Below are 72,089 nucleotides of genomic sequence, written 5' to 3'. Positions count from 1 at the left end.
CCAGACACCAGCAGCAAATGTGAACTTTGTGAAATGTGTTTTGTGTATTGGTGCTGTGATGTGCTTTCCCTCCCCTCCAATCTTCTTTCCACAAAGAACAGGTCCTGGGTTATAGAACTGTAAATATGTAGGTTTTGTGCTTGTAAATAATAGATGCTGCCCACCGGCTTTATGTGTAGTTTGAAGATAATTCCGCAATTCGGTTAGCTGTGGGCGTGGGTCTGTTAGAGTTAGTTACACAACGCAGTAGGTGGGACATATTTAGTGTTGTAAAACTGTCGCATACACGGGTTAGAGTAAATGTTAGGGGGAACCACATCTAAGTGTCACATGTAATTGTAAGTTTAGTCCCAACTCTTGCTCAAAACCGGTCGTTCCCACTTGTGTAGGTTCGACTCGGGGATGAGTCTGATGAGGGAGGGGGGCAGTGCTACGGTTTTGAGATGTGTACAGTGAGCTCAATAAAGGTTAAAGGTTGTCCCCCATAGATAGTCACGCAAGCAACATGTAGCCTCATTTGTAGTATAGTTATTTCTTAGTATGTGTGAGAGTAGGTCCTTTCCAGTGTTAATTCTGCATTGTGTAAAGCCAGGAAAATAGGCCCGACTGCCACCGATCACCCTACGTCCGTAACCTCAATACAGTTTGTTAACGTTAGTTCATTTTGGGCGAGTTAACACGAGGGCGGCGGAGGAGGGTCGAGGCGGGGCGGCAGAGGCGATGACGGTAAGCATGAGCCGCCAATCAGGGCTCAGAGGTGGTGGCGTCAGAGGGCGTGGTGAGAAGAGTTTGGTGAGTTCCAGAAGGTTCGCGGGGCTTGCCGATATAACCCACTGCACAAAGCCCTCGACAGGACTGCAGCAGAGAGATAAAGGACTGAAGCGGAGGACTTACTGCGAGAGAGAAAGGAACAAAGGGCTCGCAGGGGAGAGGAATAGCGAAAGGACTCGTGTTGAACTTACAACCGGAATGCGCGGTGTTTGATGAGCTTGATGCGCCTTGCCGCACTTGCCTAAGAACGGCTGAGTAACTGCTCTTTGCCGTAAAAGCCTCCTTTTGCCATAAAAGTCCGCCCCTTGCCATTCCGCCTGATATCGCCTTTGTTCGAGAGACGCGCTACGAGTCCCAGTTTTCGCCGATCACCATCTTCGCGGGACGCACGTGGACCACGGAGAGCTGGACGAGGCCGAGCCTGGACGACCACATCGGCGCCTTGGTGAACATCGGCATCTGCAATCCCCTGTGCGAGTGTGAGTGAGACGGGCCCGTTGTCCAGGGATAAGTAAGACTGTCTAAGCTTGCTCTGTGTCTCTTCATCCTGAACTGTAAATACGTGTGGGAATCATTAAATCCATCTGTTCTTCCTTTCTTCTTCATTCGATTGCTCCCGTGATTTCTCCATTTGACTAAGCGTGGCACGAATGGAACCGCTTAAATTGGGGTCCATTAATTGAGATTGCGCGGATCACGTGTATGGAAACCACTCGGCGTACTCCAACCTCACGTGGTTCATGCGAGGCTTGCTACCTCGTTTCCGTGGCGGCGCGAGTACTTAGGTACGAGCGAGAATTTGGTCCTGAACCCCTATTTTGCGCTCGCCTGGAAAGGACGTAATAAGTCTCGGTTCCGCCAGGCCAGTAAAGACAAGGGGATTAATCCCCCCTTGATAAGGGGAAGAAGGCCGGTGAGAGAACCGCAACAATATATTGCAACAACCTTTAATGACCAATATGTGCCAATCTCAAAACCGTAGCAATATATATATTAGGGTGGCCCTTATTTTTGAAAGTTTGGAATGTTACGCTCTCACCTTCTACAACTGGTCCATTTGCCCTAAACACAAATCAGGCCAAACGTCGGCTACATTCATAAATATGTAGAGGTAGTCCAGCACCCTTGAACATTTCCCCCTATAGGCCATGTGATTGAGGTCACGTAACACTAAAAACACATATCACAGATAATACAGTATGTATCACAGAAATAAATAAACACCGTTTGATAAAACATGCTTATGAATAATTATCACATCTATGGACTAGAAATATAAAATATAAAAAAAATAAAATATATTGTTGTGGTTTTAGAACCCACACTTGCTTGTAAATATCCCATTATTAAAAGGTTAAAGGTTGCACCCCTAGTTAGTCCACAAGCAACACGTAGGCCACCATAGAACTTCAGTTATTTCATTAGTATGTGTTTTAGATAAGGCCGTGTTTCCAATAGTTTAATCTGCGTTGCATCAATTAAATAAGAGTAGGTCCCAATTCCGTCCATTTTGCGACCTCCCTCTCCAAGCGACGCCATTACGCGCCCCTACAGTCGGTGCCTCATAGCGTTCGCTCAAACGACGCCATAAGCCATGCGGTTAGGCCCGAGGAAAAAGGGGGCAGAACGCCAAGAAGAAGGTGTGGCCTGTCAACCAGCCGTCAAAGGCGTGGCTGGTAAGCCCTCACCAGCCAACCAGGGCTGAGGTGAAATCGCCGACGGGCGTGGTTTTGAGGCGCGCAGAGCGATCTTTGCTCGCGTTATATAAGCACGAACGCAAAGCCCTTTCACAGACTTGGTCGGGAGAGTGCATTGAAAACGGACTACTTGTCGGGAGCGCTGGTTGCTTCAAAAGACTGATGCGGAGCGCACATTTGGGAGAGGACTCACTCGCTGGCGCTGATAAGAGAACTTGGAGAGGGTGCGTTTAGCACGACCGTACAAATATTACGTACGCAGGACACCAGCATCCCCCCCCCCCCCCTGCTATATATAAGGTCCGGTCGCATTCCAAGATACGTGGAGCTGCTTCGCCGCTGGAATGGAGCCTCACCTGGAGCCTGGACCCCATCCCCGGACCCTCTACCTGGACCTTCCATCTAACAACTACAATCCCCGTGTGAGTGTGTATGTTTGTCTTGGGGTATTAGAATAAGACTGCCCTGTGTGCTGCTTCTGCCTCTTCCTCTCTTGTACATCCCTTTCATTTCCTCTTCTTTCTGTACATTTGTAATAAACCCATCTTTGTTCTTCCTACCTTCTGGTTTCCTCTCCATCCGATCGCATCCATCCCTTCCATCATTGGGTACACGTGGCACGATTAGAAACTGCTAGAATCAGGTTTAGTCACATTGTTAACGGCTCGGATCGCGGATTGCTATCCGCTCGGCATATTCCATCGTATCCGTGGTTCGAGCGGGAGTTATCTCTTTGCTTTACGGCCGGTGGTAGTACTTAGGTAATTGGACTAAGACTCGACCAACAACCCTATTTACCACCGACCGGAAGGAACATTATAACTTCTAAGGACTCGGGTCGGCCAGACAAAAAGACAAGGGGATTAACCCCCCCCCCCTTGATAAGGGGAGCGCCGACGTCCGAGATCCGTCACAATTGGTGTCAGGAGTGGGATTTGGACCCAAACCAAATTTTTTATATTCTGTGAAAAAATTTGGTCAAAATTACGAGCGGACGAAATTTTTATTAACATCGAAATTTTTAATCGTGCCATGGATAACAAAGGCTATCGGATGCCGTTGGGGGAAAATGAGGGGGTAGAGGAAGGGTTAGAGTCAACCCAGGGCCCCAGGGAAGAATTGGGAGAGATGGAAGAGGAAAGGAATGAGGGAGTTATCTCCCTCATTAAAAGGTAGTGGGGGTTGCAGGCGCACAAAATGGCGGCGCCTCGCACATGGCGGTGAGGGTCGAGCCCCGTTGCCAACTGCCTGGGATCCATTTTTTGCACAATTGATGACATTTTTGACCCAGTGGGATGAAGAAAACAAAATGTGTGCCCAGGGGATCATATCCACCAGGGAAATTAACAAAATGGGTGTTCAAATGACTAATGAACTAAAAGAAATGATGGCGGAGCCAAAGAGAGATATGAAAAAAACGGGGAAAGACATTGATTGCATGTTGAGCGAGGAGGTCGCATTTGTACATGACGGGGTAGCACGGCTTGAGGGGCGCGGGAAAAGCGAGTTAGAGCAAAGCACAGCCGGGTGGACCGGGGTAGAAATCGTGACATGGGGTATGGGGAAGCCGGCGACCGCCGAAGTAGAGAATTTTATTTTATTAGCGCCAGCGATCGTCGAGCTTAACAAGGAAAAAGAAATTAAAATCAAAGAAATAGTAGAAATTGGGGCGGAAGAGACGGCGGACTTAGAAAAGCACTCGTTGAAGGAAGAAATGGAATGTGTACAAAGTCTGTGGTTACATCATGATGCCGTACTTGTTAACCCGAATGAAAATTTGCAGCTGGTGCATGTGGAGAAAAGGATCCCAAAGGTAAGCCGGGCTGTATATGGCGCGAAAAGGTTTGGCGCGAAAACATTTTTCGCGCCCTTGGGATCCAGACGTCACCCGGGCGCTTGTGGAAGGTCCGTGGAGATGTGTATGAAAGGGAATGGCGCATGTGTGCGGACGGCGCCGGAGCGTGAATGTGTTACCGAGTGCGAGAGTGAATGCACATCGGAGGGTATGTGTGATGAATGCGAAACAGAGAGTGAAAGCGAATGCACGACGGAGTGTATGTGTGAAACCGAGTGTGAGAAGTGCGACACAGAGAGTGAGATGGATGAGGAGCGTGTGCGGGAGAGCACACCAGAGCGCGTTATTGGGTGTGCAAAAGAGTGCACACCCGTGGGTAAGGGTGCGCTGATTGGGTGTGCAACAGAGTGCACACCCACGAGTGTTACGGAGTACGTAACGGAAGGAAGGTGTGTTATGGAGTGTGCGAGCAGCGAGTGGTGTGCACCTGAGTGTGGAGCGGACGAGTGTGCACGAGAGAGTGCAGTAGTAGAGTGCACGGAGTGTATGGGAGTTGTGAGTGAAGAAAGGAACGCGTGTGAATGTGAGAATGCGACTCAAGCATCGACCCAGACCTAGGGGGCAGCGGTTAGGACGACGTATAGCCGACGCGAAGCCTCGGTACATGACGGGCTTGGTGTGCAGCGGGAACCGGCAGGGATCATTGCCGCGGCGATCTCGCAAGGAGCGCCGTGCACGATCCGGGCCGGGCCCCGCCCTGCACGGTCAGTGCCGTGTTTTGCCAGGCAAGGCGACCGGCCCGGTTCGAGGGGAGGTAGGAGGGTTCGGAGCGGTGCCCCCTTGCGGTGGCGGTGCTCAGGCCGGGGAAGGCTGGGCCATCGCGCTTGGAAGCGCAAAGCGTTGCACCGAGATGGTGCCTGGAGCCTTGGCCCGACAAAACCTCCTCCCCTGAATCCGAATGCCAGACGGACCCAACCTACAGGAGACAGACCACCGTATACATGGCTCGGCTTTTCAAAGCCGAGCTGTGATGAGAATGTATTTCCCGCGCCTAGAGGCTCAAGTTTAATGGACATTTGGTAGCAGTCGTGATGGATGGTAGCTCTACCATCCCTCACAATTTGGGCAAAGGAGCTATACGTTTATGGGATGGCAGTACAAACTAGCCCAGGAGGGCTTGGATAATGTTAGGACCTAGAGATGACTATAGGTGACCAAGATTTAAGTAGTGACATTGTACCTGTAGTGGGGACGTAGAGTAGAGTAGGTAGTTTATAATAACGGGAGATGTGCGTAGTATAAGGGATGACAGGGAGAGCACTAATATTAGGGGAGATAGATAGCCAGATGATGCTGTGTGCATGAGAATCTTTGTGGTGAGGGTGATGAAATGAGGCATTGCGAATGTACGTTCTTGGTAGTGCTGGTGAAATGAGGCAATGCTCGAGAGGGATGTGGGTGTGTGTTGAGTGATTGACCTGCATGATGTGCAAGTGAAGTACAGGTGTGTGGAATGAATGGTGTGGAGTGAGTAGTGTGGAATATGTGGAGTGGAGTGTATGGTGCGAAGGAGTGGATGGGGTACGGATGGACCCCTTCACGAATACCCGGGGAGGGTAGTTTAAAAGTAGGTAGAGGGAGTAGGTAAATTTGGTTGGATATTGACATCTGTGGTGCTGAAAGTAGCAAGGTATTGCTTGGTTTGGTGCATGAGTAAAGTGAAATGGCTGGGCGTGTGGCCTGTTTGTGAGAATGGTTAAATGGTCACTCCGCCACTGGTAGTCTGTCGGCCAGGTGAGGCAACAGGTAGGCTCTGGGAGCCAGGTAGTAGAGTTCAGTGGGGCCCGTGGATCCCGAGAGAGGACCCGGGTAGCCCAATGCCAGAGGGGGCATTAGTGGGGTAAGGGAGCCAGGGGGCCTTCCCCCCGGTTAGGGTGAGGAGCTAGGTAAGCTCGGGTGGCAACTACAGTGGCGGAGGTGTGTAGGTGAGCGGACCTGCTGGTGAGCCACACGACCCAGCCCTGAAATTGTGCGAGGGCACAGGGAGAAAAATCGGGGGAGTGAGACCCCAAATTGGGAGAGTCCCACACTATGTGCAATGGGAATTGGTTTTTAGAACCGCATAGTTTAAAGATGGCCAATCGATTGGCAGGGCAAGACCCCGAGTAGAGTAAAGAGAGTTAATGTCATTCAGAAGTTAGTTAGGAGGAAAATCTCTTCACACCATCCGCATCTACTCACCTAGGTGACAGAACTCCACACCAGTTTTTGCAAATGTTTGGAATGAAAGATGCATCTTGACATGGGTGAGACATTGTTTGTTATTCCATCTCTTCCTCCTTAGGAGGGATTGATGACGAATTTGGATTAGGGGAGATATGGGGGACCAGACGTTAGTGACGAATTTGTAAAGTTGTAGATTGTGTAAATACGGGGTAGGGTCAAGGGTAGAGTAGGTGACATGGGGGGGTGACGAACGGTTAGGGACGAGCTTTCTCAGCTCGCTCTCCCACGCCCCTCATCTTGCATTACCTTGTATGATGTGTACCCTTGCGCCCGTGGCCCCCTGCTAACCTCTGCTTTGTCTTCCTTCCCCACTCATGGACCATGTTCTTTTGTGCCCGAGGGGAGTGTGCAGGTGCCGCTGATTGTGCGCCGCACCCTTGCTGCCTCCTGCCTGCACTGATGCACCATATGGACCACACGTTCTGTGGCCTGGCACCACTTATGGACCACACGTTCTGTGGCCTGGCACCTCTGCTGGGACCGACCATTGTTGCCAGCAGTATCTGGCTTGCGGACCACTATTTTAAGTGGCATCCATGCCCAGCATTGGACCACCTGAGTTGGCCCTGCTGGCCATATAAATAATAAAAAGCGGACGTGGTGTGTGCCCTTTTTATTAATGGGAATATCATCAAGCAAGAAGACAGCCAGAAACATAGGCCCAGCAGAGAAGCGGAGAAGAAGAAGACACCATTTATTATTTTAAAGTGTTTTTGTGCCTTTTCATTTTTGGTGCTTTTCATGCATTTTCATTGTGGTGCATTTCTTTATTATGGTGCATTTATTGTACATATGGTATGGTGTATCGGTGCAGTGCATGGCAATGGCATTTCCCCTTATCAAAAACATCTTCTCTTTTTCCCACAAAAGACAGGTCCTGGGTTGTAGTGTAAATAATTAGTAGTGTACTGTAAATAACATGCTCCCCACCGGCTTAAGCCGGTATCACACCACCGGCTTAAATGATTAGTTTGAAGACCATTCCGTAATTCGGTTAATTGTGGGCGTGAGTCAGTTAGGTAGGATGCAACGCAGCAGGTGGGACATATCTAGTGTTAAAACTGTCGCACTCAGGGTGAGGTTAAAAGTAGAGGGTAACCACACCTAAGTGTCGCACTAATTTAAAAGATAGCCCTTTTGTTTCGGCTTGGGACGGGCCTGGAAAAAGGGAGGGTGCAGTGTTGTGGTTTTAGAACCCACACTTGCTTGTAAATATCCCATTATTAAAAGGTTAAAGGTTGAACCCCTTGTTAGTCCCCAAGCAACACGTAGGCCACCATAGAACTTCAGTTATTTCATTAGTATGTGTTTTAGATAAGGCCGTGTTTCCAATAGTTGAATCTACGTTGCATCAATTAAATAAGAGTAGGTCCCAATTCCATCCATTTTGCGACCTCCCTCTCCAAGCGACGCCATTACGCGCCCCTACAGTCGGTGCCTCATAGCGTTCGCTCAAACGACGCCATAAGCCATGCAGTTAGGCCCGAGGAAAAAGGGGGCGGAATGCCAAGAAGAAGGTGTGGCCTGTCAACCAGCCGTCAAAAGCGTGGCTGGTAAGCCCTCACCAGCCAACCAGGGCTGAGGTGAGAACGCCGACGGGTGTGGTTTTGAGGCGCGGGAGCGATCTTTGCTCGCGTTATATAAGAGCGAACGCAAAGCCCTTTCACGGACTTGGTCGGGAGAGTGCATTGAAAACGGACTACTTGTCGGGAGCGCTGGTTGCTTCAAAAGACTGATACGGAGCGCACATTTGGGAGAGGACTCACTCGCTGGTGCTGATAAGAGAACTTGGAGAGGGTGCGTTTAGCACGACCGTACAAATATTACGTACGCAGGACACCAGCCTCCCCCCCCGCTATATATAAGGTCCAGTCACATTCCAAGATACGCGGAGCTGCCTGCCGGGTTTCGCCACTGGACTGGAGCCTCACCTGGAGCCTGGACCCCATCACCGGACCGTCTACCTGGACCTTCCATCTACCAACTACAATCCCCGTGTGAGTGTGTATGTTTGTCTTGGGGTATTAGAATAAGACTGCCCTGTGTGCTGCTTCTTCCTCTTCCTCTCTTGTACATCCCTTTCGTTTCCTCTTCTTTCTGTACATTTGTAATAAACCCATCTTTGTTCTTCCTACCTTCTGGTTTCCTCTCCATCCGATCGCATCCGTCCCTTCTATCATTGGGTACACGTGGCACGATTAGAAACCACTAGAATCGGGTTTAGTCACATTGTTAAAGGCTCGGATCGCGGATTGCTATCCGCTCAGCATATTCCATCGTATCCCTGGTTCGAGCGGGAGTTATCTCCTTGCTTTACGGCCGGTGGTAGTACTTAGGTAATTGGACTAACACTCGACCAACAACCCTATTTAACACCGACCGGAAGGAACGTTATAACTCCTAAGGACTCGGGTCGGCCAGACAAAAAGACATGGGGATTAACCCCCCCCCCCCCCTTGATAAGGGGAGCGCCGACATCCGAGATCCGTAACAAGATATAAAATCTTGATTCCCGAAGGTGACTGGACTACCTCTAACTATAAACAGACTTATATGAAATTTTGACTACAGTTTTGCTATACCAAATGGATCACAAATAGGCCATGAGAACATTCAAATTAACATGTGAAAAATTTCACCCCGTTTAAGGGCCACCCTTATATATATATATATATATATATATATAAGATAGGCATTAGCTTGCTTTCCATCAAGTTTAATTTCTGGGGAGCACATGATCAGATTATAATTAAAGTTGCCTTTTATTCTTCTGCATTCACAAGTAAAACAATATTCGTGGTTATTCGATCATGAAGCGTTTGCAGAGTAATAATTTGGATTAAATTTGCACCATCTCTATGGCTCCGACCTCACCCTCTCTGACCACTTAGCCATCACTCTGACCATCAACATCCCCGCCCCAACACCAAGGCATTATCGCACAATCAACTTCCGTAAGCTAAACGCTCTTTCACCTACCTCATTCTCATCCACCCTCTCTGAAAAAATGTCCACTTCTCCCTTCATTGACCTCCACACCCCTTCCGACCTCACTGACTACTACAACCACACTCTCTCCTCCTGCCTTGACCAGCTTGCGCCTGTAAAAACCAAAACAGTTTCTTTCACCCATTCTGCTCCCTGGTTTACCCCTGAACTCCACCTGATGAAAACTCGTGCTCGCCAACTTGAAAGACTCCGCAATAAAACGGGTCTCACAGTTCACTCCCAAGCCTACAAGGACCACCTACAACACTACAAAGATGCCCTCTCCCGCGCCCGCTCTGCCTACTACTCTCAAATTATCCACTCTGGCTCCGGAAACCCAAAAGCACTCTTCTCGACAATAAACAAACTCCTCCGCCCCCTGAACACCACCACCCAGTCATTCACAGTAGACAACTGCATCTCCTTCCTCTCTTTCTTCCAACGCAAAATTGACAACATCTACAACAGCTTGACCACCGCCGCACCTGCTCCCCCTCCAACCACCTGCCCCCCCTTGTCCTGCCATCCCCTGTCTCGGTTCTCCCCAATCTCCCCTACTGACCTCTCTGAACTCCTCATAGGAATGAAAACTGCCACCTGCACTCTTGACCCCATCCCCTCCAGCTTTGTCAAAGCCTCCCTCCCTGCTCTCTCTCCACTTATCATTGCAACAATAAACTCCTCCCTGTCTACAGGCATCGTCCCACCTTCCCTCAAAATTGCTGCTGTTACCCCCATTCTAAAAAAACCTGGTCTAAACCCTAACACCCTAAACAACTTCAGACCCATCTCCAACCTACCCTTTCTGTCAAAAGTTTTGGAACGTGCTGTAGCCACTCAACTCAAACATCATCTCTCTGCCAATAACCTGTATGAAACATTCCAATCCGGATTCCGGTCCAACCACAGTACTGAAACTGCTCTCCTCAAAATCACCAACGACCTTCTCCTCTCCTCTGACGCTGGCAACCTCAACATTCTCGTCCTCCTCGACCTCAGCGCTGCCTTTGACACCATCGATCACACTATCCTCCTCACCCGACTTGAATCCACCTTTAACGTTACCGGCACTGCCCTCTCTTGGATTAAATCATACCTCTCTGACAGATGCCAGTTCATCTCCATCAATAACTGCAAATCCCCCACTGCTCCCCTCCCCCAAGGTGTCCCCCAAGGTTCAGTTCTTGGCCCCCTCCTCTTCATCCTTTACCTGTCCCCGCTCGGTCACTTAATCCGCCGTCATGGTCTCCAATTCCACTGCTTCGCCGATGACATCCAGCTTTTCATCTCCACCAAGTCCGTCTCCACCGACACCCACTCTATCCTGACAAACTGCATCACTGAAATAAAATCCTGGCTTCAAATCAACTTCCTCAAGCTTAACTGTGATAAATCTGAAATAATCATCATTGGCCCAAAAACGCTCACAAAATCCACCCATAACTTTGCCCTCAACATCGACGGTATCCCAGTATCCACCTCCCCTCACATCCGGAATCTTGGCATCATCTTTTACCAAACCCTCTCCTTCGACAAATACACTAAACAGATCACAAAGTCAGCCTTCTTTCACCTGAAAAACATTGCCCGTCTCCGCTCATCCCTCTCCTCCACGGCTGCAGAAACCCTCATCCACGCCTTCATCACCTCCCGTCTGGACTACTGCAATAGCCTCCTCTATGGTTCACCCTCAAAAATCACCAATAAACTCCAATACATTCAGAACTCCGCTGCCCGTCTACTCACCCATTCCCGGACCCGTGACCACATCACCCCCGTCCTTTACAAGCTTCACTGGCTCCCCATCCCCCAGAGAATCCAGTACAAAATCCTCCTCTTGACATACAAAGCCCTCCATAACCTGGCCCCATCCTACCTGGCTGACCTCCTCTCCAGACACACTCCCACCCGCAACCTCCGCTCTGCTGGTACCAACCTCCTGACCCCCTCCATCCGGACCAAATTCAGATCCTGGGGGGACAGGGCCTTCTCCATCGCTGCTCCCACCCTCTGGAACTCACTACCTCACACCATCAGAGACTCCTCCTCACTCACCACATTCAAAACATCACTAAAGACCCACCTGTTCAACACTGCATTCAACATTCAACCCACAGCATTTAACCCCTGACTATCTCTTCTCCTTCTCCCTCCTTTTGCTTTAAATATTTCCCTATTGATTCTTGTCTTTTTGCAATTGTTGTTTTCATGTATTGTTATGCATTATGTTTGCCACTCTGTCAAAGCGCCTTTGGGCTTCTGGAAAAGCGCTATACAAAATAAATGAATTATTATTATTATTATTATTAATACAGTCCATATACGTTTATATGTCCTGGACTAAGATTTTCCAATCTTTTCCACTGTAACCGAGGACAGATATAGGGAATAACAAGTCCCAAAGTTGTGACTTCTAACTTTATTTTTATGATAATCATGAGAGATATTAGTAAAGTAGGTTTACAGGACGTAGTTCAAAGTTGACTTCCATGAATCTCCAATTCAACATCACAACCATCTGGAGCAACGTGCCGCTTGTTAATTTTATCACATTTGGTTGTGGGTGTCTCCATGACGTTGTACACATGAAAGGCAAAGGAGAATCAAAAAGAGTTCCACCTTTTGTGACATCATTCAAAAGTACCAATTGAATAAACAAAATGTCTGTCATGGCTGACAATCACAACATATGCCTTATGATGACGTAGGTGAATGGTTTCCGATCATCCTGTCGTTGTACGTGGAGCTTCAATGTTAATGTAAGGTGAGATTGTCTCGTACAACTTGGACTCGGTGGTATCGTGACGTCTCTTCATCAGAACCACATAAGAGGTCTCGGCACTCCAAGCCTTTGGAGCACACCAGAACATGTGACTATCACTTTTTGTTTGTACTCGGTTTATCAAACCTTTCTATTTGTTTACTTCATCTCTGACTTTTTTATTGTGCCAAAGTTTACAGACATCTTATATCTATGTACAACACTCTTATATTTAAACTTATATTATTGGAGCCTCATCAAAGCATTGGATAGTCCCCAAGCATAATTATGTCACATGGTGTCCTGTGGGGAATTCTGGGATCAAACGGCTCTTATGGATTCTGTGGAATCTAGAACTCTCAGAATTATTGGAATATCCCGTGATGAGGCCGAATCACAGGATCTTGGTCTCACATCTCAGACAGGTCGGTTGTCTTGAGGCTTTCTACTGTCTATTCCCAAATATTGCTCCCTCTTCTCTCACAGTCCTCTCACCCTCCCCAGGATAATCCATTTTTCACATGTTCTTCCAGTCACCCCATCCTATTAAACTTCCAAAATCCGGTGCGGACTGCACAGCCCTACTCTATTTTTTTTGTAAAATTGCTTATCCCATCTGTGGAACCACATTCCAGATGCTGTTTTGCTTCACTCTTCCTCCAAGGCTTCAAGCAAACAGTTCACCACCATCTCTTTTCATTCCCCATCCTCCCCCATGATCTTTGTTACTCCCATTAACCCCTCCTAACCCAACCTTTTACCTGCTAGTTTCAGTGCTTCTTCGCCTCACTTTCCTCTGTTGCCTCAGAAGTCCAGCTAACGCAGACCCTCTGAGTCTGAGGGTTTTTGAACCCATCCTCAACCTCTCCTCCCTCCCCACAGCGAATGGCCAAAACGATATTTACACACAAAGCTGCAAGCGGACAGCAGCCGTTCATGCATCTATCCATACACTGCTACAAATCAATGTTCCCCAAAGGACCAGCCAAACATGTTCAGAAACTGGCTGTTGCTTGCGAGTGAAGGCAGAAGGTGAAAAGACATTCCTATCACATGGATTGTTTTATTGAAAGGAGAATTTGGGAGAGGAAAAAAAAGAAAAAGAAAAAAAGAAGGAAAGGCAAGACACTATAAATAAATATAATAGATCTAGAGGTCGACAAACACAACTATGGTAAAAGGGAGCATGCAGACTCATATACAAGAGAACTAAACCACACTAATGGTGCCAAAATACCGGACTCAAACAAGAAACAAAGGAGCAGGCACGATCTTGTGTTGCCATGTGGAATAATATCTCCCATTTCACCAAACACAATCCGCATTCGTGACAGGATGTGGTCGGGCATAAATCATACTCATTAAGTTTCTCTCTGACCTTTTTTTTTTTTTTTTTTTTGTATACAAGATCGAGGCTCGTGAAAGAGCTAACATTAATCACACAAAAAGTCAAGCCGACACACAAAACACAAAAAACAAGGGGAGCGGCAGACAAGATGGGGAGAGAGGGGGAAGGACACAAACACAGCATTTGAGAGCAGGGACATCGGGAGGACTTGGGGGGAGGTGGGAGAGGAATAGGACTTGGGGGGAGGTGGGGAGAGAGGGGGAAGGACAAAAACACAACATTTGAGAGCAGGGACATCGGGAGGACTTGGGGGGAGGTGGGAGAGGAATAGGACTTGGGGGGAGGTGGGGAGAGAGGGGGAAGGACACAAACACAACATTTGAGAGCAGGGACATCGGGAGAAATGTGGGACGGGGAGGGCTTGGGGGGAGGTGGGAGAGGTATAAAACATATGAACACTGCAAGGATTCTGGGGTGAATTAGCGGGGTAGAAAAGATCAAGGTTTTGGATGGGGGAAGATAAGAGATGGTGGTGAACAGCTGTTTTAATGGATGACCTGAGATGGATGTCGTGATGTGACCTTGGCATGTACTGTCTGCGGCTCCCAAGAGAGCTATCTTGCAGCGCTGTAATTGTCACAATGTTAAATCAGATACTGTATGTTGCCCTGATGACACAATACAACCTTACAATATTCTGCTCCATAAGTGCACATATTACATCCACCTTTTCTCTGACAGATCCCTAATACAAGTGCAATGCTAACCTACTCAAGCACACAGACCATTATATTCTTACAACATATTATGGAACCCTCCCCCCTTCCACGTAACACCTTTTTCCTGTTAATTCACTCCCTTGATGTTGGTCCCACTCTAAGTGCTACCTTGCTCTTCCATGAGCCTCACTTTTGCATTCATTTTGTATTGCTTATCCAGCCTCTTCCTCTATCCTCTACACACTTCAGTCTTCCTCTCATCTCCACTCTACTTTTTCTCCTCTCCACTCTTCCATCCTCCTCTCATCTTCACTCTTTTCTTCTCTCCTCTTCTCTCCACTCTTCCCTCCTACTCCCCACTCCTCTTCTCCCTACTCTTCTTCTTTCCTCTCCTCTCTAGTACGCGGTTCTATGGAAAGAAAGCAAAGATGGCGTATGCAACCCAGGTTTGATTCCAGAATTCCCTACGTAAACAATACATGTGCAACTTAAAGATTACATTCTCTGTTTGTTGTCATGTACAAGAAGGTAATTTACATGTATGATATATTGATTATAAACTTATTGTGATGATAAATTTATAAACGTTTGATATATACCTATTGGTGAATATAATAGAGACTAAAAATATTGTTTTGATATAAATGACTCAAAAATAAGTTTGTATTAAAATAATTGACTAAAACAACGACTCAATATCGAATCACATGACTCACTGGATCTTCAACACATGTCTCAGGGCTGGTACTGTTACCTAAGGGAGAAAACGTGACATTTGTTTCAGTTTGTGACAATTTATAATACCCTGTACAGTATATGATATCTACTTTCATGTTGCGGAATTAAATATTATATAGTAAAGACAAAAGTTGAGAAAAAAAAAAACGTTGAAAAACATGCATGAAGTAATTGCAGTTGGGTAATATAATAGGAAAAAAAATAATTAGTTTTTCACCTTCTCCAGGTGTTTGTTGTTTCTTGTAAATGATAGACCCAAGCACAATGAAAAGTATAACCACAATCAGGGTGATAGAACATCCAACTGTGATCGACCTCTTTGTGGTCGTTTCCAACTACTCATGGAAAACAAAGTCCTTGGCCACACCGTACTGGTTCTGCACCAGGCAGCTGTACTTCCCTTCTGGATCTCCTTTTCTCAGGTTCAAACTGCTGACGATCTGCGATTGATTTCGGTCACTTGGACTCACTGCGAACTCACTCCCATGAATGAAGAGAGCTTGTGGACTCCACCAGGTGATGTTTGGTCTTGGCTTGGCCTCAGCCTCACAAAACAGCCTCCAGGAGGTGCTGGAATTCACCACCTCCCTCCAAATGTGCAGGATCCTTGGATGCACTGTATTAGATCTGCACATCCATGTTGAAAATAATATCATGTTTTCTGGTACATTCAATTCTAATATTTAAGGTGATTCATCAATTTGCGTACCCCCCTCCGATGGCCATTGAACTGGGATTAGTTGGCATTAGTTGGTGGATGTTAAACATCTCATGGTGTCCTTCGCGAATATTATTCGAGCCATCACCGGAACCATGAGCAAATTTCAAATTCCTGCCCCAACCTTAGTTTAATGTCAGGCATGGCCATCTGTTTTGTGGAAAACTTGGGACAAGCTACCTCCTGCCAACCCTACAGAAATGTGGGAATAACCTTATTATATCTGGTGTTCGCCTAATGTTTAGGGCAGCGGGCTTGGGATCTTAAGGTTCTGAGTTCAAATCCCGTTCAGCAGTTGAATTAATAACAGGTGGGATTGACTCAGCCTGTCATCCTTCCGAGGTCGTGGAAATAAGTACCAGGGTACTGGGCCCCCTCTCAAGGAGGTTGGTGGCAGGATTTGCACTCGGCCTCCGTAAAAACACTTCATTCCCCATAGCACACACAGTGGTGTGTGTCGGGATGGTGCTGAGGAGTCGACCAAGGATGCTGACGTGCTGATCCAGCATATGCTCCCATAGATATATATATATACAAACAAAATATGTATTACTCTCATTAAAACTACAAAATATGCTTCCACTAGAGTCGGCAGTGACTTCAAGCTGGACCTCCATTGATCAATGGAAAACGAGTCTTCGCAAAAACTAGTGTCGGTTGACATCGGCGGACAGGTATAATTATGCATTGAAACAACAGAATGTTGATCGAAGAATGTCCAACCATTGGGATTCTTCAAGGAGCTGAATGGGAAGCAAGGAGCTGACGTTTTGGCCATTAACCCTTCATCAGAAGAAAATATCCAGTCGAGATAGGGGGAACGGTTTTCCCTCACACTCATCCTATATCAGCCTTCCATCCTCTCCAGTTTCTCTCTCAACTCACGAAACGTCAACTTCTCTTTTCTCCCAACACTGTGAGCGTACTTTGATCAGCGTTCTGTTTATTCAATCAATGGATTATTGATCAATTTTTCAATATTATCTATTCTCTAAGACCATATCTTTTTCTGATCTGAAGATCCCAAGTAGCAGATTTCACCATGGAATTTATCAATACTTGTCAAAAAATATTGGAATCTGAAAGGTATACACTTACAGTATTTAACTAGAGTTCATAGAACACCTTACCCCCATGCAGTCTTGAGAAACAAGGACACGGGTGCGGTCTGCGAGCAGAAATTTGATTTGTCATGACTGGTGAGGTACCCGTGCGTAGCACGGGTGGGTAACCAGAAGCAAACAAACAACGCAGATACGGCGAATGCTAAAGCATGAAACAAATAAATTCCACATTCCTGTAGCACCTTGAGTCGCACGTCAGACATGGACAGCAAGTTCGTGAAGGACTTCCATGAAAAACGTACCCGTACGCAAACAAACGGGTACGTTCACGTATAGAAACATCGATCGTGGGACCGTGGCGAATCTGCATATGGCAATCCGCGAATTTCACGTTTGGAAAACAGAAACCATTACGGCATTTCATCATTCACATGAACTCGATATATCTTTTTTTCATTCCAAACAGCATAACTCCAGTCACAAATTAAATAGCATTAATATAAAAAATAAACTTTTAACAACATTGTTAATGTTTCCTTCATTGTAAAAACTATCAAGTCAACAGTTAAAAGGATTTTGAGCCGATAGGTAATCGGGCCTTGGCAAGATCGATGGAGACAGCGATCTGTTACCTTATACACCGCCCAAATAGCTATGTGGAATTCTCTCATGTATAGATTAAACCCACATCGTTTGAACTTTGGCCGAGGTCATTATTTACTTTTAATGATGTTTATATACGAATCAAAAAGAAGATAATTGGTTTTGGGTCGTACTTTCCGCATAACTCGTGGGATTGTGAGTTGGAGAGACGACCGTGGTGGCGGAGAGGGGGTTGGCATTCTCTCAAGCAGGGATTCAACCCATGTCCTTATAAAAGGTCTTTGTCCGAGGTCATTATTTTTAACTGTGTTTTCATTCGTCAGGTTGTGGTCGGTGCAGCCGTTTGTGCGGTACCCGGGAAAATAACGTTATGCGGGAGCCCAAACCTGAAAATGCTGGAGAACAAAGCTGAAATTGGAAAAACAATATTGCCTATTTTACTCCAGGGGATCCCAGGATTACCCACCCAAAATATCGTTGCGAATGGTTCAGCCATTTTTGCTGTGCCTTTGAACGGACAGACGGACATTTGGTGAATTATAGTAAGATAACGTAAAATGCCATAATATTTTGTCCAATTAATGTGAAACGGAAGGATTTTGAAATTGTTCAACTATATGATTCAACAACGTGTTCAAGAATAGAATTAAATTGAAATAAAACAAAGATTTAAAAAGTTGTATAAAAATTTTTTGGGGAGGTTTACCGCCATTGTTGCAGCGTCTCTTACACCACCTTATTTAACACGTCATTTTAATTATTCGTACCTGTTGTTTGTGTCCTTCACAACGTCCTAAAAAAACAAGAAATTGCTGTTTGGATTAATTTTGAATTTTGTTTAATTGCCAGACAGAGCAAAAAAAAACATATCACTCCTAATCTGCGCATCCATGATCGGGACAAATTCAGAGCCGAATTCCTGATAAACTACAGGTTTGTTTTCTGATTCATTTTCCGATTCGCTTTTCAAAATATAACTTTCATTTGAAATTACGTAGTTCACTTGATCATAAACTGACGATTGCAGACAGAAAGACAGACAGACAAAGTGAAGGAATTGCTTAACCACGTTGTTAGCTTTGCGTGTATGGTGGAAGAAAGACAGAATTGTATGTTTGACGTCCACCAACTAATGCGAGCAGATGGGACAGCCAGCTTAACATCAATCCGAGGGACGACGTACTTTGTGATACATCGCCCTGTCTGCGAAACACCAATTTCACACTTTATTGTCGGGTCGGAAAGATTGAGCCCAAACTCGAGAGCTCGAGGATATACGAGTACCTTCACATCATCGTGTCAGACTTTAAAGCAATATTAGCACCTTATCGGTGGGTTTTATGGTATTCACTTATACCTGTGTCATGAGTGAGGCAGGTTTGATGTATATCAATGCATTATAAACGAACCATTGTGATTGTTTGAGCAATTCCCAAACAAACCAGCCCATTGGATGCAAGCTGTAATTAACAATTAATCATTGGATGCAAGCTGTAATTAACAATTACCCTTGGATGTAAGCTGTAATTAACAATTACCTTTGGATGTAAGTTGTAATTAACAATTAATCATTGGATGCAAGCTGTAATTAACAATTAATCATTGGATGCAAGCTGTAATTAACAATTAATCATTGGATGCAAGCTGTAATTAACAATTACCTTTGGATGTAAGCTGTAATTAACAATTACCTTTGGATGCAAGCTGTAATTAACAATTAATCATTGGATGCAAGCTGTAATTAACAATTACCCTTGGATGTAAGCTGTAATTAACAATTACCTTTGGATGTAAGCTGTAATTAACATTTCTCATTGGATGAAAGCTGTAATTAACATTTCTCATTGGATGAAAGCTGTAATTAACATTTTTCATTGGATGAAAGCTGTAATTAACATTTCTCATTGGATGAAAGCTGTAATTAACAACTCTCATTGAATGCAAGCTGTAATTAACAATTACCTTTGGATGCAAGCTGTAATTAACAATTATCATTGGATGCAAGCTGTAATTAACAATTACCTTTGGATGCAAGCTGTAATTAACAATTACCTTTGGATGCAAGCTGTAATTAACAATTACCTTTGGATGTAAGCTGTAATTAACAATTACCTTTGGATGCAAGCTGTAATTAACAATTACCTTTGGATGTAAGCTGTAATTAACATTTCTCATTGGATGAAAGCTGTAATTAACATTTCTCATTGGATGAAAGCTGTGATTAACATTTCTCATTGGATGAAAGCTGTAATTAACATTTCTCATTGGATGAAAGCTGTAATGAACATTTATCATTGGATGCAAGTTGTAATTATTATTTCTCATTGGATGAAATCTGTAAATAACAATCATCGAGTATTTTAAACGAGATTACCCACGGTCAATTCGAAGCTCTGTTCGCTTTCCTTCCCTTGCTTGAAATCCACCAGGACGCCATTTATCCAATGAAAACCACATCTTTTTCAAAAAGTTGAACTCAAACCGACACACATAAGTGCCCTCGTCCTCCATCTTGAGATCTCTGATCCTCACTGATCCGTCTCCCTCACTTGGGTTTCCCAAAATTTGGATCCTCCCTTTGAAACTGTCATGTATGGCATTCGTAGAGCTGTTAAGGATTACAACTTTGGATTTGTCACCATAATCTCTGTACAAAATCAAACTTAATCTTTTTATGTTGTTTCCTTGATTGTGACTAAACCAGAAAGGAAGAGTCACATCCTCACTCCGAACACCGATCACCTCCCGTGGAACACAAAGTTCCATTAAAATATCTTCATATATTTTGTCCTCAATTGTGCAGTAACTCCAGGCCTTCAGGCTTTGTGATTCTGTGAAGGGCATAACGGAAACAATTGTCAAATTTTTTATTTGAATAACAGTGTCGTATACAAAATAATGCAAATGAAACGGAAATACCGTACCTTCATTTTCTGTGAATGTTTTGATCAGAGAATATTTTTTAAAATACCAAAATTGGTGTGATATTAATTCATTTCTAATATACAATAAGTTTGTTTCTTACCCTAACATTCATTTATCATTATAAACTAGCGTGACTCGGTGCGCTCCGCGCACCCCACCACACGTCGTTTCAGAGGGATAGGCATCTTTGACCATGTCTGCTTTCTCAGGGAGTGAGGGATGGCAGGAATTGGTCGGTGTGAGGGGGGGAGGGAGGGAGGAGGGGTTATTGGTGGTGATGGTGGATTTGGGATCATGGGGGGAAGTGGGGAAATGGTGGAGGAGGGATGGGGTGGATGGTGATGGGGTGAAGGTGGAGGAGAGTGGCCAGAATTGGATCTTCAGGGACTTTTGGGTCCTCACGGTATTTTTGGGGTATTTTGGTTATTTTGGGTCTTCGGGTCTTTTGGTTCCTCTGGGTCTTTAAGGGTCTTTGGGGTATTTTGGTTCTTCGGAGTCTTTAAGGGTCTTTTGGATATTTGGGGTGTTTTGGGTCTTCAGCGTATTTAAGGGTCTTCTGGGTCTTTGGGGTATTATGGGTCTTTAAGGGTCTTTTCGGTATTTGTGGTATTTTGGATCTTCAGTACAGGGTCTTTAAAGGTCTTCAGGCTCTTTTCGGTATTTTGAACCTTTGGTGTATTTTGTGTCTTTAAGGGTCTTCGGGGTTTTCAGTGTCTTTAAGGGTCTTTTGGGTCTTCATGGTGTAAAGGAGGATCTAAAGGAGTGATGGTAATGTCTTAATTAAGTTACTTTTTACACCTGATAACATGTTGGACAACCAAAGCTCACCATCTCACCAATTCTATAGGTATCATTGGTTTTTTTCTGAAAGTTTGAAATCTGAAAAACAATTGGGCATTGTATATGTGGATCGATCCTCGGAGATCATGGTGACAGGTGGTGGCTTGGGTGTTTATAAGTTATGAAATGTGAGAAAATAACTGTTTTAAACCCCCTATTTATGTGCATTGTGGAAAGAAATGTTATCCTATACAGTTTTGTGGCGATTAACCCTGGGAGCTCAGAGGAGTAGGTTCACAAACAAACAAACATTTCACATAGTTAGGGAGCTTGGTGTTGGCTTAGCAGTTAGGGTACCGGCTTGGGATCCCAGGATCCTGTGTTTGAATACCGGTCAATTGTTGAATTAACGCCAGGTGGGTTGACTCAGCCTGTCATCCATCTAAGGTCGGCAAATTGAGTACCATCTCACTGGTAATTGGGGCACTGCATCAGTGGCACAAACACGCTTCCAGAGAAATGATGCAACCAGCAGCCACAGGCTGCAGACGAAACAACGACAACAACATAGTTAGGGTATATGGCATCATAAGGGTGCAAAGGGATCTAAAGTGTCTAAAAAGAATGTAAAAAAATATCTAAGTGGCCTAAAGCTCTAAATGATCAAGGGTCCAAGCTGTCTGAAGAGTCTTAATGGTGCCAAGGTCGAGGGCACCTGGGTCATGACCCAAACTTGAAAACCCCACCTGAAAATCCCGATTTTCCTCGTCGAAAGCATTTCCTAATTTTATTGTAAGTACCAGTACCATTTGGGTCGTGAGGCAAATGTGATTTCAAATTTTGTGTCGTGGACAATAAGTTTGGGAACCACTGGCTGAAGGTATCTAAACGGAATCAAGGGACTCAAGGGGTGTAAATGTCTAGATTCTAGAGCAGGCGTTCCCCAACCCAGGATAGCGACCCAAACTTGAAATCCTCTCCTCTCCTCAAAATCCTGGTTTTGTGGGGGGGTTTTTTCACTTCGAAAGCATTTTCTCTGAAAATTTTATCGTAGTTACCGGTAGCAAGTAGGTACCAGTACCATTTGGGTCGCAAGGTGAATGTTATTTAAAATTTTGGGTTGTGGGCAAAGGAGTTTGGGACCCACTGCTCTAGAGGGTCTGTGGGGTCTAAAGGACTTGGGGGTCTACATGGTGTAAAAAGTTTAAAGGGTGAAGGGATCTAAAGGTGTCTAAATGGTTTTAAAGGTGAATGGGGTGTAAAGCATCTTGGTGGTCCATAGGGGTCTCAAGTGACTTAGGGTTGTAAAGGATCTAATGGGGCCTATAGAGTCTTAAGGGATCTATTGGAGCTTAGGGGTCTCAGGGTTCTAATGGGGTTTATAAGGTCTACAAGGTCTTAAGGGTCTTAAATGCCTAATAATTATTGTGGGTCTTAGGGGAGTTGAGGATATTTAGGGGTCTTGAGGGTCTTAAGCATCTTGGAGTCTTAGGGGGTCTTAGGTATCTTAGGGGTCTTGAGGATCTTAAACATCTTGGGGGTCTTAGGGGAACTTGAGGATCTTGGGGGGTCTTAAAATTATTGGGGGTGTTCAGGGGACTTAGAGGTGTTTCAGGGTCATAATAGCCCTGAGGGGGCTCCAAGGGTCTTAAGGTTTTAGATGGTCATTGACCCAGAGGGTCTCAAAGTGTGTAAAGGTATAGGGGGATCTTAGGGGTCTAAGGGGTGTAAGTGTCTAATGGCAACTAAATGTCTGAAAGGGTTTTCAAAGGTCAAAGTGTAATCATATGGTTGTAGCGGCTGCCGCTGAGTTTTCACAATCGCCTTGCACCTATCAAGGACGCGGAGCGATCACCATGCCGGGCTCGTCCAGGATGCCCGGGCAGGCTCGCCCTCAACTTGCCAGGCCGCAGCCAGGACGCTGGGCCACGCCCCCTGGCGCCGGGCCTGGGCAAACCCCCTGGCGGAATAGATATATATTGCTGAGAGATAAACGGTTTTTCAGAGTGCCTGAGTGTTTGATTTCAATAAAGCAACTCAGATGAATTCCAGCTTTTTGTCGCGTCCATTCTTCTGATCGACGTGGGAGCCCCAGCTCCTTCATTGGTGACCTATCGACATGGACACGGCAGTCGCCCTTAAACTGCCTACCTTCTGGGAGGCTCACGCGGCGGTTTGGTTCGCACAGGCGGAGTCCCTGTTCGCCCTGCGAAGCATAACGGCCGACGACACCCGCTTCCACCATGTGGTAGCTGCGCTCGGGTCGGTTACTGCGGCCCGCGCCCTGAGCCTCCTCGAAAGCCCGCCAGCCGCTGACAAATACGGCGCGATTAAGAAGCTGCTCCTCGATGCTTTCGCCCTCCCATCGGCGGAACGCGCACGGCGCCTGCTCGATCTGCCTGAGCTCGGCGACACGCGCCCTTCCGAGCGCATGGACTACATGCTTTCACTGCTCGGCGAGCACTCTCCGGCATTCCTGTTCCGGGAGCTGTTCTTCCGTCAGCTGCCTAACCCGGTACGCCTCGCCCTGGCAAGCACGACGATCACAGATCCCCGGGCCCTTGCCAGAGAAGCCGACAAGATCTCCGCCGCAGGACAGCGCATCGTAGCGGCGACATGGGACCCACCGCCGTCCGACGCAACACCCAGGGCGCCCGAGCACCCGGCACGGTCGACGGCCGAACTGCCGACGCCATTGGCGGCCGCTCTACCGAGCCGACCACCTCCGGCACGACGACCGAGGCCTCCACCTGACCAAGCGTGGTGTTACTATCATGCCAGGTTCGGACAGAAGGCCCGGACATGCCGACCCCCGTGCACCTTCGGCAGGCCGGGAAACGGCCGGGCCGGCGTTCATTACCAGCCATGAGCGCCGGCCACACGGGCAACTTACTGTTCATCACGGATACAGCGTCCGGACGGCGCTTCCTGTGCGACACCGGCGCCCAACTGAGCGTCATACCCGCCTCTGACCAGGACAGGCAATCCGCGGTTTGCGGCCCCTCCTTAGTTGCGGCCAACGGATCGACTATCCGCACCTTCGGCCCGCGCAACGTCACCCTCTGCTTCGGCGGCCAATGCTTTGCTTGGACGTTTGTAACCGCCAACGTGCCCGTGGCTCTGCTAGGCGCCGACTTCCTCTGCGCACACGGACTGCTGGTGGACGTCCAACGGCGTCGTTTAATCAACGCTGAAACCTTCAGCTCCCTGGTATGCACATTGAGCAGCTCCGCGCCGACCGAGCTGGCATGCACCGTCCCGGCGGCGAACGAGTTTGCTCGCCTGCTCACGGAGTTCCCGGCCCTCACGCGGCCGACGTTTTCGGCCGTCGCAGTACGGCATGGGATCGAGCACCACATACCAACCACGGGCCCGCCGGTCTACGCCAGGGCCCGCCGCCTCGACCCAGCCAAGCTCGCCATAGCGAAGGCCGAATTCGACGCGTTGGAGCACCTCGGCATCGTGCGGCGCTCCGATAGCGCGTGGGCCTTGCCACTGCACATCGTGCCAAAGCCGGGGGGTGGATGGCGCCCGTGTGGCGACTATCGCCGTCTGAATGACGCTACCACCCCCGACAGGTACCCGATCCCGCATATCCAAGACTTCTCCGCCCGTCTGGCGGGACGGGTCATTTTTTCAAAAATTGACCTCATACGGGGATATCACCAGGTACCTGTCAGGGCGGCCGACGTCCCTAAAACGGCAGTCATCACGCCGTTCGGCTTATTCGAATTCTTGCGGATGCCGTTTGGTCTCAAGAACGCGGCTCAGGCGTTCCAGCGCTTGATGGACGGCGTGCTGCGTGACCTGCCGTTCCTTTTCGTTTACCTGGACGACATCCTCGTCGCCAGCACGTCCCGGGCCGAGCACCTCCTCCACCTCCGAACACTGTTCGAGCGCCTCAGCGAGCACGGCCTCATCGTCAACCCGGCCAAATGCCACTTCGGCACGACGGCCGTTGATTTTTTGGGCCATCACATCACCAAGAACGGGGCCGTGCCGCTGCCAACCAAGGTCGAGGCCATCACCACGTTCCCGCGTCCCCGCACCATAAAGGCCCTGCAGGAATTCCTGGGAATGGTGAATTTTTATCACCGCTTCGTGCCCCGCGCTGCTCAGCTCATGCGGCCCCTCTACGAAGCCCTCCGGGGCAAGCCGGCCAAGCACGACATCGCCTGGTCCGCAGCAATGGACGCGGCCTTCCAAGGCTCAAAGCGGGCCCTCGCCGACGCAACACTGCTCGCTCACCCGGTGCTCAACGCTCCCATCGCCCTCACCACGGATGCCTCCGACTACGCGGTGGGCGCCGTACATGAGCAATGGGTGAACGGGGTTTGGCAGCCACTCGCTTTTTTCAGCCGGCAGCTCCGGCCGAACGAGCTCAAATACAGCACGTTTGACCGGGAGCTCCTCGGTCTACACCTGGCCGTCCGCCATTTCCGCCACCTCCTGGAGGGCCGTCCTTTCACGGCGTTCGTCGACCACAAGCCGTTGGTTTACGCCATGGCCAAGGTCACGGAGCCATGGTCGGCCCGCCAACAGCGCCACCTCTCCGCCGTGTCGGAGTTTACCACGGACATCCGGCACGTCGCCGGCAAAAACAACGCCGTGGCCGACTGTCTTTCCCGGGCCAGCGCGAACGCGGTCCACCTGGGCGTGGATTTTGCGCTTATGGCGGCGGACCAAACCACCGACACCACGGTGCAAGCCCTCCGGGCGGCGGACACGGGCCTCCGCCTGGCCGACATCCCCTGCGCGGACACTGTCCTGCTCTGCGACGTCTCCCAAGGCCAGCCTCGCCCCATCGTGCCCGTCGCCTGGCAACGCCGCATCTTCGCCTCCCTCCACGGCCTTTCCCACACGGGCCGGAAAGCTTCCCAGAAGCTGGTGTCGGCGCGTTTCGTCTGGCACGGCCTTCGTCGGGACGTCCGCGATTGGACCAGCGCCTGCACGGCCTGCCAACGGGCCAAGGTCCACCGACACACCCAGGCCCCGCTGGCACCTTTCACCGTGCCCGAACGACGTTTCGACCACGTCAACGTGGATCTGGTGGGCCCCCTCCCCCCGTCACGGGGGTTCACACACCTGCTCACCATGGTGGACAGGACCACCAGGTGGCCGGAGGCCGTGCCCCTCGTCTCCACCACCACCGCCGACGTGGCGCAGGCTTTCATCGCCACCTGGGTCGCCCGCTTCGGCGCACCGGCGGACATCTCGTCAGACCGCGGTCCACAGTTCACCTCCGAGCTGTGGGGCGCGGTCGCGCGCAACCTGGGGGTCAAGCTCCACCGTACTACGGCCTACCACCCCCAAGCAAACGGGTTGTGCGAGCGATTCCACCGCTCCATGAAGGCCACGCTCATGGCCGGCCTTCAAGACGTCGGGTGGGCCGACCGGCTGCCGTGGGTCCTTTTGGGCCTTCGCACGGTCCCCAAGGAAGACCTCCAGGCATCCACCGCCGAGCTTGTCTATGGCCAGGTGCTACGCGTCCCGGGCGAATTTGTGCCCGACGCTACCAGTCCCTGGTCCGCAGCTCACCAGCGCTCGGACCTCCAGGAGGCCGCCCGACGGTTTGCCCCCGTGCCAACATCCCGCCACGGTGACCCCCAGTCCTACGTCCCCCCAGCACTCCGCACAGCGGAGTATGTTTTTGTGCGTCACGACGCACATCGGTGGCCACTCCAGCCGCCGTACGACGGGCCCTTCCGGGTGCTGCGACGGGACGACAAGTCGTTCGTCATCGACATCGGCGGCAGGTCGGACCGGATTGCTGTGGACCGCCTCAAGCCGGCACACGTGGACGTCGACCACCCACCACGGGTGGCCCTTCCGCCGTGGCGAGGCCGCCCCCCGTCCACGGTGCCCCCCACCCGACCGCCCACCACCTCACCGGACCCCCTCCCACGACCTGCCAGGGGTCGCTTCGGCCGGGTCGTCAGGACCCCCCTCAAATTGACCCTGCCGGTGCAAGTCGATTCTGGGGGGACGTGTGTAGCGGCTGACGCTGAGTTTTCACAATCGCCTTGCACCTATCAAGGACGCGGAGCGATCACCATGCCGGGCTCGTCCAGGACGCCCGGGCAGGCCCGCGCTCAACTTGCCAGGCCTCGGTCGGGACGCCCGGGCATGCCCGGGCATGCCCGGGCAGGCTCGCCCTCAACTTGCCAGGCCGCAGCCAGGACGCTGGGCCACGCCCCCTGGCGCCGGGCCTGGGCAAACCCCCTGGCGGAATAGATATATATTGCTGAGAGATAAACGGTTTTTCAGAGTGCCTGAGTGTTTGATTTCAATAAAGCAACTCAGATGAATTCCAGCTTTTTGTCGCGTCCATTCTTCTGATCGACGTGGGAGCCCCAGCTCCTTCATGGTAATCATAAGGGTTGTAAAAGGTTATCATACGTGTTTGTGGTTTATAATATTTTTTACTTCTGGTTGGGTTCAACTACCCTGAACCCTCATGTATGTATAGTTTTGGTAAAGTTTACAGGAGGTAGTGACCGGGAGCTACAGAACTAACCTTTGTCCCGTATCTTGTGATGATGATGATGGATGATGATGGATGATAATGATGATGAGTGATGAAGATTATGAAGACGAAGAAGAAGACTTTGATTACTTCGTGGATTAGTAATTCCTTGTAAATATTTTTTTTCCAGAATGTGTACTTCAAGTCACATCATACAAATGTGAAAAATGTCAATAGGCTTGCCCCATGAAACGCTAAGATAAGCTATTTATACGTAGTACATGTTAACATCTTATTATAATAGAGCAAACGTATATGGTTATGTCGGTTTGAATGTGTTTATATGCGACAAAAACGTCTTCTTATTCTTTATATAAAACTAGGGCATGCCCGTACTATATATAAGCTAGGACGTGCCCGTACGTGGGTGCCCGTTCCTTGCCAAAAAAAAAAAAAAAAAAAAATTTGTGTAGGGGTGTGTGTGTGTAAACATCCTAGGGCGTGCCCGTACGTGGGTGCAAAAAAACATGCGTGCAAACAACAACAAAAAAAAACTTTGAAACCACGTGGCAGTAACGACCACAGAACCCCCCCCCCCCCCTCTATTTACATGAATGGTTTGGTCCATTCGCAACGACCACAGAACCCCCCCCCCTCTATTTACATGCAATGGTTTGGTCCATTCGCAACGCCAAAGCGAACGCCGAACGGCTAAATCGCCATAGCTCGGTAAGTACTTGTCCGATTAATTTCAAACCTTGAAAAGGCACATCCTCGGGTCCCCAGCAATATACCTGGCAAGTTTCAAGTATATCGGACCGGTAGTTGTCGAGAAACAGCGGTCACAGACAAACATACACACATACACACATACACACATACACACATACAAACACACATACACACAGAGATTAATGGAATTATAGATAGACATTTATCATTATAAACTAGCGTGACTCGGTGCGCTCCGCGCACCCCACCACACGTCGTTTCAGAGGGATAGGCATCTTTGACCATGTCTGCTTTCTCAGGGAGTGAGGGATGGCAGGAATTGGTCGGTGTGAGGGGGGGAGGGAGGGAGGAGGGGTTATTGGTGGTGATGGTGGATTTGGGATCATGGGGGGAAGTGGGGAAATGGTGGAGGAGGGATGGGGTGGATGGTGATGGGGTGAAGGTGGAGGAGAGTGGCCAGAATTGGATCTTCAGGGACTTTTGGGTCCTCACGGTATTTTTGGGGTATTTTGGTTATTTTGGGTCTTCGGGTCTTTTGGTTCCTCTGGGTCTTTAAGGGTCTTTGGGGTATTTTGGTTCTTCGGAGTCTTTAAGGGTCTTTTGGATATTTGGGGTGTTTTGGGTCTTCAGCGTATTTAAGGGTCTTCTGGGTCTTTGGGGTATTATGGGTCTTTAAGGGTCTTTTCGGTATTTGTGGTATTTTGGATCTTCAGTACAGGGTCTTTAAAGGTCTTCAGGCTCTTTTCGGTATTTTGAACCTTTGGTGTATTTTGTGTCTTTAAGGGTCTTCGGGGTTTTCAGTGTCTTTAAGGGTCTTTTGGGTCTTCATGGTGTAAAGGAGGATCTAAAGGAGTGATGGTAATGTCTTAATTAAGTTACTTTTTACACCTGATAACATGTTGGACAACCAAAGCTCACCATCTCACCAATTCTTTAGGTATCATTGGTTTTTTTCTGAAAGTTTGAAATCTGAAAAACAATTGGGCATTGTATATGTGGATCGATCCTCGGAGATCATGGTGACAGGTGGTGGCTTGGGTGTTTATAAGTTATGAAATGTGAGAAAATAACTGTTTTAAACCCCCTATTTATGTGCATTGTGGAAAGAAATGTTATCCTATACAGTTTTGTGGCGATTAACCCTGGGAGCTCAGAGGAGTAGGTTCACAAACAAACAAACATTTCACATAGTTAGGGAGCTTGGTGTTGGCTTAGCAGTTAGGGTACCGGCTTGGGATCCCAGGATCCTGTGTTTGAATACCGGTCAATTGTTGAATTAACGCCAGGTGGGTTGACTCAGCCTGTCATCCATCTAAGGTCGGCAAATTGAGTACCATCTCACTGGTAATTGTGGCACTGCATCAGTGGCACAAACACGCTTCCAGAGAAATGATGCAACCAGCAGCCACAGGCTGCAGACGAAACAACGACAACAACATAGTTAGGGTATATGGCATCATAAGGGTGCAAAGGGATCTAAAGTGTCTAAAAAGAATGTAAAAAAATATCTAAGTGGCCTAAAGCTCTAAATGATCAAGGGTCCAAGCTGTCTGAAGAGTCTTAATGATGCCAAGGTCGAGGGCACCTGGGTCATGACCCAAACTTGAAAACCCCACCTGAAAATCCCGATTTACCTCGTCGAAAGCATTTCCTAATTTTATTGTAAGTACCAGTACCATTTGGGTCGTGAGGCAAATGTGATTTCAAATTTTGTGTCGTGGACAATAAGTTTGGGAACCACTGGCTGAAGGTATCTAAACGGAATCAAGGGACTCAAGGGGTGTAAATGTCTAGATTCTAGAGCAGGCGTTCCCCAACCCAGGATAGCGACCCAAACTTGAAATCCTCTCCTCTCCTCAAAATCCTGGTTTTGTGGGGGGGTTTTTTCACTTCGAAAGCATTTTCTCTGAAAATTTTATCGTAGTTACCGGTAGCAAGTAGGTACCAGTACCATTTGGGTCGCAAGGTGAATGTTATTTAAAATTTTGGGTTGTGGGCAAAGGAGTTTGGGACCCACTGCTCTAGAGGGTCTGTGGGGTCTAAAGGACTTGGGGGTCTACATGGTGTAAAAAGTTTAAAGGGTGAAGGGATCTAAAGGTGTCTAAATGGTTTTAAAGGTGAATGGGGTGTAAAGCATCTTGGTGGTCCATAGGGGTCTCAAGTGACTTAGGGTTGTAAAGGATCTAATGGGGCCTATAGAGTCTTAAGGGATCTATTGGAGCTTAGGGGTCTCAGGGTTCTAATGGGGTTTATAAGGTCTACAAGGTCTTAAGGGTCTTAAATGCCTAATAATTATTGTGGGTCTTAGGGGAGTTGAGGATATTTAGGGGTCTTGAGGGTCTTAAGCATCTTGGAGTCTTAGGGGGTCTTAGGTATCTTAGGGGTCTTGAGGATCTTAAACATCTTGGGGGTCTTAGTGGAACTTGAGGATCTTGGGGGGTCTTAAAATTATTGGGGGTGTTCAGGGGACTTAGAGGTGTTTCAGGGTCATAATAGCCCTGAGGGGGCTCCAAGGGTCTTAAGGTTTTAGATGGTCATTGACCCAGAGGGTCTCAAAGTGTGTAAAGGTATAGGGGGATCTTAGGGGTCTAAGGGGTGTAAGTGTCTAATGGCAACTAAATGTCTGAAAGGGTTTTCAAAGGTCAAAGTGTAATCATATGGTAATCATAAGGGTTGTAAAAGGTTATCATACGTGTTTGTGGTTTATAATATTTTTTACTTCTGGTTGGGTTCAACTACCCTGAACCCTCATGTATGTATAGTTTTGGTAAAGTTTACAGGAGGTAGTGACCGGGAGCTACAGAACTAACCTTTGTCCCGTATCTTGTGATGATGATGATGGATGATGATGGATGATAATGATGATGAGTGATGAAGATTATGAAGACGAAGAAGAAGACTTTGATTACTTCGTGGATTAGTAATTCCTTGTAAATATTTTTTTTCCAGAATGTGTACTTCAAGTCACATCATACAAATGTGAAAAATGTCAATAGGCTTGCCCCATGAAACGCTAAGATAAGCTATTTATACGTAGTACATGTTAACATCTTATTATAATAGAGCAAACGTATATGGTTATGTCGGTTTGAATGTGTTTATATGCGACAAAAACGTCTTCTTATTCTTTATATAAAACTAGGGCATGCCCGTACTATATATAAGCTAGGACGTGCCCGTACGTGGGTGCCCGTTCCTTGCCAAAAAAAAAAAAAAAAAAAAATTTGTGTAGGGGTGTGTGTGTGTAAACATCCTAGGGCGTGCCCGTACGTGGGTGCAAAAAAACATGCGTGCAAACAACAACAACAAAAAAAAACTTTGAAACCACGTGGCAGTAACGACCACAGAACCCCCCCCCCCCTCTATTTACATGAATGGTTTGGTCCATTCGCAACGACCACAGAACCCCCCCCCTCTATTTACATGCAATGGTTTGGTCCATTCGCAACGCCAAAGCGAACGGCGAACGGCTAAATCGCCATAGCTCGGTAAGTACTTGTCCGATTAATTTCAAACCTTGAAAAGGCACATCCTCGGGTCCCCAGCAATATACCTGGCAAGTTTCAAGTATATCGGACCGGTAGTTGTCGAGAAACAGCGGTCACAGACAAACATACACACATACACACATACACACATACACACATACAAACACACATACACACAGAGATTAATGGAATTATAGATAGATGAACATTACCTCTCTTAATTAACCCACTTAATTACGTTTAGTCTGCTGAGACCCCTCAGACCTTTGACGACCCTTTAAGTCCCCCCAAGACCCTTAAGACTACCAACACCCCTGAAGACCAAAATTATCCTTGAAGACCCAAAATACCCGAAGACCCCAAATACCCCGAAGACCCAAAACACTCCGAAGACCCAAAATACCCTGAAGACCCCAAAGACCCGAAACACCCTAAAGACCCAAAATACCCATAAAGGCCCAGAGGATTCAAAAGACCCTGAAGACCCAAAAGACCCCAAATACCCAAAACATCCCAAAGACCCCAAAATACCCAAAGGAACCAAAAGACCCTTAAGACGCAAAAGCCCCTGAAGACGCCGAATACCCCAAAGACCCAAACTACCCTTAAAGGCCCAGAGGATCCAAAAGACCCTTAAGACCCAAAAGCCCCTGAAGACACCAAATACCCAAAAGACCCTGAAGTTCCCAAAGACCCAAACTACCCTTAAAGGCCCAGATGATCCAAAAGACCCGGAAGACTGAAAACACCCTGAAGACCCAAAAGCCCCTGAAGACACCGAAGACCCCGAAGACTCCAAAGATCCTGAAGACCCAAAACACCCTGAAGACCCAAAACATCCTGTAGACCACAAAGACCCTTAAAGACCCTGAAGACCCAAAATACCTGAATCACCCCCAAAGACCCAAAATACCTTTAAAGGCACAGAGGATTCAAAAGACACTGAAGACCCAAAAGACCCTGAAGACCCAAAACATCCCAAAGACCCAAAACACTCTGAACACCCAAAAGACCCCCAAAGACTGAAAAATACCCAAAGGAACAAAAAGACCCTTAAGACCAAAACTACCCTTAAAGGCCCTGAGGATCCAAATACCGAAAACACCCTGAAGACCCAAAACACCCTGAAGACCCCAAAGACCCTTAAATACCCAGAGGAACCAAAATACCCTTAAGACCCAAAAGCCCCTGAAGACCCAAATGACCCTGAAGACCCCAAAGACCTGAAACACCCCAAAGACCCAAAATACCCTTAAAGGCCCAGATGATTCAAAATACCCTGAAGACTCAAAAGACCCTGAAGACCGAAAACATCCCGAAGACCCAAAACACCCTCAACACCCAAAATACCCCAAAGACCCAAAAATACCCAAAGGAATTAAAAGACCCTTAAGACTCAAAAGCCCCTGAAGACACCGAATACCCAAAAGACCCTGAAGACCCCAAAGACCCAAACTACCCTTAAAGGCCCAGATGATCCAAAAGACCCTGAAGACTGAAAACACCCTGAAGACCCAAAACACCCTGAAGACCCCAAAGACCCTTAAAGACCCAGAGGAACCAAAATATCCTTAAGACCCAAAAGCCCCTGAAGACGCCGAAGACCCAAAAGACCCTGAAGACTCCAAATATCATGAAGACCCAAAATACCCTGAAGACCCAAAAGACCCCGAAGACCCAAAATACCCTTAAAGGCCCAGAGGATCCAAAATACCCTGAAGACCTAAATGGCCCTGAAGACCCAAAACACCATGAAGACCCAAAAGACCCAAAATACACCGAAATGGTCAAAGATGCCTATCCCTCTGAAACGACGTGTGGTGAGGCACGCGGAGCGCGCCGAGTCACCCTAGTTTGTTTGAGGGAAAACCCCTTGGGGAGAGGACAGATAGACAGACACCAAATTGCGTATTTTAATATGATAGATACGTAAATTTGATGTTGAAGATTGAGTGTTGTGTTTATGAAGTGTTACGCTTTCTAATGAACACTGCAAGCTTATTCTCGAGTTGGCAGGATACCCTGGACTCCTAGAGGTATGCACTACAACTACCAGAAGTACTACTACAACTACTAATCCGCATATGCAGCTGAGGGGCGTAACGACCCCCTTTTCGTTGAGAAAGGTGGAGAGCTAGGTTAGGGTAGGACATTTGGAATTATTTGGTCAGAATGCCGGCGATAACTCGCCCCCTATGAACACCGTGGAATCTTTAACGTTTACCAACTAATGTTAGTAGACGGGATTCGCGTTTAACGCCCATCCGAGGGATGGCACACACATTGATGAATCACTCTGCCTGTGAAACACCAGGATTGCAGTTTATAGCTGGGTCGGGATTCAAACCCAGGTTAGACAGCTTAGAGGCGAGTGTGTGTACCTTTAAGCCATCCTGGACTGGGTTAAAATCCAGGCCAAACTATAAACTGCCATTCTGGTATTTCGCAGGCAATGTACCCTGAATAAATCAGATTCCTGCCCTCACTGATTGCTGGGAAAGCAACGGCAAACCACCCTGGATAACCATTGGCCAGGCAGGAGAATTGCTTCAGAAAAACCCGACCCTCTGTCAAGAGTGTAGCACATTTCATTGAATGATGTACTCGAAGCCATGGAGTGAGTGGGACATTGATAAAAGGGAGTGAGAGGGAAGAGTGAACAGAAAACTTACCGGAGAGAAGAATCTCACAGAGGATGATGGAGGAGTAAAGGAAGAACATCATGTTTTACCGATGAAGCCTGAGATCCTCGGTTCCCAGTTGAGGGTTGAGAAGAAAAGGTAACTCGGTATGACCCGCAAATCTAACCCCATCCTCCCACCACCTGTCCCCCTCCAAATGGAAATGGAAAGAACACAAACCCAAACCACAAAACTTTTTGCTTCCTCTCCGACTTTTCCTTGCAAAATATCAGGGACTCCAATCCAAACCGAGGGTATAGATTCAGCACCACATAGGTAACTAACACTCCTGTATTACCTGGCTTCACCATTTCCAGGATCTTTCATCCTCGGGGAGTTCATTTGTCGATCCTCACTCCGGATTTCATGGAATCTTTCAAGGAAAGTGTTAAATATCACTTGATACGGATAAACAGGAAATTTCGTGATGCAGTTTCTGTCTATTGCAAAAGAAAGTTAACACATATTTTTGGGTTTGTATACACAACTTTTATGTTCAGTGTACATTGTTCTCCCAAATCTTCCCTTTTATTGGAATGTTGTTGCTTTTCGGTTACGAACATTTTAATGTCAGCGCCATGTGAACTCAGGTTGTCCCGTTTCATTCCTGTAAAAAAATGTCAGGATTTTCATGGATATGTTGTCCTTCATTTATATTAGTGTAATGGTCTTGAAGTTTTTCACTATCGATCTGGTACAAGTTTTCCATTAAAAACGCCTTCCAAAAGTCTGTGTACAGAATAGGGAACGGTGGACAAAAGGCAGGACAACTGTTTCAACAACTTTATTAAATAGCTATGCAACAGCAGGTAAGGGAGATGATGCTGAAAGACAAACGAGGTAAATAATCGTTAACCATACAGTATCTACTTTTATCTGCCAGCACAAAGATTGAGATCCAAATCACTGAAAATTGGCACCTTGTGGTTATATAATGGAAGTTCACGACCCATTATTTTTAGGGCTGGTGTAAGGGGCACGTGCTTTCGGTCCGCGGCATCTCAACCCCCGAGTAATGAGGCAACCGATCAAAACTGAATATCGGTCAAATATGCATTCGATGGGAAAAATGGAATGCCCGATGTTCAAAATATACCTGGTGTTGGCCTAATGTTTAGGGCGGTGGGCTTGGGATACTAAGGTCCTGAGTTCGAATCCCGTTCAGCTGTTGAATTAATACCAGGTGGGATTGACTCAGCCTGTCATCCTTCCGAGGTCGTGGAAATGAGTACCAGGTACTGGGTCCTCTCTCAAGGAGGTTGGTGGCAGGATTGGCACTCCGGCCGCAGTAAAAACACCTCATTCCGTAGCACACACGATGGTGTGTGTCGGGATGGTTGATGAGGAGTCGTCTAAGGAGAGGAGAGGCTTCCGTCTGGCCACTCTGCCATAATAGCCCAGATCCCAGATCGGTGGAGCCCAGATCGGTGGAGTGTTGCAGTGATGGTTGTCCTTCTGGAAGTTTCTCCCATCTCCACACAGGATCTCTGAAGCTCAGCCAGAGTGACCATCGGGTTCTTGGTCACCTCTATTATCAAGGCCCTTCTCCCCCGATTGCTCAGTTTGGCCGGGCGGCCAGCTCTAGGAAGAGTCCTGGTTGTTCCAAACTTCTTCCATTTAAGAATTATGGAGGCCACTGTGCTTTGGGAACCTTCAATGCAGCAGAGATTTTTTTTGTAGGCTTCCCCAGATCTGTGCCTCGACACAATCCTGTCTCTGAGCTCTGCAGGCAGGTCATTCGACCTCATGGCTTGGTTTTGGCTCTGATATGCATTGTCAGCTGTGAGACCTTATATAGACAGGTGTGTGCCTTTCCAAATCATGTCCAATCAATTGAATTTACCACAGGTGGACTCCAATCAAGGTGTAGAAACATCTCAAAGATGATTAAGAGAAATGGGAGACACCTGAGCTAAATTTAAAGTGTCATAACAAAGGGTCTGAATACTTATGCAAATGTGATATTTCAGTTTTTTCTTTTTAATAAATTTGCAAAACTTTCTAAAATCCTGTTTTCTCTTTGTCATTATGGGGTATTGAGTGCAGATTGATGAGGAAAAAAATGAATTTAAACGACTTCAGCACAAGGCTGCAACATAACAAAATGTGAAAAAAGTGAAGGGGTCTGAATACTTTCTGAATGCACTGTATATATGTATATGTATATGTATATGTATGTTTTCAAAATGAGGCATTGCATGGAAGTTCGGTCAGATTGACAAGAAAGTTTAAAAGGTAGAGCACGGATATAATCCCCTTTGGTTGGCATCGATGGGGAGGAGGAAATTTTTCTTGAGGAAATGCCCCGCTGAGTACGATGAGAAAAGTGGTGCCATTGTTATGACGTACCTAAAGTATCCCGGGAATTGACGTTATACCACTTCCTCCAAGCTCAGTGGCTGTGTTAAGTGTTTGTCTCGTCAGTATGTCCGTGTGTGTGTGTGTGTGTGTGTGTGTGTGTGTGTGTGTGTGTGTGTGTGTGTTAGCTCTATTACGAGGCAAATTAAGCTACCTGCAGCTACGTGCTGCGTACAAAAGAAGAAAAAGAATATTGACATGCATGTAACTTATACAACAGAATCACAAATTTCAGCTTAAATTGAAATCCCCATCCATGGTTTGGAAGATCATGAAAAAATGCTGAAAAACATTTCCATGCTGAAAAAGACCATGATGACAAGATGTCGCCGAGTGGCCAAATCGACCAGATAAGTGTGATCATTAAGATGAGAAAGCACCTGCAGCTCTAACTCTTAATCACGGCATAGATGCACCTGTGTGCTGAGTGTTCAGGAGGTGGATTCACCCGGTGAGGATGGACTGCGATAATAGCGTACGTAATTTCATCCTCTTCATGCTGCGAGACAAAGTTTCGGAATCAAGTGAAAATTCAAGGAAACGAGTGAAGAATAATTATCGGTGGAATAACTCCGCACGCGCGATTCAAAAAGCAGCGTTAAGTAGTTGGATCATGTCTGTCTGTCCATCCGTCTGTCCGTCTGATCAATGTATGATCGCCAGTTTATGATCGAGGAACAGCTTATTTAAATCGAATGTTAGATTTTGAACACAAATTGGAACATGAATTTCGTTTTCGACAAGTCTTTGGTTTTAACGTACTTTGTCTTTTAATTCGTCCCGACCGCACATGCGGAGGGAGGAATGCGATAATGTTTTTTACTCTGTCTGCCTGTCTGAGAGGCAAACAAAATTGAAAATTAGAAAATAATTCCAAACAGAAAACTTACTGTGTTTAAGGATGTTATAAATGACACAAACAACAGGCACGAAAAACGAATGTAATGTGTTAGATAGGGTGATGTAATAGACACTGGGTAAAACAGCGGTACACCTGAATTAATTAATTTATACTTCTTGAAACCTCTTAAATTCTTATTTAAATTGAATTGTATACGTGAACACTGTAGAACGCAAATCGCCTTCGTAAAACTTACATTTTGGTTTTGACTTGCTTCTGTGTTTCTGTAGATTCCTGTGGGAGATAAATCAGCATAAGAAACCGCTCCAAAAAATCGTGTTCACGTATACAATTCAAAATTGGTGCCATTGAGGAAAAAATGGCGGATTTTGAAATGAATATTAAAGCTTCAGTGCCTCACCTTGAGTAATGTTTTCTTTGTTTCTGTAAATGTAGAACCCGAAAGCAAATACGAAAATGAAAAATAGGCTCAGGGCCATCAACCACCCCACCATGGCTTTCTGGGCACGTGCACCGGTCTTGCCCTCAGACCCTTTGTACGTCACAAACTTCTGTTCCATGCCATGCTTGTTCTCCAATGTGCAACTGTAGCTTCCTGGGGGATCTTCACCTGTGATGTTCATCACACTGACCACGCTTGAAATTCTTGGATTCTTATGGACTATGCTTGTTTCGACGAGGTGTCCATGCGGGTTCCTCCAAATGATGCTTGGACTTGGTTTACCTTCACCTTTGCACTCCAGTTGTACCGTGCTACTTGAGTTCTCTTGGGTCATCCAGATGTGAAGGATCGCCGGTCTCACTGTGAAAGACACACTCACCTTTACTTCAGTCTACATCGTATTGTTCATTCTTCCACATATATTACTCCCTAAAGCTGATGAGTGAGGGGTAACATAATGTTGCGAATATGGAATTTGGCCTCCATATCCGCTTGTAAATATTCCCCTATTTCCCCAATACTCCCCAACTATCCCCAATCCCCCATTCCCTAGTCCCATTGTCTGTAAACAACACTCTGTAGAACCGACCTTCCCCTTTTTCCCCCATTAAATGTCGTGCCCAGGTCCACCGCATCCCACGTAGACAACTTTCGGACATCTTGCTAGTTATTCTTAGTCTATGTCAGTTAAGGACTCCTTTCCATTAATTCCGACTCTTCGTTGCACCAGAATGTGATTATATGGCACCAGTAGTGAGTTTAGGACCTTTCCCATACCTCCTTCCATCTTCTTCCCCAAACAACAACAACAACAACTACAACTACAACAACAATTACAACAACAACGACGCTGCGCGGGGGGAGTGTGCGTCATCACACCGGCTCGGTTAGCCGCCATTGACAATGCGCTCCGGACCATGCGCTCCACGGGGTTACCACGAAGGGGCTCCTTGTCAGTCCCTCGTCAAGGGCGGAGCCGGTAATCCCCCCCCCCGCACGCACCCAATGAGAAGCGACGTGCCGATTCCATCTGGGGCGGAGCTAACGAGCCGAGGGCGTGTCACTCCCCGCCGGATATACGCAGCGACTGACCGGATGTGACGTGAGATGCGCCCCCAGCTTGAGACGACAAGACGCCACCTCGAGCGCTGTGAAACCTCCCGCATCTCTGGACCGGACCGAGTCGATTCTGTCCCTGAGCCCAGGTGCACCTGGAGCCATCGATTCTGCCTTTCCTTGCCATCAATCCCCGTGTGAGTCAGCCTTTTGTCCCGTTTATCTGTCGTCTGTTGGGGGTTAATATAAGATTGTGTCTAAGTGCCTATCTTCCTTTGCTGTCCCTCTTGTAGTTGTAATCTAACCTTCCGAACGAATATAATCTCCTCCGGAGGTCTTGAGAACCGTATCCCGGGTGTCGTGTCATTTTAATCCCGGCCGTGTGTCTTTTCCTTCATTGATCTAGCGTAGCGCGATTAGTCAACGTTCGGGTATAATCGGGTAACTTGTGCAGACGTGGTCATACCAAACCGCTCGGTAAATAACATCCACCACCACGTCTGTAACAATTGGTGTCAGGAGTGGGATTCGAACCCGGGACTAAATTTATTAGGCCCAAATTTGTAGTAGAATCAATTCGGAGCGCGTTTCCCGCGCGAAATTATAACGGCGAAATTTGATTTTGTTATACGGAAATAAAAACCCGAATTTTGAAAGTCGCGCTATGGCAGACCAAGACAGCTGGGGTCCGGTAGTGGAGAGTGAGGCAGGGTCGGTCCAGGACCAAATTGAGGGACGCGAGGAGAGCGAAGCAGCGAGGGTAGCAAACGCACAAAATGGCGCCTCGCTGGTCACCGCGCCCGCGACCGTGGCAGCGCCCCCGGTGGATTGGAACTTGTTTTTCATACAAATGAAGGCCCTTATGGCCCAGAATAGCGAGGAAATGAGGGAGGAAATGAGGGAGGAAATGAGGGCTCAGAGTGAGCAAATGGGGAACCGGATGGATGCTCAGAGTGAGCAATTGGGGGTAATGGGAAACCAAATGGGGGTAATGAGGGACGAAGCGAGGGGTACTGGTGAGAAGGTAGACAAAAATTTTGAGGGGTTAGACAACGGGATAAAAGAGGTGAGAAATGGGTTAATGGGGGTAGAAAACAGAATGGCCGCTCAAGAGAATCAAATGGAAGGGATGCAAAAGGGGTTAGAGGGGGTAGAAAATAGAATGGCTGCCCAGGAGAATCAGATAGAGGGAGTGAAAAATGGGTTAGAGGGGTTAGAAAACACCATGGAAGGCAAATTGAGGGACATGAGGGACCAAGCGGAAAGGGAAGTTAACCAAATGGGGCAGCAGATAGAGGGGGTCAGAATGGGGGTAGAAGCCAAACTGGATGCTCACAGGGAGGAAATGGAGCAGATGAGGGTGGCATCTGGGCAGGAGATGCAAGTGATGGGAGAAGAGATCAGAGGAGGAGTGAGTGAGGAGGTCGGAGGAGTGCGCGAGGAGGTGAGGCACTGTAAGGAGCACATGGAGAAGGAGGTGAGAAAGGGGACTGTAAAGTTACAAGGGGGCATAGAGGTCCTGACGCAGGAGGTGGAACAGCTGACGGAGGGACAAAAAGAAGTAACGGAGCAGGTTCAAAGGAACACTGCGGTATTAGGAGGGTTAAAGGCGACACAGAAAGAACTAAAAGATGACTTGATAGCGACGAAGAGGGAATGTCAGATGGTACGTGAGGGACTGACAACGAGGCTGGACGAGGTGATAGAGGTAATGGAGACGAAGGACCGGCAGGTGAGGACGCACCTGGAAACGGTCAAGGTAGCCTTGGAGGACGAGCTTGAGGAGACGTACCGGGGAATAAAGGAGGTGAAGCAGAAACTAGAAGAAGTGGAAGAAGGGATGAGCGAAATTAAGAAGCGACGGAGAGGGGATAACAAAAAGATAAAAGAGGAGACAAAAGAATTGGTCCAAAGTCTGTGTTTGGATCGTGATGATGTGCTCATTAACCGGATGAGGGATTCGCAGGTGATGGAGGAGAAGCGAAGAGGAAGAGGACCCGGTGTAAGTGGTGACCAATATGGTCGTGCGTATGATGCGCCAGGGGATTTAAGAAGCTTGGGGGTCGAGATGGACCCGGGTGTTCGTGAGAGGCCATTTGCGAAGTGTGCGACAGGTCTGGTGTGCGAAAAAGGAGGTGTGTGAGAAAGTCCGACTCTGGGGTGTGTGAGGAAAAAGTGCACGCCAAGGAGTGAGTGTGCTGGCGAGAGTGAGTCGGTCGTAGCGCGTGTGCGAGGGAGCGCATGGAAGCGCGGTGTGGTAAGTGTTACAGAGGGTGTGACGGGAGAGTGTGCGCGAGAAAGGTGTGTGACGGACAGGTGCATGGGGAAAGAGTGCGCTGTCAAAAGTAAGGAAGAATGCACACCTGTGGTGAGTGTTACAGAGGGTGTAACGGGAGAGTGTGCGCGAGAAAGGTGTGTAACGGACAGGTGCATGAGGAAAGAGTGCGCTGTCAAGAGTAAGGGTGAGTGCGCTGTCAAGAATGGAGGTGAGAGTAGTAAGAGTGACACGGAGCGTGAGTTGGTTGTGACAGGTGAGCGAGGATGTACACCTGGGATGGAAGGATGCACACCTGGAATGGTAGAGCGTGAGTGGGAATGCACGCTGGAGTTGGTGGTGAGGCACGTGGTTGGGTGTGCGAAGGAGAGCACACCTGTGATTGTCACAGAGGAGGGGGCGCGAAGAGGTGTATTGGTGAGGTGTGCGAGCGACGAATGTGTGCCAAGGTGTTCGGTGGTCAGGTGTGTGACCAAGGCTGTGAGTGGAATGAGGGTACCTGGGTGTGTAAGGAAAGGTACGAGGAGCATGGGAACGGCTGGATGTGTGAGCAAGGAACGGGCTGCGGGGTGTAAGCATGCAGGTGAAGCATCGACGTTACACGGGTTAGAGGTTAGGTCGACTTTTAGCCGAATCGGGCCCTCGGTGCGTGCTGGGCCTCGCTTTGAACGGCCGCGTCCGTGCTCCACTAGGCGGAGCGGGCGGCCCGATAGAAAGAGTCATCATGGCGACCACTTTTTGTTGAGGCATTCCGGCAGGTCTAGATCGGGGCATTGGATGGCTCCACGCCGAGGTGGTGCGTGGGATCTCGGCCCGGGTAAGCCCCCGTCCCTGCCCCGAATGCGGGACGTATCCAGCCGCTGGCACCAAACAACCCGTATTCATGGCTTGGCTTTACGAAGCCGGGCTTTGGACGGGAATTGGCGCACCGAGAGGCAGTAGTGAGTAGACTGGGTGATGAGGTTAGTGTTTTGGACCCAAAATTGGAGAAAAACAAAATTTGATGATTGGCAAGGGATTGGCAGTAGTGATTGGCAGATGATGGGTAGTGATTGGCAAATTTTTGATTTGTTGAAATTTGATGTGCAAAATTGGTAGTGAGAGACCCCCGATGTGGAGGGATGGCATCCTTGCCCCCCTTCCCATGTGGGGGCAAAGGAGCACTAGATTATGGGGTGTATGGCAGTGAAAACTAGCCCGGGTGGGTTAGGTTATATTGTAGGGATCTAGAAGAGATTGACATTAGGTAACGTTAAGTTTAGTTAGTGACTGATACCTGTAGTGGGGACGCAGGTAGATTAGTGTGGATGATAATGACGAGGGAGCGCAATAGTTTAAAGGGACGACTGGGAAGCGCAAGTTTCAGAAGGGAGTAGTTAGCTGAGATGATGCCGTGTGTGTGAGAATTGAACAGGTGTGATTGCACAGGTGTGCAACTGGACAGGTGTGTGGAGCAGTGTATGAGTAGTGAGTGTTGTGGATCAGCGCGAATGCGCTTGGGGAGAGAAGGGTGCAGGTGGCACCAGGTGTGAGAGCACAGGTGTGCAGGTACAGGTGTGTGGAGAGAGTTGGAGTAAGTGGTACGGAGTGGTGTGCATGGTGCGAAGGTGTGGATGGGGGAAGAGTGGACCCCTTTCATGGATACCCGGGGCGGGTAGTGTAAGTGTTAGGTAGAGGGTACAGGTAAATTGTGGTTGGATATTGGCATCTGTGGTGCGGGTGACAGAATGGTATTGTGAATGGGTGCATTAGTGTTGTGGAAATGGCTGGGCGTGTAGCCTGTTAGTGTGTGTAGTTGGTTGGGCACTCCACCACTGTGAGGATGTCGGCCAGGTGAGGCCGCAGGTGGGCTCTGGGAGCCGGTAGTTGTGAGTGGGTGCCTGAGGATCCCGGGTGTGGATCGGGCAGCCCAGTGCCAGAGAGGGCACCGAGTGGGGAGAGCGCCAGAGGGCCTTCCCCAGGTAGTTAGGTTAGGGTAAGGAGCAGGTAAGCTCGGAGGCAACTGCAGTGGTGGAGGTGTGCAGGTGGGTAGACCCACTGGGAGAGGTACACGCCACAGCCCAGAAATTGTGCGAGGGCACCGGGAGATGAATCGGGGGAGTGAGACCCCAAATTGAAAAGCACCACAGTCTGGCCAATGGGAATTGGTTTTTTAGAACCCATAGTGTAAGAGGGCCAATGGTTTGGCCGGAGAAAGACCCCGGGTAGTGTAAAGTTGTTAAAGTCATTTAGGAAATAGTTATGATTGATGAACCTGTCGCACCATACGCAGCCACTTACCTGTGGTGATGATGATGACTCCACACCTGTGTTTTCTTTGTTTTGTTGCAGGAAATGAGAATTGCTGTGTGGATTTGTGAGACGCATCACGACGTGGATGAGACATTGGGGTGATTCCATCTCTCCCTCCCTAGGAGGGACTGATGATGAATTGGTAATGGCAAATTTTGATGTTGAGTTGGAGATGGCAAATTTTGATGAAAGTTGAAAATGGCAAATTTGATTGGTTAGGAGGGAGAGAAGACGAATTTGGTTTATGGGAGGAACGGGGAAGACAGTAGGGACGTTGTTGATTGGTAAAATAGATGTTTATGGGTAGTGTGGTGTTTTGTGGATACAGTAAGGGGTAAGGGAGGGGCCATGTAGGTTACCTGGTGGGGGGGGGGGGGCGTACGGTAGGAACGTACCTGTCTCACCTGGTTCCCATGTGCCCCCAGTGTGCATTACCTTGCATTGCGTGCACTTTTGCGCCCTTACCACCTTATTCATTTGTCTGCTTCTTTTGTCTCCCACCTCCGAGGATCTGGCTTTGGGGTAGAGAGAGAGGAGAGAGAGGTGCTGGCTACGCAGTTGTGGGCCTGCACTTTCGCTGCTTGCTGCTTGGATCGATACACCATATGGACCGCAATGTTTGTGGCCACCCACAATGGACCGCAGCTCTTTTGCGGCCAAGCACCACCCGTGGATGGACCTATGGGTCAACGTGGCACCTATGCCATACAAGGTGAACCACTAACAGTTGGCCCCTGACGGCCACAATAGAGAAATGGACGCGGTTGGCGCCTTTCTTTATTTTTGAAAGAAGTAAGAAGGCCAAGTGCACCACATGAAGGCAAGACCAGCGGCAGAACATCGGCCGGCTGCGACACCACCGGTGATTTGTAAACACTTTATTGGTGCACCGGATGGTGCTCACTGTGTGATGGGGTGGTGCTTGATGCTTGGAAGGGGTGCTCTGCACATTATTAAAGGCCGTAGGCCACAGAGCACTCGTGGGTTGGTGTATCGATGCTAGCATGCGTGCTCTCTCTATGCATAACATCTGCATGTGTTCCTCCAAAAACAGGTCCTGGATCGTAGTGTAAATATCAGCGTAGTCTTGTGTAAATAATGCTCCCTACCGGCTGTATGTTTAGTTTGAGGATTCTTTCCGGATTCGGTTATCCTGTGGGTGTGTTTCTGTGAGGAGAAGGGTGCAACGTCGCAGGGGGACATATTTACTCATTTGTGAATATCTGTAAAACTGTCGCACTCAGGGTAGAGTTAATAGTAGAGGGAACTACATTGCGTGCCACACTAAAGTAGGTAAAAATTTATCGGGTCGGGACGCCCCGAGGGTAGAGAAGGGTGCAATGTTGCGAATATGGAATTTGGCCTCCATATCCGCTTGTAAATATTCCCCTATTTCCCCAATACTCCCCAACTATCCCCAATCCCCCATTCCCTAGTCCCATTGTCTGTAAACAACACTCTGTAGAACCGACCTTCCCCTTTTTCCCCCATTAAATGTCGTGCCCAGGTCCACCGCATCCCACGTAGACAACTTTCGGACATCTTGCTAGTTATTCTTAGTCTATGTCAGTTAAGGACTCCTTTCCATTAATTCCGACTCTTCGTTGCACCAGAATGTGATTATATGGCACCAGTAGTGAGTTTAGGACCTTTCCCATACCTCCTTCCATCTTCTTCCCCAAACAACAACAACAACAACAACTACAACTACAACAACAATTACAACAACAACGACGCTGCGCGGGGGGAGTGTGCGTCATCACACCGGCTCGGTTAGCCGCCATTGACAATGCGCTCCGGACCATGCGCTCCACGGGGTTACCACGAAGGGGCTCCTTGTCAGTCCCTCGTCAAGGGCGGAGCCGGTAACCCCCCCCCGCACGCACCCAATGAGAAGCGACGTGCCGATTCCATCTGGGGCGGAGCTAACGAGCCGAGGGCGTGTCACTCCCCACCGGATATACGCAGCGACTGACCGGATGTGACGTGAGATGCGCCCCCAGCTTGAGACGACAAGACGCCACCTCGAGCGCTGTGAAACCTCCCGCATCTCTGGACCGGACCGAGTCGATTCTGTCCCTGAGCCCAGGTGCACCTGGAGCCATCGATTCTGCCTTTCCTTGCCATCAATCCCCGTGTGAGTCAGCCTTTTGTCCCGTTTATCTGTCGTCTGTTGGGGGTTAATATAAGATTGTGTCTAAGTGCCTATCTTCCTTTGCTGTCCCTCTTGTAGTTGTAATCTAACCTTCCGAACGAATATAATCTCCTCCGGAGGTCTTGAGAACCGTATCCCGGGTGTCGTGTCATTTTAATCCCGGCCGTGTGTCTTTTCCTTCATTGATCTAGCGTAGCGCGATTAGTCAACGTTCGGGTATAATCGGGTAACTTGTGCAGACGTGGTCATACCAAACCGCTCGGTAAATAACATCCACCACCACGTCTGTAACAATATCATGTAAAGTAAATAAATTGTGTAGATTACATCATTTGTGGATCTGATGAATTGCCAGTAATCATTTTGTGAAAGTGAATGTGCAGCATCGAACTCAAGATGTCCAAATGTTCCCACAAGTCCATGCCCGTGGGATTCCTACGGGTGCCCCCACTCGGAGCTAATACTGCATCATTGGAACCGACACCCTCATAGGACATCTTCTTCTTCTTCTTCCTCTTCTTTGTTCCGCAGCACTGGCCTGCAGGGTAGTATCATTGGCTAGGGGCGAGGCTGCGCCGTTGATGCCATTCCCTCTGCTGGTTAGGGGACGAATTTGAAATTGTATCAGTGTGCCCGTGATGGCTCATCTACTCTTCGTGAAGGACACCGTGGAATCTTTAACATCCACCAAGTAGTTCCGGTAGCTGAGACGCCCGTTTAACGTCCATCGGAGGGACGACACACACATTGATGAATCACCCTGCCTGTGAAACACCAGGATAACAATTTATAGCTGTTGTCGGGATTCAAACCCAGGATGGACGGCTTAGAGAGGAGTATGGCTACCTCTCGGCCATAGTGTCTCAACCCTTTAGCCTGTTGAATCTCACTCTTTCCTTCGGGGCTTCAATCAAGCGATACACACTACACCATCTCGTCTCTTTACCCATCCTTACCCTTGCTCATTTCTATCTTCATTAACCTAACCCTCTTCCGAGCACATCACTATGTTTCTGTCCCTCTCCTTTCTCCTTCTCTTCTTGCGTTTTAAGCCATCTGTTATCTCACTCTTCCATGACGAACCAAAATATTTATTTTAGGATTATCTTATATATATATATATATTGTTACGGATTCGGGGGTCGGCGCTCCCCTTATCAAGGGGGGGGGGGGGTTAATCCCCTTGTCTTTTAAGCTGGCCATCCCCCAATCCTGGAAATTATGACGCGCATCCCGGTCGGTCTTGGGTAGGGAGATTGGTCAATTTGGGGTCCCAAATGCCCAATTACCAACCCCGACTGCGAGCAGGGAAATAACTCCCGCTCGAACCACGGATAAGATGGAAATTGCCGAGCGGTTAGCAATCCGCGGCCCGAGCCATTAACAAATACTAAACCCGATTCTAAGCGGTTCCGAAACCGTGCCACAGGTACTCAATCGAAAGAAAGGATGGAGGCGATCGGATTAGGAAAACCAAGAAATAACAAGGTGATTTATTTACAAGCCAAAAAGAAGAGGAAAGGGAAGGAATATACAAGAAGAAGAAGAGCAAAAGGACACAGGGCAAGCTTATCTAAACAGTCTTACTTACAACCCCGGACAAACAGACAGACTTACACGGGATGGTAGCTGGTAGGGGAAGAAGGTCCAGGGAGATGGTTCTGGGCGATGGGATCCAGCTCCGGTCCAGGCTCCGGGTCCGCGGGCGAAGAACGGCAGGCAGCTTTGCGTATCGTTGGCGCGTGACCGGACCTTACATATGCGAGGGGCTGGAATGCCGCATACGTATAGCGTGCCAAACGCTCTCTCTCTCCTGATCAATCAAGGTCCGTATCAAACGGCAGTTCGTATCAAACGATGGTTCCCTGCGCAGTTCGTTGAAACAAGCACGCCTCCGTGCTGTCCTCTGGATAACGTTACAATTGGACGTCTCCGCGCAGTTCATTCAATAGCAACGGTCCCCTGCGCCGTTCGTGATATTCGAGCTCTCTCCACGCAGTCCTTGCTAGGGCTTTTCCCCGCGCCGTCCTTGATATTCGAGCTCTTCCCGCACAGTCCTTGATAGGGCTTTTCCCCATGCTGTCCTTGACAGGGATTTTCCCCACGCCGTCCTTGATAGGGCTTTTCCCCGTGCCGTCCTTGAAAGGGACTTGCGTGCGTGCTTATATAGGCAAGCCTAGCGAACACTCTGGAAGCTCCAGCCACGCCCTTACCAGGCCATCCCACCTCAGCCCTGATTGGCTGGTGGCCCTTATCGTCCCCCAATGCTGTGACCCTTGACCTCAACGCATCTCCACCCCCCCCCCCCCCTTTCCGGGCCTATCTCGTGTTCCTTGACTAGTGGCGGCCGAAATGCTAGGGCAAGATGGATTGCGCCTGTTGGGGTAGGGTAACTTTTGGGGGGTGGAGGCTGGAAAATGAAAGGAACCTATTCTTATTTAATTAATGCAACGCAGATTCAACTATTGGGAACACAGCCTTATCTGAAACACATACCAAGGAAATAACTGAAGGTTCCTATGGTGTCCTACGTGTTGCATATGGACTAACTATGGGTGCGATCTTTGACCTTTTAAATGATGGAATATTTACAAGAAGTGATTATTTATTTACAAAGTGAGGGGTTCTCAAAACCGCAACAATATATTTACAAAGTGAGGGGTTCTCAAAACCGCAACAATATATATATATATATATATATATATATATATATATATATATATGTATATATATATGTATATATATATATATATATATATATATATATATATATATATATATATATATGTATATATATATATAAATAAATAAATATATATATATATATATATATATATATATATATATATATATATATATATATATATATATATATATATATATATATATACTCAAAGGCAAAAGTTATTGTGACACACAAACAACAAACAGAATCAGTGTTAAACTTTTACTGCCGCGAATGAAATGTTATTACATGGAAAGACAAATGTTTCAAGGTATGGTAACGATCAACAGTCCATCAGAACAGTGCACCTGGCATATGCAAATGAGCCACAACACAAGAGGGGATTCACAAACAAGTTCACACAGTCAGTAGCGAGTGTGTCCACCTTGTGCATTGATGCAGGCCTGGCACCTTCGCCTCATTGAGGCCACTAAACGACGCTGTAAGTCCTTGGGAAGATCATTCCATATCCGAGGAAGGATTTGGTGGAGTTCCTGCAGCGTTTTTGGAGGATTCGGATGACGTCGTAAACGTCGCTCCATTTCATCCCAGACGTGTTCAATGGGTGACAAATCAGGGGATCTTGCAGGCCAGGGTAACACATTAACATTGTTCTGATTAAGATACTGCTGTACAACTCGAGCAACGTGTGGTCTGGCATTATCGTGTTGAAACGTCACTCTAGGGCTGTTCTGTTGCAAAAACGGTAAAGCGGCCATTTGCAAAATCTCGTCTCGGTACCTCACAGCATTCAAGTTCCCCTCAATCACAATCATTGGCGTTCTTGCTGCAGCTGTTATCCCACCCCAGATCATAACGCCCCCACCTCCAAAACGATCCCCTTCCAGAACACATGGCCTGATGTAACGTTCACCTGTGCACCTGTAGACACCCTACCGTCAGCTCGGTGAAGCTGTGCCAAATGGTGTTTCTATGGACGTTGAATCGACGAGCAACATCACGCTGCGAGGTACCAGACTGAAGCATACCTATAGCTCTCCATCTGTCATTTTCCCCGAGGCGTGGCATGTCGAACTTATTCCAGAACGATGAATAGAGGTGTTTTTCTGACTTCTGCACTTCTTAAGACTGCATTGAGTGGAAATGATAAGCGTCTGGTTGTCTGGCCTTTTAAAGTGAACATTGCTGGCCATTTTTCTCGAATATGTCATGCTTCTTGCAAATTTCATGCAATTCGAACAACAACTGCTTGGTTGCGTTTCTTCGACCATTTTAACACACTCTTTCTCTGGTTCAAATCCAAAAATTCATTCACAAGATTACCAATGAAAAAATTCCATGTCACACTAACTTTTGCCTCTGAGTATATTATATATACATATATATATATATATATATATATATATATATATATATATATATATATATATATATATACACGTATATATATTCCTACTTATATAGGCCTCTGGTGTCGTACGGAGGGAGGGGTGGGATGAGAGAAGGTAAGGTGTTGGGTAGGAGTCTGGAGAGAGGGAGTGGAATGGGAGGACGTGGGAGGAAGCCGGAGAAAGGGTTAGGTGGGAGTCCAGAGGGAGGGGGTGAGAAGAGGGAGAGAAAGGGGAGGGAGTATGGAGGTGTGGGGTGGAATGAGGGAGGGGATGGAGTGCGAGGAGGAATGAGAAGGGGTAGGGTGGGAGTCCAGAGGGAAGGGTTGTGCTAGATAGGGATAAACGATATATATATATATATATATATATATACAGTCACGTGAAAAGGTAAGTACACCCCATGTAAAGTCTTGACTTTTTCAAGATATTTCAAAATACAGCTATTTGATCTTCATTTCAACAAAATTGAGAGATAAAGGTGATATAATATAACAAATATCATGAAACATTTACATTTTGTAGTCCATTGTATAATTTAAATAAACATAAATGCAAATTTCGCATGTGGAAAAAGTAAGTACACCCCATGAAAATTTTTATCTTTTTAACATATGTGGACATATCAATATTTGATCTTCATTTAAACAGTATCTATAGATAAAGGTGATCTAATTGAACAAAAAACAATGAAAAATTGACTTTGCAATAATTTATTCAATAAAAAAATGTTGCACAGCATGCACAGCTCGTTTCAAATCCCCCCACAACATCTCGATGGGATTTAGATCCGGACTTTGACTTGGCCATTCCAGAACCCTCCATTTCTTTCTTTTCAGCCATTCCTTGGTGGATTTATTGGTATGTTTAAGGTCATTGTCATGTTGCAAGGTCCACCTTCGGTTGAGCTTCAACTCTTCGACAGATGGCCTCACATTATCCTCAAGCACCCTCTGGTACAATGAAGAATTCATAGTGGATTCTATGATTGTGAGCTGCCCAGGCCCTGATGCAGCAAAGCTGCCCCAAACCATAATATTTCCACCACCATGCTTTACAGTTGGTGTCAGGTTCTTGTGGTGAAATGCTGTCTTTGGTTTTCGCCAAACATGTCTTCTGGTACTGTGGCCAAATAGCTCTACCTTTGACTCATCTGTCCAGAGCACATTTTTCCAGAAGTGCTGGTCTTTGCCTAGGTGTTCATTGGCAAACTTTAGTCTTGCCCTGATGTTCTTTCTGGGCAGCAAAGGTTTCCTCCTGGCACACCTCCCATGTCGATCAAATTTGTGCAGCCTCTTTCTAATGGTAGACTCGTGCACTTTGACATCAACAGTGGCAAGAGCTACCTGTAGGTCACGTGATGACATTCTGGGGTTCTTATAGACTTCTTTCATCATCTTGCGGTCTGCTCTCGGGCTGAACTTGCTGGGGCGGCCTGGCCTGAGCAAGTTGGCAGTTGTTTGGAATCTTCTCCACTTGTAGATGATCTTCCGGACAGTCGAATGATTGATTTCAAATTGTTTGTAGATCTTTTAAAATCCCTTCCCAGACTCATAGGCATCTAGAACCTTCTTTCTGAAGGCCTCAGAGAGCTCTTTTGATCTAGGCATGGTGACGCCGCACACTTCAACAACAAAGAGCAAACCAAACTAAATGTCTGAGGTTTAAATAAGACAGGTTCCTCCAAGATCCTTTCTAACGATGTTCTAATCATTTTCTAATTTTAGGTATTTGAAGTAGTGATAAATGTAGGGGTGTACTTACTTTTTCCACATGCGAAATTTGCATTTATGTTTATTTAAATTATACAATGGACTACAAAATGTAAATGTTTCATGATATTAGTTATATTATATCACCTTCATCTCTCAATATTGTTGAAATGAAGATCAAATAGCTGTATGTTGAAATATGTTGAAAAAGTCAAAACTTTACATGGGGTGTACTTACTTTTTCACGTGACTGTATATATATATTGAGTCATCGGGCTAAAATCGATATATATATATATATTGCACGACATCTCAAAAAAGTTGTGGACAGATTGTGTTTGTGAGAAGGACGAATCACTTCGATTTTGGTGAAGATCTGAATTTTTTTAGCTTTATAAGTGATTTTTCACCATTTAAAAAGACGGGGCCAAAAACGAGCAATGGCATGATATTTCCAAAAAAAAAGATGTGGACGGTTTATGACAAAACTTGGTGTGTGAGTTGGTTAGATGACAAGAACAAGCCGTTTAGATATTGGTTCTGGTCCTGACCCAAATCCGGCCTTTCTGTGGAATACAAAATGTAAATTAATCAGCCGGGCAGAGGTCGTTCTCGTGTCGTTCTCGGTATAGATGGTACAATCGTGGAACATTGTTGGTATTCATAAAGATCTCTCGATCAGTATTGAATACTTGCTTGTGATTTGTCACATTACTTGTTTGAGGTTTTCATATTTTATTCAATGAATCACCCAATCGCTTTTTCGGAAGCTCCTCCGATTTTTCTGTTGACCTTTTACACAAATTTCTATGAAATAAATCTTTTTTATTTACAATGATCTTCGACTCATGGAAGACCTTCTTCAGTTTACCACATGCAGTAAAATAACATAAGGAAGGAAGAGGCAAGCAACATAGTATAAGGACACATGAGATTTGCAGCAATATGTCAACATCGCAAGATATGCGTTTGTGCAAATCAGAAGAGCAACAGAATTTTATGCTCAATAAAACCTCCAATGGAGAAATTATTATTGAGATTTTTCAATTTTTAGCAAAGAACACTCACCATCAACCTGAAGCCTTGTTCGATATCCTCTTCCTGCCTTGAATTTGGCGTGACGCCATTTTCGCTTGCTCCAATTGACCATCTCATAGAACTGAAACCAACACATGTACATCCCTTCATCCTCCATCTTCAGATCTCTGATCCTCACCGACCCGTCTCCATCACTTGTGCTTCCCAATGTTTGAATCCTTCCATTGAAACTCCCATGTATATATTTCGAGGAACTGTTGAACAGCAGTGTTTTTGTGGATGGTTTGCGATATTTAAACAAAACCAAACTCAATTCTTTTATCTTTTTTCCTTCATTGTGATAAAACCGACAGGGAAGAATCACATCCTCGCCCCGCATTCCGATCACATCCCGTTGGATACAAAGTTTCTTTGTCCCTTCCATTGCACAGATATTCTTCCCGTGGTCATGATTATCTACGACAGGGCAACAAGATTAATAATGATGGTCACATAGTTTTACTTGAACAACTGATACATTATTATATATCATCCTTCCTTGGCACACCTGAGCTCCTCACCACGTACAAGGCTTTCATCCGCAGCTCAATGGAATGCTGCTCTCCCCTCTGGGCTGGTGCTCCTGCCTCACACCGAGCTCGGCTTCACGCTGTAGAAACCAAAGCTTTCAGAATCATTGGAATCTCCCGCAATGAAGCTAACTCCGAGGGCCTTTCACTCACTCACAACAGGTAGGTTGGTGGTCTTTCTGTCTTCTACCGACTCCTCTCCAGCCTTGCTCCCCCAGCTCTCTCTGTGCTCTGTCCCCCAAATATTCCTACAGGTCGCACAAGATCTGCCAGCAAACCTCTGATGGTTAAACTGCCAAAATCAAGACTCTCTGCTCACCTTCACTCCTTCATTCCTCTTTTCTCCCACCTCTGGAACAAACTCCCTCACTCTCTTCAATCCCACTCCTCCCTCCAGGTCTTTAAAACAGCTGTTCACCACCATCTCTTACCTACCCCAATCCAAAACCTTGATCTTTTCTACCCCCGCTAATTCACCCCAGATCCACATTTTTGAAATGCCGATTTCTTACCTGGAAGTCCTAGCAGTGTCTATGTGTTTTATACCTCTCCCACCCCCACCCCTCTTCCCACGCCTCCTCCCCCAAAGCCCTCTCCCTCCCACTTCCACAGATCTCTCGATGTCCCTGTTATCTGCTGTTGTACTTGTGTTCTTCCCCCTCTCTCCTCCATCTTGTCTCCCGCTCCGTTTATTATATGTCAGATGTGTCCGTTTTTTTTTGTGTGATTAATGTTACCTCGTACACGAGCGTCGATCTTGTATAAAAAACAAAAAAAACAAATGGAGGATCGAATTGTAAACAATCTATCTGCAGTTAGCCCTCGTCTTGCAATCCTGATTTGAGAGATACACTACATGGCCAAAAATATGTGGACACCCAAACATCACACCCGTATGTGCTCGTCGAACCTCTCATTCAATTCCAAAATCATGGGCATTAATATGGAGTTGGTGCTGGCTTGGGATCCTAGGATACTGGGTTTGAATCCCAGTCGATGGCTGAATTAACGCCAGGGGGATTGATTCAGCCTGTTCATCCTTCCGTGGTCGGCAAATTGAGCACCAGCTCACTGGTAATTCCCTGTGTGTCGCAAGAGGTGACTAACAGGGTTGGTGGCAGGAATGGCATCCGGCCATAAAACATCGCTTCAAAAAGGGGACCACGGTGCCCAAAAAAGGCCAACCGCTGCTCTGCGTGGAAAAATGGCCTCTAAAGGTGGTTGTTTTTGTTGTTGTTGCTTCATCATAAGGTAACGTTTGTACACGGAAGGACAGACGGACAGATAGGAGTGTACCATTGCTTCACCCTGCTTCTTGCTTTGCTCGTGTTGGGTAAATATAATATATCATAATAACTCCAAGCTTGTTCCTTGATAACTTTAATTGTGCTTTAAAAACCCTAATTACTTTTTGTAGATCCTACAGGAAGGAAAATCTCATTTAGCACCCTGCGGAGAGAGTATAATAAATAACCTGAACTACCACTAATACTACTACTACTACTACTACTACTACTACTACTACTACTACTACTACTACTACTACTACTACTACTACTACTACTACTACTACTACTACTACTACTCCTACTTCGTTAATGGTCACAATTACTCCCACTTTCTTGTCGAGTCAGCCTAGAAACGTATTTGGCCCAAGTATTTCACGGACTGGCTGGTCAGGCCTGACGTTTGACTTCCGGTGGCAATAATTTGGGATTTGGAAAGGGTATCGGCGATGATCCGCCTTCTTTTCTGGAAAGACATCATGGTAGATTTAACGTCCACCATTCCTTACCGGTCTATGCGTCACCGCGCCTGCGGAACACCAAGAGGACAGTTGATAGCTTGGTCGGGAATCCAACCCAGGCTATGCTATCCTGCAAACCACTAGAGAAACAAAGATTGAAGGATATAGAAATCACCAAATAACTTACCAGCAAAAATATTTCCATGGAAAAGAATGAAGAAAAGGTAAAGCATCAACATGTTTGTCTTGCCAGCGGAGGGGATCCTTGCTTTGTGGATGAGAACCAAATGTACATTGCTATTTGGGACCAAAAAATTCCCCATGAGCACTAAATTAGAGCCAACTACATTCTACAATTTCAGCTGATTCAAACCACAGAACGTCTCACTTCTCCTATCCAGACATTTTTTTTTCCATACACGTGATAAGTCATAAACGGTTCTAGATTTACTCAACTCAAACTTATCCCAACATTTTCACCTCTTTGTCCGGTTTTTTTCTCGAATATTTACACGTTTTGTTACCTCCGCCACCAAAGGTGGATGGAGATTATGTTTTCACCCTTGTCCGTTTGTCTGTCCGTTTGTCTGTGAACAAAATATATCAAAAATTTGTGGACGGATTTGGACGAAATTTGGCAGAGAGGTAGTGTATGTGACAAGGACGATTCGATTCGATTTTGGTGAAGATCTGAATATGGATTCGGATATGAGAATTATTTAATTGTTTAAGTGATTCTTCACCATTGGGAGACAGAGCCGAAAACGATACATAGCAGGATATCTCAAAACGTTGTGGACCGATTTGGAGGAAACTTGGTGGACCGGTTGGGTGTCTGACAAGGACAAAGAGGTTCGATTTTGGTGAATATCCGGATCCGGATCCAGCTAGTAGAATTTTTAAAGTGATTCTTCACCATTGAGTGATATGGCCAACCAGGCGTAGGTATGCTCTCTACCGAGTGCCGTTCCAGTTCCAGTTTGTGTTTAAATATTTCACCTGATTTTAGATTAACGTTAAAAATAAAAACATTTGCTTATCTCAACATAACATTTGTTCCGTAGTTCCGTAGATTTCGAGGTAATCCTTTAAATACACAATTTATGGATGAGTTTGTTTTAGTTTTACTGTTAAAACCACACCATTGTGCTTTACCCCAATTCCTCCATGTATCTTATCATGTACATCCATTGTTCAGTTTGTATATAATGATGTCGGACAGATTCGAGGCTAGACAGAACTTATTCGTTTTTTGTTAATTTTTTTCTGAATACAAGAACGAAGTTCATGGAAGAGCTAGTGCACCAAATAGATTAGGACGCAATATAACAATCAGGCCGAAGACCCAAACGACCCAGAGGACACAAAAGACCCTTAAAGTCCCCAAAGACCCAAAGGACCATAAAGATCGAGAGGACCCCAAAGACCCTTAAGGACCCAAATGACCGCAAACACCAAAAAGACCACAAAGACTCAAAAGACCCCGAAGACCCTAATAAAGACCCTGAAGACCCCAAATACCAAATAGACCCAAAATACCCCAAATACCCTTAAATATGCTGAAGATCCCAAATACCAAATAGACACTTGAAGACCCCAAATACCCCAAAGACTCAAAAGACCCTGAAGACCCTTAAAGACCCTGAAGACCCCGAATGCTAGTACATCAAATGGATCAGGGCACAATAGAACAATCAGGCCCAAGACCCAAAAGACCTTGAGGACCCAAAATACCCTTAAAGTCCCCAAAGACCCAAAAGACCCTGAAGACCGAGAGGACTTTGAAGACCCTTAAAGACCCAAATGACCACAAAGGCCCAGAGGACCTAAAGCACCCTGAAGGTCCCAAAGACCCAAAATATCCTGAAGATCCTTAAAGACCCTTAAAGAGGGTCTGCAATCTCCGATTGCGCTTTCTTGTTCTTCGTGTAGTCCTTGGAAATTTTAAAATTCGGCTGCAAGACCGCATTTCAAAATTCTCAATCTTCTTCCTTTCTTTCTTCTTCACTGTGTATAACTCACATCCGTACATTGCAACTGGAAATACCAGAGCATTCACAAACCTCCTCTTGTCACATCTTTGTCTTTCCAGATCTTTGTCAATTCTGACATTGCTGTTCTCCTCAACGCTGACCTTCTATTCATTTCTCCTCTACATTCTTCACTGACTTCAAACTTTTAACCCAGGCTGATGAAACTATCCACTATTTCCACGTGATCATCTCCCAATGTGAACACGTCGATCTTCTCAGTTGACAAGATTTTAGTCTTTTTCGGCCTTAATAAATACCAGCTTTTTTACTTTGCTTCCTCACTCTCTGCAGCTGTTTCATCAAGACATCTTGACTTTCTACCAACAGAGTGGTACCATCAGCATACCTTAGACTGTTGATACATCTCCCTCCTCCAATTCTGACTCCATGTCATCCAAGTTGGATTTCCTCATGATGTACTCACTATGGAGGTTGAACAAGTAAGGGGAGAGAATGAACGCCTATCTGAACCCATTTCCAATTCCAAACCATTCTCTCTCCCCATATTCTGTTCTTGTTGTATTTCATTCTTTTGCGTACAGGTTTCTTATCAGACATATCAGTGGCTCCGACTGACCCAGTTCCTTACCATAATCACATCAATTCATGATCAACACAATCGAAAGCTTTGCTACAATCTATACAGAGATACTTGTGGGTGGAAGCCCTTCCATCTTTCTCTCACCTTCCTTTAATTTTCCTTTCCTTTTTCCATGATCCATCTCAGATTTGCGATATGATCTCTCGTACCTCTTCCTCTTCTGAAACCTGTTTGCCTGACGGGCATTTCTCACTTAATGAAGTCTTCTATTCTGTGTTGATTTTTGACCATTCTCTTGAATCCCCTTTCTTTGGCAAAGGTACAGTATGTAGACTGACTGCTTCAACCTTTTCAGCCATGCTATCGTGCTCCAGATATGTGTACAGATGACTGTTAAAACTTCGATTTCCTCCTCACCAATGACCTAAACAATTTTATTGGAATTTCGTCGGCACCTTTCCATTTTCCAGCACATTCAAGACTCTACGCACCTCACATCCTATCACTATTGGTTCTTGTTCATATTCTCTTTATTCGAAGGTTGCCATCATATTGCTGTCTTGTTTGTATAGTTTCGGTTCAGTCCTTTCATCTTCCCTTCACCTGTGTTTCTTTTGTCAGATATTTTCCTGTTCTACTCTTGAAGACCCCAATCCTCAACCTAAACTTTCCTGTAATTTATTTGATCTTTTAAAAATATATCTCGTGTTTTTCCTGCTCTGTTGTCACTTTCTATCTCTTTGCATGTATTTTTGAAATACTTATCTTTGTCTTTCCTAGCTTGTTATTAGAAGTCGGCATTTAGCCGCTTAATGTCCTCTCTTGATGCAACTTTGGTTTTCATCTCTCTTCTGCTGTCTGCAGTATTTGTTGGCTCTTCTGACAGCCATTTAGTCTTCTTCTTTCTGCTTGCTTAAAAAAAAAAATTTCACCTTTCTCAGTTTTGCCACAAGGAGTTCATGATTTGTGCCACTGTCTGCACCTGCCAGTGTGTTGGCAGATTCCAAAGCACTTCTCCATCTTCTGTTGATAAGAATGCGATCAATCTGATATTTATTTTGCCCATCAGATACAGTCCATGTTTACAGTCTACGTTTGAGTTATTCGATGGAGAAACTACATGATTTCAATTGAATTTTCATCTTGAACAATGGAGAACATGAATCCAAACATGAATCGGAAAACGAATCTGCGGCTTAGGAGTATTTGCCTCTGAATTTGGCAAATTGTATGGAGTCTCATCCCGATTGCACATGCACACTCACAGTAAAGAAATTACTCCAATCAGTCTGTCTGACAATAAAACCAAATTGAAAAATCATTCCAAACAGGAAACTTACTATTTTTACGGACCTTATAAAGGACACAAACAACAGGCACGAAGGAATAATTTAACGTGATAAATAAGGTAGTGTAAAATAAGGTGCATCAGCGGTCGTAAACTTCCAATTTAATGCTTTTTTCTAGTCTTTAAAACTTTAAAATATATTTCAATTGAATTATATATATATATATATATATATATATATATATATATATATATATATATATATATTTTGTATACTGAATCGAGGCTCGTGAAAGAGCTAACATTTATTTCACAAACAAATCAACCAGACAAACAAAATATACAAAAACAGGGAGCGGAAGACAAGATGGGGAGAGAAGGGGAAGCACACAACCACAACATTTGAGAGCAGGGAGAAGTGTGGGAGGGAGAGGGCTTGGGGGCAGGAGGCGTGGGAAGGGGAGGGGGGGTGGGGGGGGGGGGTACTGTAGAATTTGAACACTGTAGAACACAAATTGCCTTCTTTGCACTTCCAAAAACCTTAAGCTCAGCAGTGTTTGGGCAAAACTGTATGCTGTCTCAAGCAATCAAATTTGCCGCACGCGCTGAGGGCGAGGTAACAAGATTTAGAGGAAATAGCGGCACCTAGTGACACAACCACAGAGCTAACTTCGTTAAATATGTTTGTTTATTCATTTAGTTCATCTTTTTCTCAAATATCGTTCCCAAAATGTCGGTTTCTCCGAGTAGAGTTGTCAGAAGGTTAATATCTAGACTGTTCTGTTTTACCAATTGCTTTCGTATGGTTGCCATCGTAGCTGTTATTCAAAGTTGACGAACAAAGTTCACAAACACAGTTCGTGCTCTGAAACAAAATAAAAGGAGAATGACCATTCGTTCTCAAAGTTCCAGTCCTATAAAATCCTTTTTCTGTTCCAATCCAATCCTTTTCTGTTCCTTTTCAGTTCCAATCCAAACAGCTCATGTTCCAATCCTTTTTCTCAAGACTGCATACAAGGTAATGTTCAATGAACTCTCCTTTTCCTGGTTAAGAATATACTATTATGTTTCTGGCTTCATTTCTCACCGGCACTTCTAATTTTTAGACATCCTGTCCAAAAGGAAAATAAGTCATGAGATATTCTTGTAAATTTATTTTTTGTCTCGAAATTTTATTTTGGTCTCTGCAAAACTGGAAATTTGTAAAGTAAAGAAGGCAAAGATTGAAAATATAGTGCTGCAAGATAGTTCTGCATGCTTGAAAGCCTTGTTACACTCCACGTATCGTTTCGGAGTTTTTGGAAGCACAATACTCAGGGAATACACAGAGGTACAGTACGTGGCAATTTGGACTCTGTCATATTTATCCTCATGGTGCTTTACTTTTGTGCAAGTCATTGTTACCCTGCATCCGAAAAGTGAAAAGTGGGGTAAGCGATCGGGTTGCGTAAGTGCATTCGTCCATGTGTCTGCATTTCAAAAAGTCATTCTCTCTACATTCCTTTGTCCGATTGACACGAAATTTTCACCATTGTATACGTCTACTCTTGTAACATTTTAGTGATAACTATAGAACTGCCACTTTGTAACTGCTGGCAGTGATGACCGGTTTCCTCCGTCTTCCCGCTTTCATACAACCCCGCTTTCATTGGACATGTTTTGATACAACCCCGCTTTGAGACAACCCCACTTTGATACAATCCCGCTTTCATTGGACACAATTTGATACTACTCTGCATTGTTTCAACCCCGCTTTCATACAATCTCACTTTGATACAACCCCGCTTTGATACAACCTCGCTTTGATACAACCCCGCTTTCATACAATCCCACTTTGATAGAACCCCGCTTTCATACAATCCCACCTTGATACAACTCCACTTTGATACAACCCCACTTTGATACAATCCCGCTTTCATTGGACACGCTTTGATACTACTCCGCATTGTTCCAACCCCGCTTTCATACAATCCCACTTTGATACAACCTTGCTTTGATACAACTCCGCTTTCATTGGACATGCTTCGTTACAACCCCACTTTGATACAACCTCACTTTCATCATAATTAAACCTACTGTTACATATCTATGTGAATTAATATTCAGATCTTTGCTTATCCGTGTGTAGTATATTAAGGGTTGTTGTGATTGGAGGGTCAGGAGCCCTTCTGAACCAGTGGCCGGAAACGGAAGTGACCAGAAACGGAAAAAGAAAAGACACGAGGTAAAAGAAGGAGGTTTCGTCTTCCTCGCGCGCTCCGACGAAAGGTGGGATCGACCTTGCGCTGCGTGAACAAGCGGCGTTCCGAAACCCGTCTGGCGAGAGGAGTTACCTGGACGCGTAACTACCTTTTGACACGGCAAGTCACCGTGAGTGCGTGCACGGAACCAAGCGTCCGGCACAGTTTGCCCCGTCTACAAGGACGCGTACGGGTCGCACGTTGGGGCCTCGCGCGCGTTGCAAACCGCGCTTGGTTTTGCCCCGTCTACAAGGACGCGTACGGGTCGCACTTTGGGGCCTCGCGCGCGTTGGAATCCGCGCTGGGTTTTGCCCCGTTGCTTGGCCAGGAGGTGTGCGCTGCAGCAGCTGTCCCCGGTACGACACCTGCCCGGTGGAGGAACGTCCACCCGGGGTTCGTTCAACCGCCCGAGTGCGGAGACGCCGACCAGTAGCAGTATCTTGGTCAGGAGGGGCCCAGAGACATTGTGAGGAGCAGAGACCGAAAGGGGGTGTGAGTACTCACCGGGACACACATGTATAAGATGGCCATCTTAATCATAGGGAATTGATTGTGAATTGGGAATTGGTGAGGATTATGTATTGTTGATTGCTCGGGGAAAATCTCCGTGGTTGTGTCCTTGAAATATTGTTGATGGTTGTGTCATTGAAATTGTTTGGTATCATTACCATTGAAATATATCCTTGAACGTCAGTTGTCTCTGGGGTGAAATTCATATGGCTTGCGTGGCGAAAGCGCATATATAATACAGCTTTCTGGCGAAGTTCCTCTCACGGTCCGGGGGTCACTGAGACCAGGTATTCACCGAGGGGACCACGTAACAGAATTGGGGGCTCGTCCAAATTACGATTTGCGGTTTCGCAATTGGGTCTACGTCCGGGATTTAAAATTGTATAAAATAATAAAATAATAATTTTTATTAATTAAAATTTATTAATTAATTATTAATTGGTAAATTTTTTTTTTGAGAAATTGGGGTAAAATCTTGGGTGAAGGTTAACAGGTGTTAACGATAGGCACCATGGCGTTTGTGGCACAGAACTTTGGGGTAACACCGAGTGAGGCACAGTTCCGAGCGTTGCTAAAGTCGGACCTCTTGAAATTGGCCAAACATTTTAACTTGGAGGTCCGAACTAATTTGAGGAAGGCAGAGTTGCAGGCCACGGTGATACAATCTATGGTGGGATTAGGAACATGGGACGAGTTAGCCTGGGAGTGGCTACCCGAAGAACCAGAAGACGTTGAGCTCCGGAAACTGGAGTTGCAATTACGGAGCCAGGAACGGATTAAAGAAGAAGAAAGGAAAGCAGAAGAGAGGAGAGAAGAGAAACAAGCAGAGGAAAGGAGAGTGGAACGAGAACTCCAGGAAAGGTTAGCAGAAGAAGAAAGGAAAGCAGAAGCGAGGAGAGAAGAGAAACAAGCAGAGGAAAGGAGAGTGGAACGAGAACTCCAGGAAAGGTTAGAAGGGAGAAAAGCAGAGGAGAGGAGAGCTGCAAGGGACCTCGAAGCAGAGGAGAGAAAAGCGGAAAGGGAATTAAAGGAACGTGACATGGAGCTTCAGCAAGAAATCAAATTCAAGGAGCTGGAGTTAATGAGAGAACGGGGAGAGGCACCACCCTTGCTGACGGGGTCGACACCTAACCAGAAAACCTGGGATGTGGGCAGACATGTGAGGCTGGTTCCACCGTTCAGTGAAAAAGAAGTCGCGAAATTTTTCCCACACTTTGAGAAAGTGGCTCGACAATTAAATTGGCCGGAGGAGGCCTGGACCATACTCGTGCAAAGTGTGCTGGTGGGGAAAGCTCAGGAAATTTATTCGGCGCTACCGATGGACCAATGTGCAGATTATGAGGTACTGAAGAAGCACATCCTCAAAGCCTATGAGTTGGTTCCGGAAGCTTACAGGCAAAAATTTAGGAATGCCAGGAAGAGGGAGAGTGAGACCCATGTGGAGTTTGCCAGAGTGAAAGAAAACATGTTTGATCGGTGGTGTGAGTCAAAAGGAGTCGGGAAAGACTTCGAAACATTGCGGGACTTGATCCTGGTGGAGGAATTCCAGCAGTGTGTCCACGAGGACATCAAAGTGTACCTGCAGGAAAAGAAAGTACCAAAGTTGTGGGACGCAGCCACCATGGCAGATGATTATGCCTTAACCCACCGAATAGGGGTCCATGAACCTACCTCCTCGCCTAGATCTCCGCAGGGGAGGTGGGGGACAACCCAGAGCGGAGTCCGACTATTACCACTCCGAATGCGATGGCTAGCGTAAGAAATCGCCATCAAAAGGGTTACCAACCATTTATTTCAGAGGGGTTTGTGTCACGGGATGGAGCCTCGACTAACCGGAAACCGGTTAGGATATTGAGGGACACAGGGGCACATCAATCTTTAATGCTTGAAGGCATTTTGCCATGGTCCGAGGAGACGGCAACGGGGGATAGTGTTCGTTTACAGGGGATTGGGGGCGGTGTTAGTGCTCCCCTTCATGTCGTCCATTTGGAGTCCGATTTGGTGTCAGGACCGGTCACCGTCGGTTTACAAGCCACGCTTCCTGTAGAGGGTGTATCTGTGGTTATCGGGAATGATTTGGCCGGGGGTCAAGTTTATGGTAACCTGAGGGTTGGTCAAGAGCCCAGCAGGGAAAATAACACCACACCAGCTCGGGATGGCGACAAAAGTGCCAAGTTATTTGTAGGGGGACTGAACTTCAAAACAGAGGAAGAAGTTCTGACCTCTGTCTTCAACAGATATGGGCCGCTGGTGGACGTGCGGTTGGTAAGAGACTGGGAAACGCAACAGTCCAGAGGGTTCGGCTTTGTCACGTTTGCCAGCACCAAAGACGCCAGAGAGGCCGAGAAGAATTGGAATGGCAAGGATTTGGAGGGTCGGACCATAACAGTAGGGAAGGCATTTCGTAGGCGTCGAGAGGTCTACAGGAGAGGACAACTGGGCGGTAGTTTTGGTGGTGGCCGCAATCAATATTATTATGGAGGCTCCCTGAGTTACGGCAGCTCCCGAAGGAAGGATTGGCAAAGTAGTGGCCGAGAAGGAGACCGCTATTCGTGGGACTACAGGGACAAGGGGTCCCACCATAATTATTAGGGAAGTTCTGAGAAGTTGAAGCACTGAATGCGGCGGAGCCGCTGAGCCAAGATTCCTACACGGATTAACCGTGAACGCCGTTCCTAAAGGCGTCCATATAGGGAACTTTCATGCACGGACTAACCGTGAACTCCACGTTCCTCAAGGCGCCCATGTAGAGAACTTTCCTGCACGGACTAACCGTGAACTTCACGTTCCTAAAGGCATCCATGTAGTGAATACTCGGCTTGGCCTCCCGGAAAAAGTGCTATCGAGTTGCGTAACTTTCGATCTTTGATCAAACCCTTAACCTTCATTCACAAGAAGCTGACGGTCAAAGTCAGAGGGTCAGGAGAGGGAGTTTGATTTGGCAGGGACAATGTCGTTGCTGGTGTTTAGTCCAGAGGGAGTAATCTGGGGGTTTTGTGAGAGTTTGTTGCTTTATTTTTGAGTTGGGATAATTGTTGCCCAGGGGAACTGAGGATTTGGGGGTTGAGTTATCTGGTTTATTTATCCAAGTTGGCCGGCAACGAAAGTTTTCGCTGGGGTCAAACTTTCTTTCTTGAAGGGGGGGAGTGTTACATATCTATGTGAATTAATATTCAGATCTTTGCTTATCCGTGTGTAGTATATTAAGGGTTGTTGTGATTGGAGGGTCAGGAGCCCTTCTGAACCAGTGGCCGGAAACGGAAGTGACCGGAAACGGAAAAAGAAAAGACACGAGGTAAAAGAAGGAGGTTTCGTCTTCCTCGCGCGCTCCGACGAAAGGTGGGATCGACCTTGCGCTGCGTGAACAAGCGGCGTTCCGAAACCCGTCTGGCGAGAGGAGTTACCTGGACGCGTAACTACCTTTTGACACGGCAAGTCACCGTGAGTGCGTGCACGGAACCAAGCGTCCGGCACAGTTTGCCCCGTCTACAAGGACGCGTACGGGTCGCACGTTGGGGCCTCGCGCGCGTTGCAAACCGCGCTTGGTTTTGCCCCGTCTACAAGGACGCGTACGGGTCGCACTTTGGGGCCTCGCGCGCGTTGGAAGCCGCGCTGGGTTTTGCCCCGTTGCTTGGCCAGGAGGTGTGCGCTGCAGCAGCTGTCCCCGGTACGACACCTGCCCGGTGGAGGAACGTCCACCCGGGGTTCGTTCAACCGCCCGAGTGCGGAGACGCCGACCAGTAGCAGTATCTTGGTCAGGAGGGGCCCAGAGACATTGTGAGGAGCAGAGACCGAAAGGGGGTGTGAGTACTCACCGGGACACACATGTATAAGATGGCCATCTTAATCATAGGGAATTGATTGTGAATTGGGAATTGGTGAGGATTATGTATTGTTGATTGCTCGGGGAAAATCTCCGTGGTTGTGTCCTTGAAATATTGTTGATGGTTGTGTCATTGAAATTGTTTGGTATCATTACCATTGAAATATATCCTTGAACGTCAGTTGTCTCTGGGGTGAAATTCATATGGCTTGCGTGGCGAAAGCGCATATATAATACAGCTTTCTGGCGAAGTTCCTCTCACAGTCCGGGGGTCACTGAGACCAGGTATTCACCGAGGGGACCACGTAACACTACACTGAAAAGTCACATGACTGGAGAAGATAAAATGTAGAGTTTCTTCTTCTTCACACAATAACAACTTCTACCTTCCCAACCGTACAACCAATCATGTTGAAATTTTAAAAACTTATTCCAATCGACGACATCTACATTAGGTTAAAGTTTCACGTTGATCAATCAAATGGTTCAATTTTTTTTTTCCTTCAATTATTAATAGCTGCCAAACTGAACATCCAATCATGTTTTAATTTAATATGTTTATTCCACTTGACCCCTTATACATTACGATAAAGTTTCACGTCACTCAATGAAGCGGTTCAACAGATACAAGGTTTTTTAAATACCCGTTGAATTATGTATTGCTGTTAAACCATGTGACCTATCGCAAATTCCAAAAGGTCATTTTAGCACTTCAGGTAATTTTAGTACTGTCATAAAAGTCGGTTTAGAGAAGGCTTTTGGGGGCAGGGTGACGCAATGGGCCACCTATCAGCAGCCCGAAAAACCATGTCGAACAGCCCCCACCCTCGGCAGGGGCCTTACAAAAAGGCCTTGGACACTTGATTCTCTCTCTCTCTCTCTCTCTCTCTCTCTCTCTCTCTCTCTCTCTCTCTCTCTCTCTGTGCACGTGTTCATGACGTTCTCTTGTGGCCGGCTTGCCACACCTCTGTTGGCCTGTCTGCATGATTTTCTCTCATGGCCTACCTGCATGATTCTCTCTCTTGGCGTGCCTGCATGACTCTCTCACCCTGTGCACCAGGGTTTGCCTGCATGCTGCCCGTGCTTGTGCTGGGGACTGCCCTTTGCCTACGTACTGCCCGTGCTTGTGTTGAGGACTGCCCTTTGCCTGCATGCTGCCCGTGTTCATGTTGGGGACTGCCCTTTGCCTACGTACTGCCCGTGCTTGTGTTGAGGACTGCCCTTTGCCTGCATGCTGCCCGTGTTCATGTTGGGGACTGCCCTTTGCCTACATACTGCCCGTGCTTGTGTTGAGGACTGCCCTTTGCCTGCGTGCCTCCCGTGCTCATGTTGGGGACTGCCCTTTGCCTGCGTGCCTCCCGTGCTTATGGTGGGGACTGCCCTTTGCCTACGTACTGCCGGTGCTTGTGTTGGGGACTGCTCTTTGCCTGCGTGCCTCCCGTGCTCATGTTGGGGACTGCCCTTTGCCTGCGTGCCTCCCGTGCTCATGTTGGGGACTGCCCTTTGCCTGCGTACTGCCCGTGCTCATGTTGGGGACTGCCCTTTGCCTGCGTGCTGCCCGTGCTCATGTTGGGGACTGCCCTTTGCCTGCGTACTGCCCGTGCTCGTGTTGGGGACTGCCCTTTGCCTGCGTACTGCCCGTGCTCATGTTGGGGACTGCCCTTTGCCTGCGTGCTGCCCATGCTCATGTTGGGGACTGCCCTTTGCCTGTGTGCTGCCCGTGCTCATGTTTGGGACTGCCCTTTGCCTACGTACTGCCCATGTTTGTGTTGGGGACTGCCCTTTGCCTGCGTGCTGCCCGTGCTCCTGTTGGGGACTGCCCTTTGCCTGCGTACTGCCCGTGCTCATGTTGGGGACTGCCCTTTGCCTGTGTGCTGCCCGTGCGCATGTTTGGGACTGCCCTTTGCCTACGTACTGCCCGTGCTTGTGTTGGGGACTGCCCTTTGCCTGCGTGCTGCCCGTGCTCCTGTTGGGGACTGCCCTTTGCCTGCGTACTGCCCGTGCTCGTGTTGGGGACTGCCCTTTGCCTGCGTGCCTCCCGTGCTCATGTTGGGGACTGCCCTTTGCCTGTGTACTGCCCGTGCTTGTGTTGGGACTGCCCTTTGCCTGCGTGCTGCCTGTGCTCATGTTGGGGACTGCCCTTTGCCTACGTACTGCCCGTGCTTGTGTTGGGGACTGCTCTTTGCCTGCGTGCTGCCCGTGCTCATGTTGGGGACTGCCCTTTGCCTGCGTACTGCCCGTGCTCGTGTTTGGGACTGCCCTTTGCCTGCGTACTGCCCGGGCTCGTGTTGGGGACTGTCTTTTCATACTCATGCTGGGTATTGCCTTTTCATGCTCGTGTTGGGGACTGCCCTTTGCCGGCGTAGTGCTCGTTGGTGATGTCAAGACAAGGTCGTTGCAGTGAAAGAGCATCCTGGTAACAGTGTAACCATTCCGGTGACAGGATCCCAACGTTCGTTCCTAACTCCCCCCACCCCCTCCATGAATGTGTGATGGGCGCCATTGTCGTGTTTATTCGTAGTGATCGTCATAAGGTGTAAGTTAAGCTGTGTTCTCTCTTTCTTTATCTATCTGTCTTTGGAGAAGTGAATTCTTGCAGAATATTCTTTTTTTCTGGAAGGCTCACTTGGCTATGCTTGGATGGGTTTGAGGGTAGAGGAGTGGCGGCTGAAACTCGAATCCTATCCAGGTTCCTCCTGATGACTCCATCTTTGCTCTTTATCTTTTTTTGGGGGGTTCTTCCTGATGACTCCAATGCAGTATTTGGTTTTCTGTTTCATTTCTGTTTCTCGTCCCTTTTTCTTTACTATTGCTAAGTTGCACTGTACATACTTGTAAATAAATCAAATTGTTAAACGTTTCTTTTCCAACTCTCCGTGAATGTCCTTCTTTCATTGGTGTGGCACCATTGCTCACACCTAGCGAATGGGAGGTTATCAGACCCCGGTTAATCAGCTTATTAGCATCAGCCCGATGAGTACCAAACGGTTGCTCTGGCATCCAAATTACCACACAGGAACAAGAGTGGTACACCGCTGGAGGGTACGTTCCCCGATTGGAACCCTCACGTGGTACAGGTAAACTGTGTCAGACGGTTGGACGCTGCTATCGCGCAATGGACCAATTGGCGTTCGTAGTTGCTGGTTTGCAACCTGCTGAAGTAGGAAGTTTTCGTGCGCGGCAGCCTCAGCAGATCCGGTAAGTTCAGGAGGGAATGGAGGCTAACCCCCTCGTAGTCGACCTGAACCCCACGGCCATAACAATATATATATACGTATATATATATGCTCAAGCCGGAACTTTGTGTGACATATGGAGGACAAATTGTAAGTGATGGTGTTTTCCAGACATTTCTTTCAGAAAGGAGATTGTCACATACTTTACACAAAGTATTTCCAATTTTGATGAAATATCAGTCAACCAGTTACGTACAAGAAACACTTATCTTTGATCAAATGTTAAAGTTTTCTCTTTTCCATGTGTTCATGCCTTCTCTTGACCTCCTCAGTTGCTTCGTGCTTCTGTAGAATAATGATGACAATAAAAAGGAAAATCACTCACTTCCTTATCTCACTCACACAGTTGCTTTGTAAAATTCCTCAGATTTCAAAATATTTAGCACACACATCTGTTTTTTTTACCCGAGTTTATTTGCTATTACTGTATGCATTGTGCCTTCTGTTAGCTTCCATGTGTTTGGAACAGCTGTAGACCCGAAGCCTAGTCCAGTCGATGGTTGCTGAGTTTCTGTGTTGTTTATCAAGCTGTGTTATTTATTGATATTATTTACCTATTTCTATCCATCTCCAATATGAAATCTTCCATTCCTCTTGTGCTACTGCGTTTTCGTCGTAAAAAAATTTTGCGAATACAATTTTGGTTTCATGGGTTGTTCATAATGTCCGTCGAGTGGCATACTCTCAACAGAGTGTTGGTGCTGCTAAAGCAGCCTCCTGGCGAGGGTTATGCCGGGTGGTTTGCCATTGCCTTCACAGCAGTTAATCGGGGAAGAAAATTGTAATTTGTTCAAGATGCCGGTGATAACTCACTTATTCTTCACGAAAGCCAACATCTGATCTTTGACGTCCACCAACGAACTGTGCTGGCGGATGGGTCCTCCGACTTAACATCCATCCGAGGGACGGTGCACGGATGAATATTTAAACGTTCCCTCGTACTAAAATGAATATTTAACAACAAACTCACGATGAGATTTCTTCTTGACAATGGTGAACCATATAGTCTGAATGCCACATGCTAATTTTTGATGGAGCATGTTTTAGGATCCACACAATGTTTTTTAATTGTTTTTTTAACTTCAGTGTGCTGAATAAAAATCTGCCACCTTCAGGTAAACGTTTATTATTGATATTTCAAAACGATACCGTACATGCCAAAAAACGGCCAAATACGCTGATGGTTACCTCCACCACCGAAGGTGGATGGAGGTTATGATTTCATCCCTGTCTGTCTGTCTGTGAACAGGATATCACAAAAACATTGTGGACGGATTTCGACAAAATTTTGTTGACAGGTTTGGTTTGTGACGAGATGGAAATGATTCGATTTTGGTGAAGATCCAGCACACGGATACATTTATTTTAAAAGTGATTCTTCACCATTGAGAGATGGGGCTTCTGTGTGTCTTCTGTGTGTCTGTGCGTCTGTCCAGGCCGTAACTTTTGAGCTTCTACTAATCTTACTATAATTCACCAAATGTCCGTCAGTCTGTCTGTCTGTCTGTCCGTTCGAAGGTACCGTAAAACTGCTGAACCGATCGCAACGATATTTTGGGTGGGTTAGCCTGGGATCTCCAGGAGTAAAATAGGCTATTTAGTTTTCCCAATTTCAGCTTTGTTCTCCAGCATTCTCATTTGGACTCCCGCATAACATTCGCGTTCGCATAACGTTCATTGTGACGATGTTTTCATTGTGACGATGTTGTTTTCCCGGGTGCCGCACAAACGGCTGCACCGATCGCTGAACGGACTCGGTGACCTCGCTGCACGGACTCGATCAGACTCGGTAACCTCGGCCAAAGACGTTTTATAAGGACACGGGTTGAATCCCTGCTTGAGTGAATTCCATCCCACTCCCCGCCATCACGGCCGTTTCTCCAAATCACAATCCCACGATATGTGGAAAGGACGACCCAAAACCAATTATCTTCTTTTTGATTCATATATAAACATCATTTAACGTAAATAATGACCTCGGCGAAAGTTCAAACATAGGACAGTTTATAAGGACACGGGTTTAATCTCTACATGAGAGAATTCCATATAGCTATTTGGGCGGTGTATACGCTAACAGATCGCTGTGTCCATCGATCTTGCCAAGGCCGTAACAGCTATCGGCTCAAAATCCTTTTAACTGTTGATTTGGTACTTTTTACAATGAAGGAAACATTAACAATGTTGTTAAAAGTATATTTTGTGATTAATTTGTGATTGGAGATATGTTGTTTGGAATGAAAAAGAGATATCGAGTTCAAGTGAATGACGACATGCCGTGATGGTTTCTACTTTCTGAACGTGAACTTCGCGGATCGCCATATGCAGATTCGCCACGGACCCACGATCGATGTTTCTATGCGTGAACGTACCCGTTTGTTTGCGAACGGGTACGTTTTTCATGGAAGTCATTCACGAACTTGCTGTCCATGTCTGATGTGCGACTGAAGGTGCTACAGGAATGTGGAATTTATTGGTTTCATGCTTTAGCATTCGCCGTATCTGCATTGCCTGTTTGATTCTGGCCTCCCACCCGTGCGTAGCACGGGTATCTCACTAGTTATAATAGTAATACATTTCATTTATATAGTAGCACTTTTCAAATACAAAGAAATCGAAAAGTACTGAACAAGGTAAAATGAGTTGATCAAGTCAAAAAGAAAAGCAAATTTTATGTTTTAATTTTTACATTAGCTATGATATTTTTTTTCTTGATTTTAAAACTTTTATACTCATTTTGGAATGAGGCAAGAGTACAGGGTGGAACCATATCACCCGTTTTAACTATCTCATCACAAATGAAATCAAGTAAAATCGAAATCTACAAAGCAATAAAATCGACTCAAAATGAAGTACAAACTTCCAGGACAGAATTTTCAGGACATACAATAGGGTGAGTAATTTCAAAAATATCCATAATATTGTTCATGATGATAAAAATAGTTTTGCATAAAATTTTAATTCTTATTGCAAATAGTAAGCATTTTTCCTTCTCCTCTTTAAGATATCAAGAATGGCGAGTGCTATTCCATATTTGGAATTCGCAACAAGTAAACAATTGTCGCTGATACATTTAGCATTCGTAACATTATTGGAAAAAGTAAGATTAGAGGAGACGGTGTTCATGTTGATATGGAAAGACAACTGAATCCTGACTTTAATCTTTCTATTTAGCTGTCATAAGGATTGTGTAGCAAAGTTCACATCAATATTGCACATCAACCTATACTTGAAACATCTTAATAAATGTGGTGCAAGAGCCTCCAGTGAACCTCGTCCGA

The 72,089-nt window shown here is 46.7% G+C and overlaps 1 protein-coding gene across 1 annotated transcript; it reads right to left on the bottom strand.

Annotated features, from left to right (window-relative positions):
• Positions 1-35,328: 35,328 nt before the first annotated feature.
• LOC137426981 (butyrophilin subfamily 1 member A1-like) lies at positions 35,329-55,447 on the bottom strand. Its single transcript, XM_068116060.2, has 5 exons — positions 55,328-55,447; positions 52,855-53,280; positions 38,181-38,582; positions 38,016-38,053; positions 35,329-37,417 (listed from the first exon to the last, which is right to left on the bottom strand). Exons 1-5 carry the CDS (start codon positions 55,377-55,379, stop codon positions 37,307-37,309), a joined length of 1,029 nt encoding a protein of 342 aa, XP_067972161.2. The 5' UTR covers positions 55,380-55,447; the 3' UTR covers positions 35,329-37,306.
• Between the last annotated feature and the right edge of the window lie 16,642 nt (positions 55,448-72,089).

Source organism: Myxine glutinosa, chromosome 5 (assembly GCF_964187855.1).
Source record: "Myxine glutinosa chromosome 5, kmMyxGlut1.1, whole genome shotgun sequence".
NCBI classification, from domain to species: Eukaryota; Metazoa; Chordata; class Myxini; order Myxiniformes; family Myxinidae; genus Myxine; species Myxine glutinosa.
This window is presented reverse-complemented; position numbering and strand designations above follow the sequence as displayed.

Bases quoted from the DNA above. Each gene is read 5' to 3' on its own strand.
- LOC137426981 (XM_068116060.2), bottom strand. From the start codon at position 55,379: ATGTTGATGCTTTACCTTTTCTTCATTCTTTTCCATGGAAATATTTTT. The intron at 53,281-55,327 runs GTAAGTTATTTG...GCCCTGTCGTAG, and splicing joins CCATGGAAATATTTTTGCTG to ATAATCATGACCACGGGAAG. The intron at 38,054-38,180 runs GTGAGGCACTGA...TATCTCCCACAG, and splicing joins CAAAGAAAACATTACTCAAG to GAATCTACAGAAACACAGAA.